This window comes from Lolium perenne, chromosome 2, assembly GCF_019359855.2.
Source record: "Lolium perenne isolate Kyuss_39 chromosome 2, Kyuss_2.0, whole genome shotgun sequence".
NCBI classification, from domain to species: domain Eukaryota; kingdom Viridiplantae; phylum Streptophyta; class Magnoliopsida; order Poales; family Poaceae; genus Lolium; species Lolium perenne.
In genome coordinates, this window is record NC_067245.2 from 291,319,950 (window position 1) to 291,392,038 (window position 72,089).

Here is a 72,089-nt window from a genome sequence, read left to right on the forward strand (position 1 = left end):
GAATGCGAGAAGAGGAAGAAGAAGGGGCGGTTTCGCCTTATAAAGGAAGAGAGAGAAATGGGCCGAAAACCGCTGGGCCGCGGCGTTTCGGTCCGCGGGCCGCGATGGTTCGCTCCACTGGCCGCCGCGTGGCGTGGCGATACATGCGTAACAACAGAAAGCCACAGGGAGGTACACACGGATCCAGAGGGGTGGTTGGGATCCGCTGTGAAGCAGTTAATACGCGCGCGGAAGCCGAAGGGAAGTGACCCCTGACACTGACGCGTCAGTCACAGTGCGCATGTCTCTAACAGGCGCGGGGCCCGAGATATTCTCGACTTCGCTGAGGAGGTATTTAATGACTAAGATGCCGGAGGATAAGATACCGGAAAATGCCTTGCAAGAGAGAAAACGTGAGTCCGGGCAAAGATGCCGGATCTAAGCTAAGCGCCGGATAGATTAAACCGGTATCCAAAGACGTGAGAACCTGGCATGGTCTGTTGGATAGAATCCGCCAGACTATACCAGCTTCGGGGACTAATGTTGGGGGGATCGCCCCCGGTATGCCAAAGGCATGCCAAACCGGATGGTTTAGGCCATCAAGATACCGGTTTAATGTTCATACCGGAGCACGAAGATAGGAGTTTGGCTAAGTGAAGCTAAACCGGTATCCCCAAGAGGGGTATACCGGAACCAGGTAAAGAAGATACCGGGATACCGGAAAGATGAGCATGTCGGCAGAACTGGTCAAAGATTCTCTCCAGAGCTAGAGGACAAAGATGAGCTAAGCAAAGTAGCTTTAAACGAAGGCCTGACGATAAAGAGGAGGATGACGAAGAAAGAAGCCGGAGGATGTCAGCCTCCCTGATTAAAGAAGACCCCGGTGTCATCTATGATTAAAGTAACTTTGTAAAGTAGTTTGTCTAGTCAAAGATGCCATTAGGGTTTCTTGCCCTGTAAGCCACCCTCTCCCCTATATAAGGAGAGGGGGCAGCCCTCTTCACGGGCGACGAACACATGTACTGAGAAACCTGTAACCTGTGGAGATCAGTAAAGAAGATGATCTAGAGCGAGTTCTTCCTTGTGTCTTTCTTCTTCAACCTCTAGCCTTCGCTAAGTTCTTGAGGAAACCATCCGGAAGTTCATTCCATCTAATCACAAACCCTCCCCCGAATCCTCTAGCGTCCATTCGGCCCCAACTTAAGCCATCCTATGGCATCTGTCTGTTCACCACGACGACAATACTTAATGCAATTGTCTGTTGTTTGCAACTTAATACTGGAAGGGGTTCGGATGATAACCTGAAGGTGGACTTTTTAGGCATAGATGCATGCTGGATAGCGGTCTATGTACTTTGTCGTAATGCCCAATTAAATCTCACAATACTCATCGTATCATGTATGTGCATTGTCATGCCCTCTCTATTTGTCAATTGCCCGACTGTAATTTGTTCACCCAACATGCTATTTATCTTATGGGAGAGACACCTCTAGTGAACTGTCGACCCCGGTCCTATTCTTTTACATCGAATACAATCTACTGCAATACTATTTTTTACTGTTTTCTGCAAACAATCATCATCCACACTATACATCTAATCCTTTGTTACAGCAAGCCGGTGAGATTGACAACCTCACTGTTTCGTTGGGGCAAAGTACTTTGGTTGTGTTGTGCAGGTTCCACGTTGGCGCCGGAATCCCTGGTGTTGCGCCGCACTACATCCCGCCACCAACAACCTTCAACGTGCTTCTTGGCTCCTCCTGGTTCGATAAACCTTGGTTTCTTTCTGAGGGAAAACTTGCTACTGTCTGCATCACACCTTCCTCTTGGGGTTCCCAACGGACGTGTGCTGTACACGCCATCAATGTTCCATCACCTTCTGTAAAGTATCCCCTTTGTGACGAACAATACTGTACAAAGCCGGATACTGTTCACGGAGAGTGGTTGTTCCCAACCAGCGATCCTCCCAGAACCGTATCTCCGCCCCATTCTTAATGGAGAATGAACCAAATGGGAAAAAGTACTTCTTAGTTGCCATGATGCCGGCCCAAAAATGTGAATCTCCTGGTTTCCAAAGGACCTGAGAGATCGCCTTTGAGCCCACATACTTTTTCCGCAAAAGTTGTTGCCATACCCCATCCTCCGTTAACAACCTGGCTAGCCATTTACCGAGCAAAGCCCTGTTCTTAACTTCAAGATCATGAACACCAAGTCCACCTTGATCTTTGGGACGGCATACCACACTCCATTTAGTTAACCGGTATTTTTTCTTCTCACTATCACCTTGCCAAAAGAATCTTGATCGGAAATAATCCAATCTATGCAAGACTCCTTTCGGTAACTGGAAGAAAGAAATCATATACAGTACCATATTTGTGAGTACCGAGTTAATGAGAACTAATCTTCCACCAAGGGATAGTAACTTTCCTTTCCAACTAGTAAGACGTTTTTGAAGTCTTTCTTCAACAATTTTCCATTCAGCCAAAGTGAGTCTCCGATAGTGTATCGGAATCCCCAGGTAGCTAATTGGAAAAGAACCAATCCCACAGCCAAGTATTTCAGCATATGAGTTGGCAACATCGACGGCTTCACCGAAACAAAACAATTCGCTCTTATGGAAATTAATCTTAAGCCCGGACAACTGCTCGAATGCTGAAAGAATTAATTTCAGGTTTCGTGCCTTTTCCAAGTCATGATCCATAAATAGAATTGTGTCATCAGCGTACTGAAGAATGGATAAGCTGCCATCAACTAAGTGGGGGACTACACCTTCAATTTGACCATCGATTTTAGCACGCTCTATTATAATTGCAAGCATATCCGCCACAATGTTAAATAACATTGGGGATAGCGGATCACCTTGCCTCAACCCTTTTTTGGTCTGGAAGTATTTGCCAATGTCATCATTGACCTTAATGGCAACACTCCCACCAAAAACAAAGTTATTAATAAGAGCACGCCAATCCTCAGAAAAACCTTTCATCCTAAGGGTATGTTGAAGAAAGGACCACTTGACTTTATCATAGGCTTTTTCAAAGTCGATCTTGAGTATTACCCCGTTCAACTTTTTGCGGTGCATCTCATGAATTGTTTCATGTAAGGTGACCACCCCATCTAAGATGTTTCTACCTTGCATAAAAGCGGTCTGAGAAGGTCGCACCACTTTATCTGCCAGTGAATTGAGTCGAATGGTAGCAACTTTTGTGAAAATCTTGAAACAAACATTTAGAAGGCATATTGGTCTGTATTGCTGGATCCGTTCAGCGTCAGTAACTTTTGGTAAAAGAATAATTTCACCAAAATTGATACGGAACAGATCCAGTTGGCCATTATGTAATTCGGCAAACAGGTCCAATAGGTCTAGCTTTATAATGTCCCAAAAGGTTTGGTAGAACTCAGCCGGGAAACCATCGGGCCCTGGCGCCTTGTTGTGTTCCATTTGAAATACCGCTTTTCTTATCTCCTCCTCGGAATAAGGGGCGGTAAGAATGGCGTTTTCTTCAGGAGACACTTGGGGGATATCATCAATCCTGGATTCATCCATGGATACATCTGAATCCTCCGGGGCACCAAAAAGGCCTTTATAGTAAGAAGTAATATAGGACTTTAATTGCTCCTGACCTTCGATCAGCCCCTCATCTTGAACCAGAGAGTGAATGAGTTTCTTTCTATGTCGACCATTGGCAACACTATGAAAGTATCTCGTATTCGAATCTCCTTCTAGCAAGAACTGGGATTTAGATCTCTGGTACCATTTGAGTTCCTCCTCACGAAGTAAGCCTACCAACTTAGCATTGTACTGACTTTTAAGTTCAATCTCATGCGTTGTCAGTGGACGTACTTCAGCAAGAGCCTCTAATGCATCAATATCTGATGATAGAGTGAGTTTCTCTTTTTTGAGCTGCCCCGACATTTGCCTAGCCCACCCTCCAAGGTATCTACGCATAGAGCGTAATTTATTATTCCACCTTTGGATTGGGGTGTTCCCATCGACGGGTTTGTCCCAGATAGATTTAACCATATTCGAAAAGCCATCACGATTAAGCCATCCAAGTTCAAATTTGAACGGACGTTTACGTGATGGCAAGGGTGTACCAGTAGACAACAGAATTGGGGCGTGATCTGACAAAGCTTCAATCCGAGGAAGAACCCGTACTGATACTAGAGGGAATTTAAATTCCCAGTCTGAGTCCATCAATACGCGATCCAACTTCTCGTAAGTAGGCTCGGGGAGACTATTCGCCCAAGTGAATTGTCTCCCGCCCATTGAAACCTCTCTCAAATCTAAACTGTCAATGACAGCGTTGAATAAGAAAGGCCAGTGGGTGTCAAATCTTCCCCTACTCTTCTCATGAGGGTATCTAAGCAAATTAAAATCCCCGCCTATGATAATAGGGTGTGGATTCTCCTTCGCTAGATTAACCAACTCCTGGAGAAAAGCAGGCTTATGAACATCCTGGGCAGCTCCATAGACCGACACCAAACTCCATATGAAATTATCGGACTTATTCCTGATGTGAAGCTTAATATGAAAGTCACCTCCGGAATTATCCAAAATTTCCATGGTTGTAGTTCGAATGCCAACTAATAGGCCACCAGAACGTCCCCGAGGCGGGCGGGATACCCAAGCAAAGTCTTCCTCGCTTTGACAAAGCGATTTAGAAAACTTGTCGAGTAATTCCGTTTGCCCGTCTCGGAAATGGCAACAAAATCTAAAACATGTTCCCTAATGCTTTCAGCGATATGTAAGTGTTTAGCCAAGTCTTTCAGACCTCTGCTATTCTCAAACATGCCATTCATTTGGAAACAATTGGAGATTTAGTCACCTTAGCCTTTTTATTAGGCCATGCATTACGTTTAATGGATGAAAGTCTTGATTTACGCTCAGCCGGTTGTAATTCGATACAAGAGCACAAAGCGGTATCATCTAGACCGACCTCCGATACCTCTCCAACTAGGTGTGAAAGAAGCTGTCCGTCTGAGACGGCATACGCTTCCTCCTCATCCTCGTCAGAAAAAGAGGTATCCGACTTACTCGAAAGCGTTGGAGTAAATTTGAGTCTATCAAACTCCATACGCCTCAGAGCGTTAGCCGAAACAGAAATAGAACTAATAGAAGAACCCAACGAAAGACCCACATTATGCAACTTGGAAGCCATAAGCGGTGTTGGGAAAGTTAAAAAAGACTTAGAACTATTAATAGTACCTGAGAAGTCAAGGTTTGACTCCGCCTTGCGACACATGGCTCTTTCCATGGAGTCTTCATCCGTCGTCGTCGCCCAATCGGTGCCGACCCCATGGCGGGAACTTCGGCGAATGGGCATGACCGCCGAGGCGCCTGAGGCCCGCGTAGCAGTGGCAGCCCTAGGGGAGGTGATAGACGAATAAGACCCTCCCCTAGCAGGCTCCACCCGAGGGAGGCTCACAGCGCCCACAGCAGGGGCCGGAGGCACCATGGCGTCGGCCACGCTCGTGGCCGCCCTAGGCAGCGCCGGCTGTCCCGCCAAACTCGCTGACGGCGGAGGTGGGTACACCTCCACCGCCGCAGCAACTGGAGGAGGGCTGGCCGACCGGGCAGCCGTAGCACCAGCGGAAGTAGGAGCTGGCTGTAGGGGCGTGGTCGGTGTAGAGCCCCCACCAGCAACGGACGTAGGAGAAGCAGGCGCCTCGGCCTCCCCCCGGCGAGGTGAAAGCGAGGATGTCCGAGGGGGTAAGGGTGAAGAAGACCCCCCTCGCGGCACCACCTCTCCCGTACCCGAACTAACAGCCGCATCCTCTCCAGAAAGCGCACCCGCGTGTACGGCCGTGGCAGCCGCAGCCCGCCTCGCCGCCGCAGGAGTAGTACGGGCGAGAGTACACACTCTTCCTCTGGCTGGCCTGTCCGAGCGAGAGTGGTCCACGGCAATCCCAGGAGACAAAGAAGAAACAGAAGATACTGCATCTAGCGCCATACGCAAATCATCCGCCAACACGCGAGGAGTAGCCGCTGCAAAAGACTGAGCCTCCAAAGACGGACTAACTGCCCGCAGCCTCTTCACTGCCTCAATAGCATGTGGCGTCTGCGGGTTAGGATTAAAAGGCGTGACCGCAAACACAGGTGCCATAGCATGAGTAACCCCAGGCGCTGAAGAGCTAGATCCTCCCTGCTGAACCTGTGAAGTCCCAGAAGCTGAAGGCCCCACTCTCGGCTCAGAGGTATCTATAGCATCATCCCCACCATCTGTAGCACCCTCATCACCCTCGTCAGGATCATCTCTCTTAACCCAAACCAAAGGAACAAAATCCGGCTCCGGAATATAATCTGCAGGCTCTCGGCGGAAGCGGAACTCAAAAGCCTTAAACTTAACCACAGCATCAGCTTTAGCTATCGGGCGTGCCTCATCAGAAGGGTCCCCTAGAACCCCAGCCTGAAGCATGGCCACCTGAATACGCACCACTGCCCTGCGTCTCAGACTAACAAGATCCACATCAACAGTCTTCCCAACAATAGAACCAACAACCCACAAACCCAGAAAGTGTCGCAGCGTATGAGGCACTCCATCCACGTGCAGCCACACCTTCTCGAGTTCAGCCTTGTGAGGAACCTCTGCTGACCGCCAAGCAGATATAGAGATAGAGGAGCTGAAGGAAGGCACCCCCACCTGAATACCATCAAGTCTATCAAGATCATCGAAGGAAGGAACTGAAACCAAGAACTGCAAATCACTGTGAGGAACCGCCTCCCACTTCCATAGGGAGACAATACCACGATGAGGGGTTCGACAAATAAAACTCGTAAACAAGTGCTACATTCATTGTCACATTCATAGGGAGACAATACCACGATGAGGGGTTCGACAAATAAAACTCGTAAACAAGTGCTACATTCATTGTCGCCAAAAGTTATACTAATTTACTCCTACCCTAAGGGCCAAAAGAAATCCCAAGTGAACCCAGAGGATCTTGGTTGTTGTCAAGGTTGTATAAGATCTTAGCAAAATCTATAGTGAACTTCCAGGGGTCAAGATTTTTTCCTGAACTTGGCATATTCACTTCTAGACAACTTGGATCTTTGCTAGATTGCCTCAAGATCTACCCTCGGTGATTGATCTCAGACTTCATGCACAAAATTCAATGAGAATAAGAATTACACTTCAGTGGTCGAGAAAGCTTTGTGTTCAAGCCTCTTTAGTGAAGACGCATGACCCCCTCTCTCTCCAAAGGCTGTTATTTTCGAGGGAACTATGTGCTCAAACCTCTAACTTACTCTCTCCGTCTAAAAATAAGTGGACGTGCAGGATTTTCAAGATAGATTAGCAAAAGGGGGAAAATGAATTGGGAAGATCCAAACCAACATCTCTTCTCTTTAATTTTTTCACCTTCAATAAGCTAAGTGCATGTAGAAAATTAAGAAAACATGTGTTGAATATTATTGAGTTTGATTTCCGTGTTGCTACTTTAAAATGCATTGAAAAGATAGACGTATGCTCTTTTATGGACAAAGTTTAAGGTTAAATGTCCATTTATTTGAGGACGGACTTGGTGACCGAGGTTCAAAGAAAGACAGAAAAAACCATGATTTTGTTAGCTTTGTTCAAGCCTCATCGGCACAGAGCCATAGACATGGGAGTATAGGAACCCTTCTCGAAGGCTTTTGTGGTCAAGTGAACTTTATGTTGAAGCCTCTCCAACGATGACACTGGACCCTATTCCAACTCCGGAAATATACCGTTGTCTCCATGCCCCTTCGATATTTATATCTTGTTGGATAATCTGTATGCTTTGTGTGTCTTGTTTAGTGGAAGTCCTAGTTTTTTTCTTGTTATTATAATTGCTAGTGTGCCAAGTCATATAACTGGATTCATATAGTTATATTTTAGTGAACCTTCTATATCCACCATTTCTCTAAAATCAATTAATTTGTTTAACTTCATTAGGGCATGTACAACAGGAGCGCTTAGAGAGATGTTTAGAAAAATAAATCGGTTTTTATCTAAATATTGGTGTTCATTTACACTAGACATATGCCTAACTAGGCACCTCTGCCATACAAATATATATATATATATATATATATATATATATATATATATATGTATATATATATATATAGAGCCCAACTATTCTCGAACCCCCCTTAAGAGTGGTTCTAGAATAGCTATTCTAGAACCCCCTTAATCCCGCTTAGTTTCTTCCTGCACCAAACCCGACCACCCCGCCCCACCTCTCCCCGAACCGGCCCACCTCCCATCCCCGAACTGCCCCACGTTCTTCCTCGTCACCCCGTGTCGCCTCCCACCATCCCAGCGCCACCTGCCTCCTCCACGCCGCCGGCGGCCGGCTCCACGGCGCGCCCATCCTCGCAGAAAAATGAAGCCGCCGCGCACCTCCTGGGTCCCCGCCGCGTGCGCCTCCTGGGTCCCCGCCGCCGTCGTGACTACTGGGTCCCCTGCTGCGTGCCTCCTGGATCCCGCCGCCGCGCGCCTCCTGGATCCCGCCGCCACGCACCTCCTGGAACCCGCCGCCGCGCGCCTCCTGGATCCCTTCGCCGCGCGCCTCCTGAATCCCGCCGCCGCGAGCCTCCTGGATCCCCGACGCTGCACGTCTACTAGATCACTACTGGAGTGTGCTCCTCATCTACATGCGTCGCTGCACCAACCCACCATGCCTGGCCAGTGAAGGTTGTCATCCCCTACTGCAGAGTTCGATGCTGGTCAGCGGTGATGCTGTTCGGTTTGCCTAACATGTGGAGTTCACTTCTTTGTCAACTTAAAAAATAGCATCTACAAAAACCAGGAAGTTCACGTCTACAAGACTCGGTAGTTCACATCTGCAGAACTTGGATGTTCACATAGACGAAATTTGTAATCTTAGCAAATTCTCCAGATTTCAAAACATCAGGAAGTTCACATCTGCAAGACTTGGAAGTTCACACTCACAAAATTCAGAAGTTTAGAAATTTTTTCTAGAGTTCAAAAAATGGGAAGTTCACATCCGCCTAAATTTAGATGTTCACTTTCGCAGATTGGTGAAGTTCACTTTCACCGAATTCAGAAGTTCAGAAGGCTGCTGCATAACTAAACATGAAAATCGAAAAGTTCACTTCGAACACAAAAATATAGAAGTTCACATTATTTTGGGAAGTTCACTTCGAACAAAAGACAAAACAACTCGGAAGTTCAATTTGAACAGGTGGAAGTTCGCAATAATTTCAGTAGTTCACTTGCCACCACCGGGAAGTTCATTTACCTCCATACGGAAATTCACTCCCCGTATAGAAGTTCATATTTGAAAATGGAAGTTCACTCCTTACAATGTTGAGGTCCGTTTGGAAGTTCAGATGCAGATAAGGGGAAGTTCAGATAGTGCAGATGCGACGGTAGTTCGCTATATTTTCTGAAGTTCACTTCAAACTAGATCAAAAGTTTTGGAAGTTCGCTCTGTACAATATTGAAGTCCGTCGGGAAGTTCAGATTCAGGGGAGAAGAAGTTCACATCCACAGAAGTTCGCTATAATTTTATTACATGCCTGAAACTTTTATACCGCGATCGGAAGTTCACTAACAGATATAAAGGAAGTTCACTTCTATATTCGAGCACCTCATGCTTTTTTTTTTCTGGACGGAAATCATACGCATAGAAATCGTCCGTACAACCACCGATTGCGCAAATCGACCAACTCAACGTACAATTAGCACTAATATAACTCTACTAATACTCCAACATATCGCAATGCCACACCTACTCAATCTAGATGAGCCAATTTCTAAATGTTCTTGTGTTGGCGTTATCTTCACTTTTATGTATTTCTGAAATTAAACTAAAACCATTTAGAATTTGGGAAAACATTCAACATGAAAAAGATTCGCCTAATCAATATCTTTTCAATGAAATATCATTTGGAAAATTCCGATAAGTGGTTCGGAAATAAGCCCCAAAAACAGTTCGAAAAACCGAGAAGTTCGAAAAACGTAATCACATATTTTCAAATCTGCTCTTAAACTATAAAGAATTTAGAAAAGTGTTCTTCATAAAAAAGGTGCGCCTAGTCAGCACCTTTTCAACGGCATATCATACGCATCATTCCGATAAACGGTTTGAAAACTGGAACCCCAAAACTGTACAAAAATAGAGAAATCCGCGAAAACGTCGTTTTGTATATTTCAAATTAGTTTTAATCAATACAGAATTTGGGAAAACAATGAACACGAAAAAGTTGCGAAATTTCCGTGCGAATCCAACGGTATATTATACGTATCAATCCGATAAGCGGTTTGAAAATCATCATGGAAATAATGTCCGCACGAACATGCAATTCTGGTATTCCGTCGAGAAGTTCAGTAGGAAAACACGCGGAAGTTCAGAAAGGGTTCGAGAATAGTTATTCTCGAACCGGTGTTAATCTGGTCGTATGTTTAGCTAGCCCACTACCCTGCCGCAAGCCTGCAACCTCCCATAATTTTCTAATCGAGCGCGGAGGGCGACAGGCGGTTTGGTTTAGAGGCACGGCGAGCGGCGGCGGCGGCGGCGGCGGGCGGCTGAGCGGTAGCTAGGCGAGTGAGGGCTAGGCTGTGCGCTCTCGGTGGCCTCGAGAAGTCGTGGTCGCATCCTCGAATCGGCGGCGTCATGGCTGGCCGGTTGAATCGACCTCGGCCGCCTCCTGCTCTGTTTCTGGATCCCCTCCGTAGACAACCTCCTGCTTTGTCGCCGGCAACCATCCGCTACCAAAGCCTCCGCTGCCAAAGCCCAACACTGCCCGCGGCCGAGGCATGCCCGTAAGGTTCTCTCTTCCTCCTTCTGTCTGATCTGCTGAGTAACAGTTTTGTAACAAGATTACTAATCTGAATTTTGGTTGTTCATTCAGTTACTTGCTCGTTGGTTTTCTATAGCATAAATGAGATTGGAATGTGCTATTTTTGTGAGTATTGATGCGATTGTAGGCTGTAGCTAGGCAGATTGAAATGTGCTATTTAGTAACATTTACTGTCACCTGGATGTGAGATTGGAATGTGGTCGTTTATGCTTCGGAATTTTTGATTAATCGCGAATGTGATCTACAGCTGATGGTTTGGAATCCCGACGGCTTCAGGGGAGCGGCAAGTGGTCCTGATCTTGGTCGCCCTGGAGTCTGGCCTCGGCGGTGGGTTGCGGCCGGCGCTAGCGGTTCCACCTGCGTGCTGCATGTGGTCTACATCGGCGAAGAAATGCTATCCCGGCCGGCCTCCACCTCGCATGACGAGCCTGTACCTCTGGCTGCACTCCACCCTTAAGAGTCACCAGGTCACGCTGGTATGTAATTCTCACACGAATTTAATTTCCCACTTCACATGTGTATTTGTTCAAAGTACCATGGGTATTCTTCAGTACCGCTCCCAAATCTCTGCTCACTTTTATATGCAATACATCACATCACAGTATTTTCACACCGTTCTGCTTGTGCGGGACAACAGATTGCTACTTATCCAGTCACTGTTATTAACAGATGGATATGCTGTGCCTTTCCTGTGTGTGAGGTCTTGCTCTAGAATGCTGCTTGTAATCTTTTGCATTGAATAGTATTTTTTGTACGCCCTCCGTTCCCTATTAATTGACTCTAATTTAGTATAAAGTTGTACTAAATCTGAGTCAATTAATAGGGAACTGAGGGAGTAGTTTCAAATATTAGCCTATGTGTGTCATCTTCGTTTGAGAATGCATGGTTTTGGACAGGTCTAGTGAGAACTAGGCACCAGTGGCGGAGGACGACCCAAGATTATGGTGTGGCGAAGATGATAGCTTAGAGGAAAAAGTGATACCACAAGCCAAGTTTAAGCGAGTTCTAGCTTAAAATCTGCTCAAGTAATAGACTGTTAGTATTAATTGCCATTATTAGCTATGGCATAGGCCAGACCTTGCCAGAATGGGAGATCTGCCACTGCTAGGCACTTCGCCACTTGCTTGTAAATACTTATTTACCTTGGTTATGCATTTTTTCGACCTGAAATATACATTTTCTGTTTAGGCATATGATTCTTTTTTTCCTATACGCTACATTTGGTTAAACGGTATTTTCCGGGCACGAGAAGCCATTCCGGTTATTCTTAGATGGTGTGATATTAGTCAGGCATCCCCCATGTGACTAGTTCTTTTGTTGCATGATTTTATGGGTATGTCAAGGATGCTGGTAATTCTTATGATGGGCCAGAGTTGATGTTGCCAGTTCTTATGTTCGATATTTTACGGGCACATTAGGCCATGACAATAGTTCTTGCATGGCACAATTTTATGCACGTTAGATCAAGGCATCATTTTTTTCTATGTCCACAAATATCCGTTGACCTCTTCCCATCCTTAATCAAAATATAATTTATACAACCGTTGCATCAAATAGAAAATGCATCTTCCAATCGCAAGTGGTAACAAGAGTATGCATTAGATGATTATTACAACATAGTCTTGTTTTCTTTCAAGCAATACACATACTTTTCCGAATCCTTTTTTACCTTGGCGAGCAATAAATTTCCAGGATTATGCCTTGAAATCGAGGGACGGAAGAAGAAGTATGCAAGGGACTTAAAGACGAAGAGTAAGTATCTAGAGGCAATGCTGCGGAGATGGAAACATTACAGTGTTAGTGTTCATGTTGTACCTAGCTTGGTGTAGCCTGAGGTGAGCTCAAACCTGAATCTAGCTAGTTTTTTTTTTAAGTTCTGATCGTTGTTGCAGTTTTTAATTAGGGGTTTCATGGTCTAGTTTTGATTTGCATCACTACAGGCCTGGAGTTGTTAGTTTCATAAATACAAGTCATATATGATATTTCAGCCATCAAGGTAAATCATGTGAGAAGTTAGGTGACTCCTGTGTTTGTGATTGCTTTCCGTGAACTCCTTGTCGATTATCGTGCAACTAAGAAGCTGAAGTCCCATGGTAACTATAAATTACGAATGATCACTTGACTAATCATATATTTTTATCTCCAACTGGTGTTGATTATCAATGTGGTTTATTCAAATGAAACAATGCTTGTCGGTAGCTCAATTTTGGTTTTGTAGAGGTGCAGGTGAGGCCGCACCATTTCACCTCTCTCTAGTTTCAGTGTAGCCTTACAAGCCTATTGATTCATTTATGTAGGATTAGAAGTTTATGAATTAATAATTAAATTATGAGTTCATTGGTAAATGTCTTTTCAGGTCACACAAATTGTTTTCTAGTTGTTTACTTGACACTCCTTTCTTTTCTTCTCTTGCTCTTTTATGTCCATAATTTCATTTTTGAATGGTAAGAATGATAGTTCCATATGTACTCATTTTCCTCTTTTGGATTATGTCTATTTTTATCCATCTTGGACTGCAGCTTTGATGATGATTAGGTGAACAGAAAAGTGAATGGTTTTTTTTTCAGTCATAATATGTGAGGTTATGTGCTTGCATAGTCTTCTGTATTTCAAACTGTAAAAAAAACTGGTCATTTTAACTAGGTAGCTCTCACATGCAGTTGCAGAAGAATTCTGTAAGCTGACATAATTATTTCAGTGCCTTTGTTTCTTTCTATTCTCTAGTTGTCTCTTGCTTTTATTGCAGTGGTACTTGTCTCACTCTAGCTTCTACTACTCATCTTTGATAGCGCACATTGAGCACAGAAGATGGCGTGGTCAAAGCATTCTATGCTCTGTGGAAATAAACTAAAATAGTTTGCCATAATGGCTTATATTAAGACTGACATTCGTTTCTTGCAACATTTGTTTCTTGCATTCTATGCTCTGTCAAAATAGTTTGCCAAATGGATTACGTAATTTAAGAAGTAAGCTAAGCAGGTTCATCTTCTTGCAGATTGATTAAAAAGCCGCACTCGAGCAGTCTTATATTTGTTTAACAAGATGCTCCTGACAAATGTGTATGGAAGTTCTGCATAGTGTATTTTCAAATGGGAAGCCATACTGAACAGCTTCGAAGACCATGGCATTTGATTGATGCGCCCCTGTTGGGTTCATGCTGAAACTCAAATTATACCAACTTGTCATTCTTTTTTATCTTATTCTTATTCTTCTTCTTTTTTCTGTACAATTTATATCATTACCAGCCTAGCTACGACTTGCAAAATTCCAAAGCTGTTTAAGGAACCTAGTTGTGGGAGCCTGCTATCGTAATAAATAATTTTTGTACCTTCATTCATCTTTAAGACTGAGAGATTTGATTATGAGAGTATGTTGATTTTTTTACGTTATGATATATTGGTACCTTTCAGAGTTCTTGCGTGCCAGCTTGTATTGTAGCTCCTTGTGTTCATGAACACTGAAATTTATTTTCCATTGTCTTACTATTACGTGCACCTACGGCTGCATTAAATCCAGAACGCCATTAAAGTTAATTTAGTTGCGATGTTGGCATAATAATAATGAGTCAGGGGACTGTGTTCACCGTAAAAAAAAATCGAGCGGCTGGGTATCTGCACCATTTTCTTACGTCAAACCTGGTTGCTTACATCAGAAGCAGGTTATCTGAAGAAAAATTTACACTACAAGCAGGCACTTTTTTACAACGGCAGTTCTCTGATGTGGGGACGACGTAAATGCATGGGACATTTCTTATGTCGCTTCAGACCCGAGCGCGTGGGCTGGTTCGGCTCAGGCAGGCGGGCGGGATGGGCGGGGTGCAGAATAATATTCTGCCCCCAGGGAGTCAAATAGCGCGTCTATATATATATATATATATATATATATATATATATATATATATATATATATATATACTTATTTGGCAACAAACATCTTTTTTCTCAAAATTTTGAATTTTTTTTAGGGTTAATGCGGAGTTGACACGTATGCACTTGGACAATTTACTGCCCGTAGTGATTTCTCTGTGTATACTTTTGGTGCTCTCTAGGATTTGTAAGAAAACCGGAAACAACTATACAGTTCCTTTTTGCCTTCTTTCGGCGCGTGGCTGTAGCATTGTTACGCTATGGTCAAAGCGGTGCCCGACCGCTTAACGTTGCATTAGTTCCAAGCCTACCGGCCAATTTGCCCCCGATCTCTTGATTCCCCATCTCTCCTATCTCTTCTCTCCGCCTGAGCAAACGTCGGCCACAGTTTCACGAAGGGGTTGCCGAGGTCAGGGACGAGTAGCACATGAGCAAGAAGAGGCGAGACCCGCGGGCGCCGTCGGGGACATGCGCGTCGCGCGTGAGGCGCGGGGCGAGCTTGGGGCCAAGGTAGACACCGGAAGGCGCAAGGACGCGCGGGTCGGAGGAGAGCCGGGCTGCGGCGGAGCAGGGCGCCGGTAGGGGAGACAACGGCGCGCAGACGAGGGATCCCTTCCCTAGCCACATCGAGAGCCACCACAGGGTGTCTCCGCATCCTCCTCCTCTCCTGTTCCCTACGTAGGGTGATGGGCGCTCCAGGAGGACCAGAACCCCGCCCTCGACCCACAGCTCTAGGGGTTAACAGGGCGAGGTCGAAATCGGCACCGGCATCTGTCTCCAGCGAGAAGGGGATGGCAGGCGGCACACCGAGCGGGGTGAAGCTTCCGCAGCGCGCGAGTAGTCGCGGTGCTACGGTGGCGGGATGGGCCTAAACTCACGAATCTTGGCTCTTGACGAGCAGCGGCGTATGGGCGGCAGGGTGAGAGATTTGAGGCGACGACAACAAGAGGAGCCCTTCCACGCCGGCATTGAAGATATGATGGTTTCCACACCGGCGTTGAAGATCTCCAGGTCAATTTGATGGGAAACCTGCCCGACACCCCAGACCTCTACGGCAGGTGAGTGTCAAATCTGGTGAATTTTGTCGTTGTGTCGATTGGGTTGCATGGTTTGGGCAGGGGCTTCGTGCAGGGATTTGCCTTCACGAAAAAATCGACTTGGAATCACAGTGTGTTTGCTGGAGCAGCAGCGTTTGGGTCCTCTTAATATTGGAGTTTTTATTTATGATTCTAACATCTGTTGTGCTAATTAGAGGATGTGGTAAAAAAGAGTCTTCCGTCTTAAATGATACGGAGTAGAACTCAGATGGAACTTGTTATCACCAGATTTTGGACAAATCCAGAGGTGGGCCGTAAGAGAGATGGGCTTGGAAGACTACACGTGGAAGATCTCTGAAGCGGCCTTGCACGGAGAATTTGGGCTAGTTTGCCCGTGTATCTTTAATTATAGTAGATTATGTTCTAGATCAAGATTAGAGTTTGTATCGTGCACGGTGGGATATTCCCACGTAGGAAAGTCCCCTGGACTATAAATATGTATCTAGGGTTTATGGAATAAACAACAACTCACGTTCAACCCAAAACAAACCAATCTCGGCGCATCGCCAACTCCTTCATCTCGAGGGTTTCAATCAGGTAAGCGACATGCTGCCTAGATCGCATCTTGCGATCTAGGCAGCACAAGCTCCACGTTGTTCATGCGTTGCTCGTACTGAAGCGTCTTTGATGGCGAGCAACGTAGTTATCATAGATGTGTTAGGGTTAGCATAGCTCTTCGTATAACATGCGTACGTAGTGCAGCCCTTGCATGTCTAGCCGCCCTCACGCCTATCTCAGGTGTGGGGGCGGCACCCTGCTTGTTCATCATCTAGTAGATCTGATCCGTTACGATTGCTCCTTGTTCTGCAAGGATTAGTTTAATATCTGCAATAGTTAGGCCTTACAAAGGGGGGGAGGATCCAGCGGCACGTAGGGTGGCGTTCGCAAGTCCTAAACAGGATGTTCCGAGGATCAACGCCATGTTGGTTTTTAGGCCTTGTTTAGGATCGGCTTATGAGCACCGTGCGTGGCCGCGAGGCCCAACCTGGAGTAGGATGATCCGATTATGCGGTGAAAACCCTAAATCGTCGTAGATCTCATTAGCTATATCTTGATCAAGCAGGATCACCAAGTATTCGTGCACCCCGTACGAATCATGGGTGGATCGGCTCTTTGAGCCGATCCACAGGATAACCTGAGAGCCGATCGAGGCTCGTATTTAATGTTTACGTGTATGCCATGCAGGAACTAAGCGAGGCATCCCCATCACCTTCCTGACCAGGTATAGGTCAGGTGGCACGCCCTTGCACTTCGCATCGCCGCGTGTGACCAGAAGAGCATTGCGGGCCGTCGCTCGGAGGGGTCTCAGCCAGCCGCAGCTCTAGGCTCTTCCCGGCTCTACACTGTGTTGACAGGCCGCTGCCCGCCGGTGGGTTTTGGCAGTCAACACATTCTGGCACGCCCGGTGGGACAATCGTCTACATCAACCACATCGCCATCTACATCTGAGATGGCGGCGGACGGCACGCCAGTCACCTACGAGGAGCTGCCTGACGAGCTCAAGAAGAGATACGACGAGATCAAGGTCACCCTCGAAGCCGACCTCATCGGCTCTTTCGCAGAACCCGTTCCCATGGCATCAGATGGAAGGGATTCTCACCGCAAGGTGCACTCGATGGGATAGATCTCTCTGCCCCGTCGGAGGAACGCACCAGGGGCCTACGGCAGGAGATCAACTACTTGGTGGCTCACTCACTACACCGCCACTCTGAAAACTTGGTCAACGTGTTGGAGCGTCTCGCTCTGCGCGTGATCCAGGAGATCATGAGCCACCAGTACTCGCCGTCAGGACCAGCTCTCGGGACGCATCAAGGAGAGTTGCCGCTCCAGTCCCGTCCACCGCTGCCATATGCGTTGGCAGCACCGCCTGAAGTGCCGGCTACACCGGCATTCGTCGTCTACAAGATTGGTGGTGACCCTAGTGACTACCAGTTCTTGGCTGAGGCGCCCAAGGAGATCCCTCAAGGATACGCGTGCACGTATGTGCCAGATTGTGGCAACTGGGCACTCTCAAACCAGGTCACAACATCAGGGACTCCGGCGAAGACAGGAGGAACGTCAGCGACAGAGCTTGAAAAGCAGACGTGGCTAACTAAGTACGCCACCCCGACGAAACTCCAGAGCCCGGCTCCTGCAGTTGGCTCAGAGCTGGAAAAGCAAACATGGCTGGCTAAGTACGCCACCCCGGCGAATCTGGAGTGCAACTCCCGCAGCCAAAGACAGCCGCGGATCAGATCGGTACCATACCGAGAGACCAGTTCGGCATGGTGCCGAAAAGAAGGGCAATCGGCTATTCCAAGCCGTACCCCGACGAGTACGAAATGATCCCGCTGCCACCTAAATATCGGCTCCCTGACTTCTCCAAGTTCAGTGGATCAGATGGCTCCAGCTCCATCGAGCACGTCGGCCGATATTTGGCGCAACTAGGACCGGCTTCAGTGTCGGATCAGCTACGCGTGAGGCTCTTTTCACAGTCCCTCACAGGATCGGCTTTTGGATGGTACACCTCTCTGCCAGCAAACTCCATCCAGTCTTGGAAGCAATTGGAAGAACAATTCCATACGCAATACCATTCAGAAGCTTCCGAGTCTAGCATTGCCGATCTAGCACAACTACGTCAGAAGCGCGGAGAAACGGTGACAGAGTACACCCAGCGCTTCAGGAATCTTAGGAACCGATGTTATTCGGTTCGTATAACTGAAAAGGAAGCAGTCGAGTTGGCAGTAGCTGGCCTTGCAACACAGCTCAAGGACATGGCCTCCCAAGCAGATTATCCTCGGCTGGCGCATATGGTTCAGAAACTATCAGCATATGAACAGCGCCACCCGGACCTGTACCAAGACAAGTTCAAGCGTGCAGTAGTCCTGGTCGATGCAGAGGAAGACGAAGTTCCTGCGGGAGACCAAGAAGTAGCAGTGGCTGAGTGGACTCGGGGAGGAACCCCGTGTCCCGCAAATGGGTAAAGCCACCAGGGCCGCCCAGGGGATTTGATTTTGACGTGACCAAGACTGAACAAATCTTCGACCTCCTGCTCAAGGAGAAACAGTTGACGATTCCTGAAGGTCTCAAGTTCCCCACGGCGCAAGAGCTAAACGGAAAGCCGTACTGCAAATTCCACAACTCGCTCTCCCATGCCACCAACGACTGCAGGGTGTGGCGTCAGCACATCCAAGCGGCGATAGAGAAGGGGCGTTTAATTTTCAACCAGTACGCCATGAAGGTCGACACCCAACCCTTCCCCGCCGTTAACATGGTGGAAGTCACCTACCCTGAGGGTTGCCAGCCAGGTCCCACGTTCAGCATCAACATGGTAGGACCTGGGAACCACTCTGGCAAGGATGGAGATGAGGGCAGCTGCTCTCATAGCAAGGATACAGAGGAGGCCGCTCCACGCGATCGGCTCCATCATGATGGCAAGCGCTACGTCACAGAGGGAGAAGTGAAGAATATAAGATATCAACGACCTCTCTCTGATCACCTCCTCAACAAATATGTGAGTCAGTATGACCAACGCCGACGGTCCAACTATGATAATGAAGGAGATCGTCTGGCTAGAGAAGCCGAAGACATCGTCGGCGGGATCGCGATGAGGAGGAGCACGAGCGCCGTGCCACGGGCACATCAAGGGAGCAAGATGACAACGCTGCACACCGGGACCGCCCTTTCTTCGTACACCGCTGGGATTCAGGAATGAGCCGATTGCCCACAATCGGCACTTGCCCAGAATGCAACCAGAAGAAGAAGGAGGCAGCCAACGTGTCTGTGTTCAAGCGCTTAGGGCCTCTCCCGCCACAGAGCAAACGTGCTGAGTCACCTCGTTGGGCAGATCTTGAGGATTCCGAAGACGAGGGACTAGAAGAAGAAGAAGACAGGAACCACCGTCCAAGGTGGTGCCCTGACGGACTCAGCCGTTCACAAAAACGCAGGGTTCAGCGGTTGCGCGGCCTGGAGGAAGCCGAAAGGTTATACTTGCACACGCTAAGGAAGGCACGGCCTGATCTGGCTGCAAAGGTTCAGCGAGCCCTGGATGAAGAGGGTCGTCCACGGAAAATGGAGTGGCGCCCCAAACAAAGGAAAGCCGATGATGAAACATCGGCTGGCACAAACATGGTGCTCGTCTTGCCGACAGAGCTTAGCGCTCCACGATTCTACGATGCACTCAAGGTGGACGACAGCAGGCGCATCAAGTCAGAGGTTGGGTTGGTTTTATCCAGTCTAACCGAGTAGCAAGATTAAACCAATGAGCAAACCGGGGGAGGCTGATCTTTGTGATCGGCCCCAAAAAATTTATGGAGGGACATTACAAAACCTTCATCGAACAAGCAATGTGAAGGCCGATTCCAGCAATCGGCCAAAGTTATCTTCTGCACATATTCTGTTTGTGGTCAACAACGATCTACTGGGCAGCGGCCACGTCGGCAGATGAAAGTCGGCATGAATCTTTGCGAAGCCGATGTGCAAGTGCAGTGCCCTGACTAACCATGAAAGCCGATATCTGCAGTCATTTAGCAGATTCGGCTCGGGGGGCATATAGTCAGATGGACATATGCAGATAAATATGTGCAGACATGCGTGCAGTGGAATATTGGGGGCCGATTCATTCTAAAAATCGGCCAAATAAAAAAAACAAAAGGGTTAGCCGATGCAGATACGTGGCCATCGACTCAAGAGGAACAGCTGTTATGAGCAGAAAGGGTCAATGGAGCAGGAAGTGAGTCACGAAGAGAGATTCTAATGGAAGAGCTCCTCAGTTGGGTGGCTTGATGACTTCGGTTTTCTCTTCAAGAACCTCTGGTTTCCTTTTGCGAGTAATGTACAGATCAGGTTAAGGATGGGTTGCATCAGATCCACCACAGGGAAGGAGCCGATCTGACCTACAAGGCGCAAAGTAGACTGAAGAAGTTCCGGGGCAGCTCACCCTGAAGGTTCTCTGCTTTGGGGAGCCGATTTTGTTGAAATCGGCTAACTCTGCGTAGGCGGCACATTCGGCTGATCCATTACCGTTCTCGCCTCGACTGAGACTCGGGGGGCAGCTGGCTGGTGACTGCTCTATTTTGGAAAGCCGATTGGAGTCGCATCGACTGGCCCTGCATTGTGATCTCCTCTGAATCGGGGTAGGAGGCCGTCAGTTTTTACAAGTTTGGACCGTCTGGTCGCTGCAAGAGGAAGAAAGGGACTAGATTCTCAAAATAGCCGATGAATAGTCATCGGCTAGGGGATTGCGAAAAATTGTGGTCAGATACCAAATCGCAGCCTGAAATTGAGAAGTTCTTGGCCTACGAGCTTATCGACATGAGGGTCCGGCTTCATGGGCGTCCAAAAGAAAAAATCCGATACATTGCTATCGGTCTTGACAAGACAGGCGGAAGGAATGAAATTGGGGCAATTGAAGGATGAATCAAAAGAACAATTTCATTAATTCAGAGGAGCGGCTTTACAAGAAAGAGCCGATTAGCTCTCAAAAGAGGGATCTAGTACCTAGCGCACTACTACTACTAGCCCTATTCTACTAGTCGTCGCTGTCCTCGTCGTCACCGCCGTCGATGTCGTCGGCGCTGCTCCCAGGGAGCTCCTCGTCGCTGCTACCCCAACCCGTGGCCGGAGCTTCTTCCTCCTCGTCATCATCATCGTCCTCGCTGTCCGCCCAGGAGCGGAAGCGCTTGGTTGGCGGGTACCCGGCGGAAGAGGAAGATTCATCTTCCTCCTCTTCTTCTTCTTCGTCGTCATCTTCATCCTCGCTGTCCGCCCACATACGGGAGCGCTTCTTCAGCGGGAGCTTGGCGGAGGGGAAGGTCTTGGCCTTCGCTACTTCTCCTTCTTTCTTCTCATTATCGGAGGGGAGGGAGTTCACCTCGGAATGAGGCTTGTCCTCGTTCTTCTTCGGCGAGAATGGGGGGAAAAGGTTTGAGAAGGAGGAGGAAGAGGAAGACATGGCTGGGGGAGAAGAGGGTTTTTTTTTGGGTGCCGATGGCTGGAACAGAGGAAGGGGATGAAGAAAGCTAGTTGATCGGCACAGTTAAAATAATGAGAAGCCTGGTGGAAATTTAATGTCATTACAGTTTCCAAGGAGATGACGCCGGAGCTATCGAATTTTGCAGAGAAGCTGGGAAGACAGGGCATAATGATAACGGATACTGCAACAACTCTGCTCTGCCACGACATGACCTGACGAAGGAAAGCATAATGATTTTGGAAAAATTATTTCCAAAACCAGGGGGGCATGTGTTATCACCAGATTTTGGACAAATCCAGAGGTGGGCCGTAAGAGAAATGGGCTTGGAAGACTACACGTGGAAGATCTCTGAAGCGGCCTTGCACGGAGAATTTGGGCTAGTTTGCCCGTGTATCTTTAATTATAGTAGATTATGTTCTAGATCAAGATTAGAGTTTGTATCGTGCACGGTGGGATATTCCCACGTAGGAAAGTCCCCTGGACTATAAATATGTATCTAGGGTTTATGGAATAAACAACAACTCACGTTCAACCCAAAACAAACCAATCTCGGCGCATCGCCAACTCCTTCATCTCGAGGGTTTCAATCGTAGCGACATGCTGCCTAGATCGCATCTTGCGATCTAGGCAGCACAAGCTCCACGTTGTTCATGCGTTGCTCGTACTGAAGCGTCTTTGATGGCGAGCAACGTAGTTATCATAGATGTGTTAGGGTTAGCATAGCTCTTCGTATAACATGCGTACGTAGTGCAGCCCTTGCATGTCTAGCCGCCCTCACGCCTATCTCAGGTGTGGGGGCGGCACCCTGCTTGTTCATCATCTAGTAGATCTGATCCGTTACGATTGCTCCTTGTTCTGCAAGGATTAGTTTAATATCTGCAATAGTTAGGCCTTACAAAGGGGGGGAGGATCCAGCGGCACGTAGGGTGGCGTTCGCAAGTCCTAAACAGGATGTTCCGAGGATCAACGCCATGTTGGTTTTTAGGCCTTGTTTAGGATCGGCTTATGAGCACCGTGCGTGGCCGCGAGGCCCAACCTGGAGTAGGATGATCCGATTATGCGGTGAAAACCCTAAATCGTCGTAGATCTCATTAGCTATATCTTGATCAAGCAGGATCACCAAGTATTCGTGCACCCCGTACGAATCATGGGTGGATCGGCTCTTTGAGCCGATCCACAGGATAACCTGAGAGCCGATCGAGGCTCGTATTTAATGTTTACGTGTATGCCATGCAGGAACTAAGCGAGGCATCCCCATCACCTTCCTGACCAGGTATAGGTCAGGTGGCACGCCCTTGCACTTCGCATCGCCGCGTGTGACCAGAAGAGCATTGCGGGCCGTCGCTCGGAGGGGTCTCAGCCAGCCGCAGCTCTAGGCTCTTCCCGGCTCTACACTGTGTTGACAGGCCGCTGCCCGCCGGTGGGTTTTGGCAGTCAACACAACTGTCTGCAGGGTAGAACCCGTAGGATTACATTGGTATGCAACTGTGCATTTCTTGCTATGTGTTAATTCGTTGCATCCTTGGTCCAAATTTTGCAAGCATGCAGAGTGGTCCAAATTTTGCAAGCATGCAGAGACAGATCGTCTGCCATGGGAGCAGGACCTAATTAGTCTTTTTCAGTCTTTCCTCTGAAGAAAATATTTCCCAAGTGCTTCAGTTGATGCTGCTTTTGTGAGTAATGCCTTAATTTTGTTGTTGTTACAAATAGAATAAAAAAAATGTGTATCTAGCAAAATATTAGGGAGTTAGGAGGAATTGAACTCAGATCTGTTTATGCAAGCTCATTTATATTATTTTGATAGCATAGAGATTTTCTGTGCTATCGATTAGCCTAATATGTAAAGTGATTGCTTGAAATTTGCATAAAGCAAGTTAGGAGAATTTACTAATTACCACTTTACATAATTTAGTGTACATGATTGTCACTTTGTCAGGCCAAAAGATCCACATCTAAGCATTAGTTCCTGATCTATAAATTTGGCATGGGAGTTTGAGAGAAATATTTGAACTCTGATTGGTTTTGTTTAATCCCATTTACTGGTCTGGTGTTGTTTTAGCGATTTTGATAATCTCTCGCTATTTTTCAGGAACAAAATATATGTGCTAAAGGAAGGTCAAGTATCTACTTGCAGACCAACCCGGTAATGAAACAATACTGGCTAGCCTACTTCCAAAAATTCTGTGCTGCGTTTCACAGCATGGACGGGCCGATGGAGGTTGGTCTATGCATACATGCAGAGGTCTTTTAAGGACATATTCTCACCATGATTGATATCATTGCAATTCTCTACAGGTAGTTTGATCAGTCAATTAAACAAAAAGTAGCTACCAAATTCTACTATATAATTAATGATGTGTTGTTTGCCTCTATCTCTTCCAGTGCAGCGATTCATGCATATAGTGGCTTCTTCTCCGTATGTGGTGACAGGCGTCGCAATTGAGGGAGGCAGGACGCTGATCTCGGTTTACCTGGACGACCTCACCATCCTGTGTACGTAAGTACCAAGAAGTTCCTAAGATTTCCTTCAACCTTCTGCAGGTAAAGTGGTTAACTGAACTTGTGTCATTTTCCTGTGTGTCAAATGCTTACGCATAGTCGAGCTGGATTGGCCATGCTATTGCAATCTCATGGTGGTGAACAACAGCTAGCACCATGTCATGTTTAAGGTCGATGGCATTTTCATCTCCTTATGTACAACTCTGGATTTTCCCTTGCATTTTGGTGGAAATTTGGCAATAGGGTTCTGGTTTGATCAGAACTGTTCCTTTTTCTTTTCAGGTCAAGACGACATCTCCGAGGTAGTATTTCGACGAACCAAACGTGAGCATCGTCTAGCCGTGGGATTCTTGCTCGATAACAAGTAAGCATGCATATGTATGTTTTGGTTTGCCACATTTGATGTTGTTGCACAAGACCATGTTTGTCTTTAGGATCCTTCAGTATTAATCTGCATGCATCTGCCTTCTTCTTTGCCTACAGGACACACATGCTAAAATTAAAGAAAGCTCTATGATAGTTGACAGTCACATCAACAGTATGTGTAAAAAAGGGGCTGATACAGAGGTAGTTACTATGTTCATTTTTACGCATGTTTGTCTCTCTTCGAAAATTCTGTACTGTTGATGTGTACGTAGATGCTTTGTAAAATTTTCTGGCCAGACTTGGATTTGCCAGCAAATTTTTTATTTGACATTTTTATTTTATTTTACTACAATATTATTTATTTGACAAGAAAATGCACTTCCTATTACTGTTAGTGCTGAAAATTCTGTGCCATGTTAGCGTCCTAGGGATTCAAACAATGACATAATAAAATTTTATTTCATCACATCACATCGGAAGATGCTCATTTCTGTACTAAACTTGTTGTTCATGTTTCCTTGGTATCATGTAGCAGATCTCTCAGATAGAAAAGTGAACTTACTTTTTCAGCTGAGACCAAATAACTCTTGTGCTATGTGGTGTCACCAAACGGTGTCAGTCATATTGTAGATTGTTTCTTGGTATCACAGTCAAAAGCTATTATAAAACCACTATTATACATGCTTTTAGCACCTCATCACGAGCCTTATTGAGCTATAGGCCTCCTGAAGCTTTATAGATGCCAAATATTCGACTTATGATCTATATGTCTTTAGAGATGCTTATTTAAAGCACTTTCCTTCCTTGGTCATGTGCACTCTTAATGCAAAATATTGCATTTCTGATTTATGTTTTTCTTAGTCTTGTGTGTTCACGCTTCCAAGAGTTAAGATGATTTTCAGGTTAATAAATATGTGGAAGCACAGAATAATTGTGCATCCCGATTTGATTGCCAATACACAGTGACATAAGTGTTGATAGATGTGCACGAGATATGCGCATTATATGTACTGTTCCAGACAGTAGTTTAGGTAATTTCGAGTCTTGGGTACATGTAGTTTCTCGGATCTGAAAAGTGTGGCCACATATTCTTATTCTCATTATCAAATGCTCTTAGAAATTATGGCGAAAAGATGGCTGCGTATTATTTTACGCCATGGTGTGCTTTCCTTTGGTTGCATCTTGGCTTCTTGATGTCTCATGGAAACTGTTGGAGCATGTTCCGTTGTTAATTGCAAAGCTGGATATATATGTCTGTGTGTTGTCAATTTTTCTTGCTTAATGCTTTACTAGGTGTATGGTGGGTACTCACCCATGCCCCCCGTAGGATATGTAAGCTTGAGTTTGTCTGAAAATTTGGTAATGTAAACTCATGGGTGATAAAAATGCAAATTAATCTGTGAACTTCCTTTCCAGCTTATGGTTTCGTTTGGTTGCTATTAAAATCAGTTCATATGACTTACAGTGAAAAAATGAACCTAGATTTATTCACTGTTAGTGGATTACCCATATTTATTCTAGGCTGACAGTTGTGTTACTCTTTTGAAGAGAAACGGTATCTTGTGAGGTGAGCTACGCTTTGATAAATTCATCAATCTTTGTCCATTTCTCATTCTGTAGGTGATATAAGTTTGTTAGAAAGCCAATTTTCATATGTCATAGGGTTTGATCACACGTCAATGCCGTATGATACACCTCATTCTTGTATCAAAATGGATAACGATCATTCGATACTAAACTAATCTGGTATATCCTTTTTAGGTGGTTGGTATTTTTCGTAAATCGTCAAATGGAAGGACTCTATTCGGCGTGTCGTCAGCTTCCTTAATTTGTTGGTACTTCACTATTTCTTTGCAAAATAAGCCGGTACAGAAAACAACTGTGCAACTTTGTGATAATTAACAACCAATAGTTGCTTAAGTCAGTACAACTCATACTTTGCAGATTTTAGTAAGTCAAATACACTAAATGCATGATGCTACTCTCTCCAACTAAAAACCTGATTTCTCTTGCATCTCCTTTCTTGTCCTTTCTTCTGACGATTACCAAGGCACAAGAAAGTGATTGTCGTTTCTTACACCTGCACTTTCCAGGATGTATTTTTTGAAGGCAAAATAGGACAGATCAGTTCATCTTCCGCCGTATAACAATGCCTTGCAATTAAGTTATTGTGATGGCAGCCATGGTAACCTGTCATTTTATTTGATAGTTGGCTCCAAAGTATGATGCAATTTGCAAAGATACATTTTATCCACGTACCTAATGTGTTGTGTAATATCGTCTCACGGGGCATATACAAGCTGGGGTCTGCTTTTGTTTATTCCCGTACTAATCCATGTGTGTTCCATGTAATAAACCTCTGAGTAGCAGTGTATCGGTGTGCTGATGTACCATTTGATCACACCTTTGGCGCCTATTGCATTTATCGTCCTCTTCAAAAGCACGTGAGAAAAAAATGTTGAATGTTATTGCTCACTTTTTTGTTTAGCTTCTATGCAAGGAGAATAACAATTAGGAATTCTATTTAGTTCATACACACGTACTTGTGCACACAGAATTCTCAGCCGAGAGCTAAAATCGTGCATAGGCATCAGCGTGAAACTGCCTTTTGTTCGTATAACAATCCATGCTACTACCGAAGCTCTACATATGTAATGGTTCTTCTGTGTTGCCATGTGGAACTACCAATTGATCACCCATTATAGTATGATGATGATGATGATCAATATACAATACTCTTTTCTAAGGATCAGCCTTTTATGCACATGATATCAATGCACACTACAGCTATATCAGATTTGGTTATCAACCAGCTTGAAGATCATTGTTTGAACAACAAAATAATCATTACATTTACCAATCCAAGTGTGATCTTAAAATTATTAGCACCATTGCATTAGATGGTTGGCGCGGCGTGCCGCCGCGCCCTTTTATGCTAGTAAACACTAGAGCTTAACAAAATGCTTGGTTTATTTTATAAGCACCCCACTAAACACCTTGCATTGCATATATCCATTCCTTTTCTAGTCAACATTCTTAATAATCCTTTAGATATGATTCGGGCGTGGGGGCAGCAAGGCGGACGCAGATGGGGTGAGGCAAGCTCAAAACAAGAAGAGGCAAAGAGACGGCCGAAGAGGAACAAACTAGCAGGGAGGAGAGTGCTTAAAATTGCGTATCTCCAACGAAGTGGCATGTGGCGAAATAGAACTTTGCTCGTTGGAATATTCAGAAAGCGGCAACAGAAGTGCACAGATCGATATGCAATTCCTACTTTTGATTCCACCAATTTACACTGATATCATCTCATATAAGAAACCAATTATCTATTCTAAAGCTCTCTTGGAATGAGACACCAAAACTTTAATTAGATTAAATCTTTAGACGCGTACAATGCTACATACAGATTCCAGCTCTGTCACCGAACTTCTCAGTCCTTGTGCAGGAGCGGAACATAGAGATAGCCAGTGATAGCTTTGTGGTAGGCGTGCGTACCATGAACAACTGACGAAACACTCAACTGAAACACAGCATTCCGTGAACACTAAGAAGCATTTGGGCAACATCCCGTTGTTGTAGCATGCATCGGTAGAACATGCTATAAGTTCCTAGTTCTACATAGCCAATAAATAACTAATTACCCTATCATGACAACAGAAAAAACATGACAAGAGATTACGACCATATGGCTGAATGTGATCACTTCCACCGGAGAAACCGAAGACAGTGCATCTAAAATTAAAATCAAAGCGTAAAAGGCAAAAGCTACTGCAGCTATGTACCCTCAAGCATCAGCCGATCAGGTCAATCTGCAAAACAGAACGAGGCAAAGAAAGTAAATGGCCGATATTTCAAATGTGCACAGGGTACAAAAAAAACATCGAACAGCTACTCATGTATATTCTCTAGGCCTTTTTATGCCTGTAAATTTCATGGAAACTATTGTTTTGGCGCCTGGTGCAAAATGAGAAGCTCACTGCTATAACATTATGCTCTTTTTACACCACTAAAGTTGTTCCTTCGTGGCTAAAAATGTGCATACTCTTGACATTTTGCTGGTTTCTTATTTTTGTTTCACAATTCAGACCTTGAGGAGTCATATTTGGGATATTTAGATGGCATTACCGTCTCATCCAGTCTGAAGACTAGGCGACGAAGGATCACATAGCCCTGAGTAATCAATATACGGCTGTAAAACATCGTGGAAGCCCGCTGCATTTTGGTCCTGCCATGTAACAAGAAAAGGTTTGATTCAGATACATGGTCACGACTCACAAGTCAATAGCAGCTACTACATATCTCACACAGGTAAATCAGTTTACTATAAGGATTATTACCTGTTATAATTTTGGTGGCACCATTGGTCCACCCATAGATCCATTTGGTAAGCCACCGGTGGACATCATATTCTGTATGGCACTCATTGCATTCGTCATTCTTGCCAAGTCCTCCTGCAGCTTTTTCTGGCTTTCCTCCATCACTATCACCTTCTTCCTTAGAGCAGCTGCCTCTTCTTCAGCCCTTCTTTCAGCCCTCGCATCTTTAGAGGCTGCCCAGACCTGGGGGTTTCGAATTTCCTCTGTTACTACAACCTCCTCTTTCAGTTTGGAGGCTTCATCTCCAGCCTTTGTTTTGGTCCTCGCAGCTTGCGAGGCTGACCTTCCCTGCATGTCTTCGGGGGAGGGCCCAGATTTATGCCTGCGTGTCTTACCCCTCCTTTCTGCACCCACGACAGATGCATAATCGCCTCCTGAACCTTCTGGATTCTCGTGAGCTGGGTCACCAGATTGTGACTGCAAAGACCAGGGCAAAAACTAAGTTTGAATTTTTTTTGTTACATGTAAAATCTAATACTCCCTCCGTCCATAAAAGGATGTCGGAGATTTGTCCAAATTCGGATGTATCTATACACTAAAAAGTGTATAGATACATCCAACATCCTTTTATGGACAGAGGTAGTAATTGACTTGCTGGTATAATTCATAGTTTTTTCGTTCTTTTCATTCAAGTAACATCAAAGTTTAAAACAGCGGGCTATGTGTCTAAGCGGCGACTATCTCCAGGCGCTAAGAAAGCTATAGCGAGCTAAGCCGTCTAGCATTTTCTACAAAACAAGAAAACTCCTAGAAAAATTAGGCATAAAATATCCATATCATCTATAAATATGAAAAGAAATTCAATGATACAAACTTGTACCGAACAATAATGATGACTGTAGTAATAAAAGTAGTGCATAAATGTTACATACGCAGATATAACTTTCAAATCCAAATATAGGCTTAGCGGGAGAAATAGCACTATTTTTTAGCCCTATTTAGCGTTTTAGCGGGATTTAGCGAGCTATTAGCGGGAGATTCTATTTAGCGCTAAAAGGGCATATCTTTAGCGGGAGCCTTGTGATTCGGCTATAGCGAAGAGATAGCGCGCTATGTAAAACTTTGAGTAACATACAAATAAATCATCCAGACTGAAAACAAAGAAACAAGAGCTACCTCTTCCTGACGTATCCGTGCAAAGCTCTTTGATCCGGTAACATTGATATAGGTTGATCTGGCCCTGCAAGCTTTACCTGCAGCACTTATAGCCTGTGTTCAAAGGCATATATCAATCATCCAAAATTATTCAAAGCATCTATTCCTCTGTTTCAAAATAGATGTCCTTTTAGAGTTGGGTATAGAGAATTAAGAGTGTTGGTAAAATGTTTATATTGCCCATCTCTTTTTTCCTCAAAAGGTCATTAACTTACCACTTGTTCTTCCCCAAAGCATGGGATGCAAGCACAAGGGGAGTTAATTACCTCTTTCCTGATGACATTGGTTAAGGGAAAAGTAGAAAAACAATGACTTAAATTGCATTGGAAATGTAGAGCGACAAGTATTTTCAGAAAGATTGGAGGCTAAAAGAACATATACTTTGAAACAAAGGGATACATGTTACAACAAATAAAAGAGAATGCACAGCACTACCTTGAACTTTTCAGTACTCCAATACGCAAGAAGGACTCGCCAATGTTCTTTTGGGACACGAGGATCTCGATCAGCAAGGCGTTCCTCTTCAGATACATGGGTATCATAATGTGTCCGTTTTAATTGAGATTTCCAAACCCTCCGCTTGTTTCTTATGAACGTCATGACCGGCAACTCATGAGATGGATCCACATCAAATTTAAGCTACACCAAAGAATAGTGTGTGTGAAAAACGTTACAGGCAGGGAAAAGAACAATATTAATAATGCATACCTTAACAATGTGCCACATTACACTCTTGTTCTCTGTTGGAATACTTTTCCAACTTATATACGTGAGAGGTGCCAATATTGCATCTCGTGCTAGTACACCCAGAAAGTTAATCAACATGGTTGCATTTTCTCCAACTGGCAGGCCCGAAGTGTTCAAGGAAACTGGTATCCGTACAGTCTTGGGTAAGGTCCATACTTTGACACTAAGACGTTTCTTTCCCTTTTGGACTTCTTGCTGCTCTTCAGAATCACTTAAATCATGCAGGGATGCCTTATTGGAACCCTGAGACATCAAACGGTTAAGAAACACGTTAGGTTTCTTCTTTCCAAGGGCCCTTCTGACCTCCAGACAATAATTACGCGCGAAACGCTCAGGGTCAGACATATCAGTATTTGAAGGAATTGTGGTTGAATCAGGCGCATCTGATTCATCAGAGATTTCTTGAGCCATCTTATGCGCAGAAGGTGTGCTAGGGCAAAGATCAGCAATGATTCCATCAATGTCTGGAGGTTCAGACTCATGTCTGCTCTGATCTGGAGATACATCATGGTGCTCATCCTGCTCACTTTCTACAGATTCAGTGTTTGCTGTGGCAACTGACACTTCGAAATCTGGAGAGGCGGAACGCCGCTGAAAAGGCCCCCATTCCATTGGGTCGTCCTCCATAGCAACTGATGGCACTTCGATATTAGGAGCAAAATCTTGCAGGTCATCATGGTCACTTTCTACAGGTTCATGATTTGCTTGGTTGAACGGCGGGTGAACCACCCCATCCATGTCCAGACACCCTACATGACTGCCCTCTGCATGACTCTCATGATAAGGGTGTTTGTGCGCCTTCTGTATGCTCTCACTAGGAGTCTCCATATGCTTGTCCTCTACACTTAATGACTGGGGGGTAGCGGAGCATCCAACTCTCTGGTTTCTACGAGTTACAGCAGTCTCATATATCAGTTCAGTGCGTCTCGCCTCTCTACACACTTCATGGCTGAGAGGCCCTTCCTGCATCTCCTCTGAATGAATGACTCTATGCAGGTGTGCCGTCTTTGCTCGCTTTGGCTGAACTATGTAACTAGGGTGCTGATCCTTTACATGATCTCTGACCTCATTTAGAGGAAAAACATGTCTCTCCTCATTACCCAAAGTACGATGGCCAGGTGAAAGTCGATTTCTCTGAAGGCTATTGTTTGCAACAGTCTCATTGGCCATAGGTATCTCCTCTCTATCAGCCATATGATGAGGATACTTCTGTTCATCCCGATGGACGTGGATGAGACGGCTGGGACGCTCTATCTGTGTCCTCCCCGTAGGAATTAGCCTGGCATTAGGTTCTGCTCGGGGTAGTCCTGCATACATTGCATAACTCGAATGCTCCTGCCATGTCTGCATCACAGGAAAAGAAAATGCGAACTATTAGGTAAAGAGCTGATCGATACCCAAATGCTAGCATGAGTGCGCATCCAGATCTCTGGTCGACTGAGCTAGAGCTAGGCACACTACAAAGTTACATACATGAACTCATCAAATGAGGGGAGAAAGGCTATTTGTTCTACACTTTGCAATCAGCCTCAGGTGAAGCAAGGTATTAGGAGGCAAAAAATGGTAGTTTTCAGTTGAGTTAAAGTTTCTTCGATTCCGCAATACGAAAATTACACAAACCCTACTGCCCTACATACTCGAGAAATGTATATACCTCCCGAGCAGCAACGATGGGTGAGACAGTCGCGGGGGCGAGCGGCACGACGGCCGCGGCGGCGGAGGACAGGATGTAGTTCCGGAGGCGCGCGGAGTTGACGGCCAGCTCGGCGCCGCAGAAGGGGCAGGCGCAGCGCGATAGCCCGACCGGCACACTAAGGAGCTCGCCGCAGGCGCCGCACGGAAGCCGAGCCCCGCGCGCGTCCGCGGCGCTGCGCGGCATCGGAAGCGCCCTCCGCCGGGGCGGCGGCATGAGCTCCGGCGGGAGCGACTGCGGCGTGCCGCAATCGGGACAGACAAACTCCGTCAGCCCCCGTTCCACCTCTAGTGTCTCTCTGCATCCCACGCAGTGCACCTCCAGGATCTCCTCGTGAGGATTGGCCGCCGCCGCCGTGGCTAGCGGCGGTGGCGCCATCGCATTCGAGCAAAGGTAGGGCTTTCTGTTTTGGCGGCGGCTGGGAGGGGAACGCTGGACGAAGGTCCGAGGCAAGTCAGTGAGGGTATGTTTGGTTTGAGCCCGCTAGGACCAAATTTTTGGCATGACCAATGAGAGGGCATGACCAAAATTTTGGTAAGGTTGTTTTGTTTGGATTATAGCCATTGTACTAACCAAAATTTTGGCAAAATTAAGCCCGTGTTTGGTTTGCAACAATCTAAAATGCAACAGTCTAATATTTGACACAACTATTGATCTCTTAATTTGATTGGATGCTTTCTGAAAAATACTAAGATGTAGAGGAGCATCTCCACCTGCGCCACCGATAGCATTTTGGGGGGCAGCATAAAAAATGGGCTTGCATCGGCAAGCCTCAAAAAGCGCCGGCTCAATTTCGAGCCCAATAGAAGCGTCGGCAACCCCGTGTCGGCCCCTTCGCGAATGACGCGAATCGAGCGTGCCGGCGCCTCACGCTGTAAATAATATTGGGCGTGAGAGCCACCTGTCAGTCACACATCCCAAAATTATACATCATTTCCCCCAAAACCCCTTCCCCTTCGCCGCTCATTTCTCCCGCCCACCGCTCCATCTCCCATCCAGACTCCAACCAGAAAAACCCTCGTCGCTGCCATGCCGCCGAAGAAAATGGCTCCAGTGAAGGCAGCGAAGGCGCTGACGAAGGCACCGCCGAAGCTGAGAGCCGTGGCGCCAAAGGAGAAGCCAACGAAGATGTCGAAGGAGGCGTGGGAGGAGGAGAAACGTCGATGCTCAACGGTGACGGTCGACCGCAAAAGGCACTGCATCGCCGCTCTCGAAGTCGCGAAAGCGGCGCCTGCTGCCAAAGTGTGCCTCAGCTTGGGCGGCGGTCAGCCCGAAGGGAAACAGCAACTCGCCGGACGCAACTTGGGCGGCGGGTTCTCGAGCTCACCCTCATCGCCCGGGTACTATGCGGAGGGGCCATCTGAAAGTGCATGGAGCCTCCATGTGTGGTTTTGGTTTAATGAGAATCCCTATGGACTAATATTTGTATTGAATGAAAGTTCAAAGATGGTAAACCTAGAGGAGGGGTGAATAAGTTTCTACAGATTTTAATTCTTTCTTTGCAATATTAGGCTTTGCGGAATATAAATGTGAGCCTAATGCAAACTAGGTGAGGCATCCTAGATGATGATACAATTAACTCAAGCATGAAGGCTCTCACAGGCATATATAGCACAAGTAAAGAGTTCGGTTAGGGATAACCGATAGCACACGGAGACGAAGGTTTATTCCCGTGTTCCCTTTCTTTACAAGAAGCTATGTCACGTTTAGAGATGCCCACGAAGGATTCCCCAACGCCACGAAGGCTCACCTTCTTCTCCGGAGCCTATCCCACGAAGGAATAGCTCATTCACTTGTGGTAGGCTTTGAGGCAGCCTCCAAACCTTCACAATCTTGTCAGGAGCAAATCCACAGCCCGGATGCTTTTGGACTTTTTTGCCCACCTAGGGTTTCCAAGGAACCCTAGAGAGCAGGTATCTCGATGAATACAAGGGGAACAAGATTTAGCTTGGTGGAACTATAGATCAAGATCTCCTCTATCTTTTCCCCAGAGGGATTCGAGTTTGGGTGGAGGAGGAGGGAGATCTGAGGCTTTTGGTGTTTCTAACAATGGAGGATGAGAGAGCTCAAGAACAGTTTGTAGTGTAGTGCCTAAGTGTTCTGAGCTAGGTGAAGGGGTATTTATATGTCCACTTGAAATCCATCCGTCAGGACTTGTCTAGTTCAGCAAAGTGTCGAAGAAGCCGGTCTGCCGGACCTGGCGTCGGGCTGGCCGGTGGTACGCCCGGTGCTGCCGGGCCACAAACCGGGCCGGCCGGCAGCCGCTGGGTGTGGCGCCGGGCCAGTGCCGGATGGCTTCTGGGCTTATAGTACATGCGCTCCGATGGTCACCGGTGTAGGAGCCGGCATGCGCCGAGTGGTCCGGTGCTGGGGGCGCCGGTGCCGCCGGGTCACAGACCGGGCCTGGCGTCGGGCCAGTGCCGGACGACTTCTGGACTTATAGTACATGCGCTCCGATGGTCACCGGTGCAGGAGCCGGCATGCGCCAAGTGGTTCGGTGCTGGGGCCGGTGTCGCCGGGCCATACGCCGGCATGTAGAGAAAAAGTGTCCCCCTTTTTCATCGAAGTGGGGGGTCTCCCTTCACCTCCTTGTTCCATTGATACACCATTATGCCTGTTAGACTAATGCCTAAGAATAATCTTGTAGGCATGTATTAGTCCGATTACTCTAGCAACGGTGTCATTATGACCAAAATAATGGATAAGGGTAAAATACTCTTACACTCTCCCCCGTTTTGGTATACAATGACAAAACCGAGCTAGAGTCACATATAAATATTATGATAAGCTCAAACCTTGATTACATATAAGATATTAAGACAGCCCCCCATAATGTGTGCACTTGGAGATTTTGCGTTTGAATGCAAAGTGCACCATTTGTAGAATATGATAAGCTCCCCCAATATCTTTAGGAAACAAGCCGTGTATAGACAAGTATATATCAAGATATAGGCATTGAGCATAATCATCCTAGCATAGAGATTAAACATACAATAACTTGTCCATACACGGATTATTCAAAGTAGCAAATGGTTCCGTAAATGAAAGCAAACAAATAGCACAAGCCAAATAAGAAGAAAATAAAGTATCAATGGCTTGTGCACCAACAAACAAGGAACCCAACGAACCCCGTGATCCTAGACTCTACTCTCTTCTCCCCCTTTGGCATCGGAACACCAAAAAGGAGAAGGAAAGAGTAGGAATGCTAGCGTTCCCATCAATAGAACTCTTCCCCAGTAGGTGGGGAACCCTCATCGTCATCCTCATCATCATCTTCATCATACTCTTCATTGTCTTCATCGTCATCTCCAGAACCAGCAGTATGAGGAGCATGAGCAGACCTAGTCCTGGGAGGAGGAGCACCACCATGAGCAAACAGGGAGAGGTCAAAGTTATGGAACATGGCATCATCAATGGGAGGCATATCCCAAGTTGAAGCAACCACTGGCTCTATCTTAGGACCAGCTAGAGGAACAGGATGGTTTCTTCCAGCCATAAATTCATTTTGGCGCCTCCTAGTCTCCTGGTTCAGGGCAAGGCTTTGATGATCCACATCATTTGTATTTCTGCACATCTGCCAAAGATTTGCCAAGAAGCGGGAGGCACCCCGCTTGGGGCGCATAGAGGAGCTAGAGCTAGCAGCCGAGTCATGTCTTTCCTTGGTCCTTCGCTCCGAAGGCATCATCTCAGGTATGTCAAGTTTGTGTCCTTGTTCTTATTGTAAGGAGATGGCACAACAATATTGATGAGCTGCTGAACATACTGAGCAAAGTTTGGAGTCATGCGGTTGTGAACAGAGCGTCTTAGTTCATTGTAGAGGTAGTCACAGCCATCAATTGTCCTAACATTCTCAGGACGGCAGTAATACATGATGTTGAGATGGTAGGCTCGACAGTCACTTGAGTCTCCAGACTTGCTGACTAGACTCTCACGGAATATCTTGGCAAGCACTTGATAAGAATAGTACATCCCTGAGATGAGTGGGGAAGCATGTGTAGGCTCTGGAGGGTAGCAGAAATCAATATTGCCATGAGTGAATTGCTCCTGACTGTGGATCTGAAACCCACGAGCGCGGCCACTACCTAATCCCATTGCTTGACAGAAGTCAAGGTAGTTGCAAAAATACTTCTCCTTCCCAGTCATCCAAGTCAGAGTGCGAGCAGGGTCATCATGGAAGAATACTGTGCAATGGAACTGAGGACAAGAATCGGGCAATAGTCCCCGAGACTCTTAAAGTGAGTAGGCTTCAAGCATACTAGATTAAGAAGACCCATCTTCTGCAAAGTGTCAACCACAAAGCGGTACTTAGTGGCATGGAACATGCTGAGCTCTTCCTTGTTGATGGCCTTGGGCAGCACAATGATGCCATTCTTCATGAGGGCCGGAATGTTGTAGAACTCATCCCAAATGATAGCCTGAGTCTCGGTCTAGAATTCCTTGTTACCACCGGTGTAGGTCCGTTCCTTGAAACGATAAGGATTCTCATCTCTGAGTCTCTTCCGACCAGAAATATGAACTGTACCAGTGTTGGATTTTGGTGGCCTCTCCACAAGATCATCAACTGGAACTTCATCTTTGCCTTTCCTCTTCTTTGATGTTGTCTTGGTTCGACCTCCAACTGAACTGCTGATGACCCACAAGTATAGGGGGTGTATCGTAGTATTTTCGATAAGTAAGAATGTCGATCCCAACGAGGAGCAGAAGGTGTTGACAAGCAGTTTCGATGAAGGATTCACTGTAAATGCTCACAGACAAGTATTCAGGGGGTTTTGATGTAACAGTTGAATAAAGTACGAGTAAGTAAAGTGCGAGCGTAATAATTGCAGCGAGTGGCCCAATCCTTTTTAGCACAAAGGACAAGCCGATTTGTTTACTTATAATGACCAAACGTTCTCGAGGACACACGGGATTTTAGTCTAGTGCTTTCGCTACATACGGCTAAATAATCTTCATTGTTATGATAAGTGTTGTGTGGGTGAACCTATGCTAATGTACCGCCCTTCCTAGGACTAATACATACTTGTGATTATACCCCTTGCAAGCATCCGCAACTACAAGAAAGTAATTAAGAATAAATCTAACCACAGCCTTAAACTCTGAGATCCTGCGATCCCTCCTGCATCGATATACCAACGGGGGTTTAGGTTTCTGTCACTCCGGCAACCCCGCAATTAGCAAACGAATACAAGATGCATTCCCCTAGGCCCATAAATGGTGAAGTGTCATGTAGTCGACGTTCACATGACACCACTAGAAGAATAACACCACAACTTAAATATCACACCATTGAATATTACTCATCCATAGTTCACTACTAACATTTAGACTTCACCCATGTCCTCAAGAACTAAACGAACTACTCACGAGACATCATACGGAACATGATCAGAGGTGATATGATGATGAATAACAATCTGAACATAAACTTGGTTCAATGGTTTCACTCAATAGCATCAACAACAAGTAGAGATCGATACCGGGAGAGTTTCCCCTATCAAACAATCAAGATCAAACCCAAATTGCTACAGCGGTGACGAGGTGCTACGGAGGAGATGGCGGTGATGATGGTGGAGATGATGATGATGGTGATGGAGATGATGTCCAGCTCGATGACGGTGACGATGGCGTCGATTTCCCCCTCCCGGAGGGAATTTCCCCGGATTCTCGCCCGCCGGAGAGCTCTTTCTCTCTCGGTGTTCTCCGCCCCGCAGAGGCGGTCAGTAATCCTTCGCGAGGTACCCTCTGTGGCTTAGGTTTTCGAGACGAAGGATTTCGCGAAGAAAAGGAGGCGAAAGGGGTCGTGGGCCCCTGCACCACATGGCGGCGCGGCCAGGGCATGGGCCGCGCCGCCCTAGGGTGTGGGCTCACCCCGGGTCCTCCCGGCCCCTCCTTCCGGCTTCCTCCGTCATCTTGAAAAATAGGATTTTTGGTATAATTTCCTCCCACAGTTGATCTTCCGAAATATTGCGTTCGACGGTGCTTTTTCCAAAGAGAATCCTCGCTCCGGTGCTTGATCCTCCAATAATGATGAAACATGCAAAATAGATGAAATAACATAAGTATTGTGTCCCAATATGAAATATATCAATGAATAACAGCAAATTATGATATAAAATAGTGATGCAAATTGGACGTATCAACTCCCCCCAAGCTTAGACTTCGCTTGTCCCCAAGCGAAACTGAGCTCGATAGACAGGACCACATGTTTATGGAGTGAAGAGTCGATAAATAAAATACGGACAAGAAGCATCATATTCATTCACACAGGACATTATAGTAAACAACCTCTTATAACTCAACTTGAAACAAGTATAAGGTAATCACAAGTAAAGGTGCATAAGAAATCATAATTGGTGATGGCAAACTTCGTTCTTGGTCAGAGAACAATTAACAGATTATATTTACCTCATTGAGCAGCGCTCTCATGTTAAAGTTTATAAGGCACAACTTGCATACTCAATCATAATGGTCTTTTCATGATCATTGATAACTTGCAAAGCTATATTCATTCAGATAAAACTTGTACTAAACAAGGAAGAATAAAAACATGATGAAGTGAATCACAATATAATGGTTTGATCACAACAACTCAAATGCTTGCTCAAGATGGAGGGAAATAGGTTTACTGACTCAACATAAAGTAAAAGACAGGCCCTTCGCAGAGGGAAGCAGGGATTAAATCATGTGCTAGAGCTTTTTCAGTTTTGAAATCATATATAGAGATAATAAAAGTAACATTTTGAGAGGTGTTTGTTGTTGTCAACGACTGGTAGCGGGTACTCTAACCCCCTTGCCAGACAAACCTTCAAAGAGCGGCTCCCATATTATTTTCATTTTGTGTGGCACTCCTTCCAACCTTTTCTTTCACAAACCATGGCTAACCGAATCCTCGGGTGCCTGCCAACAATCTCATACCATGAAGGAGTGCCTTTTTATCTTAGCTTTATTATGATGATGACACTCCCCCCAACCTTTGCTTACACAAGCCATGGCTAACCGAATCCTCGGGTGCCGTCCATCAATCACATACCATGGAGGAGTGTCTATTTAGTTTAATTAATTTGGGACTGGGAATCCCATTGCCAGCTCTTTTTGCAAAATTATTGGATAAGCGGATGAAGCCACTAGTCCATTGGTGAAAGTTGCCCAACAAGATTGAAAGCTAAAACACCACATACTTCCTCATGAGCTATGAAACATTGACACAAATAAGAGATACTAAGTTTTGAATTGTTTAAAGGTAGCACATGAAGTATTTACTTGGGATGGCAGAAAATACCATGTAGTAGGTAGGTATGGTGGACACAAATGACATAGGTTTGGGTTAAGGTTTGGATGCACGAGAAGTATTCCCTCTCAGTACAGGTCTTTGGCTAGCAAGGTTAATTAGCAAGCATAAGAGTCGAGGGAAACAAACAAACATACATATGATAGAAACAATCATGCATCTTCCTTGTAAGCACAAACAATCTTAACTTCAGAATAGTAAGCTATGAGCTAACAAGAAAGACAATGAAACATCTACATGTATTTCTCTTTTCTATTTAAACCTCAAAGTGTTGTTGCTATTGACCAATGCTAAGTTTGCCAAAACCAAATAGATTTATTCAATGCTCCCAAAGTGATACCAATACTAACAACAAGGTAAATCATATAATAGAGATTGCAAACTAGAATAGGATGTGCAATATGTAAATGATAAGACTTCTCATTAATATTCCATAACGATAACTCACACCAAGGGATACATAAATAACCAACTAAAGGAGAGATACTTCCAAACGCAACCCATTTTATATGATAACTTCCCTACTCATGATATGACACTACTTGACAATAAAAGTAAAAGGTAGTGATAATGTGATACCGCGGCACTCCACCAAGCTTGGAACAAACCAAGGGGATGCCAATACCGATGATGAATTACTCCTTCGGCGATGGTGGTGATGAATTCCTGACAAGCTTCTCAATAAGCTCCTGAAGCTCGTCAATCCTGTATATGAGATTGCGAATCATCTCTGAATTGTGCTCGACGCGGTTAAGGAGTCTGTCCAACGGCGAGTCCCAGCTCTTGGAGTTATTTCCCCACTCTTCACCTCGTGCTCCTTCCTCCTGCAGGTGTTAGAACGATCTATATCCCACTGGCTAGGCAATGCTGCCTTTGGAGTCCCTTCAATTTGATTATTGAAAATTAGATTGTGGAAGGGATGGTGAATGCCTGATAGAGATGTTTTCGGAGCTAGGTAATGACGTGGAACCGCTCCTCCAGTGCGAATTCTTGCGCTCTTGTTTGCACTAAAAGGGTTGTCCACCACCTTGATGCTTGCGATGGTAGCACGCGGGTGTGCGCGCGAATCTTCCTCCACCTCTTCTTCATCCTCTTCCTTGACGTCCTTGTCTTCCTCTTTCCACCCAAGATCTTGATCATCTTCATCCGGAAACTCCTTGCCCTTGTTCTTGGAGACCATGGTGCTTCTAGACCGAAAACAGATCCTGGCAGAAACAGCTCGAAACAAAACACGTCGAGAAAACGATATACTGACCTCCAGGGGTCCGGGGGATTATATAGCAAAAATTTTCACGACAAACGGAAAGTACCAGATCGAACCAGAGTCGGAAAGGGGCGACGAGGCGGCCAAACCATAGGGCGGCGCGGGCCCTGGTCAGGCCGCGCCGGCCTATGGTGCCACGCCCTCGTGCGTCCTTTCCACTCCGTTTCGAACTCGTAATTTTTCATATTTTCCAAAAACAGCGAATATATTGTTAGGACAGTAACGTGCGTACTTTTCATTCCCAGTCCTGGTACCTATTCAAAGTCGAGTTCTGGCGGACTGTCAATTTGCCCTTTGATGAAAGCTTCCGGTGTTTCCACTTGAATAATATCAACATCAACATTATAAGAATCACCTGAGATATAATGCTTGAGTCTTTGTCCATTCACCACTTGCGTGGCATTGCCTTGGAGAGAGCTAATTTTGATTGCTCCTGAACGATACACCTCCTCGACAACATACGGTCCTTCCCATTTCGAGAGTAATTTCCCTGCAAAGAATCTGAGACGAGACCGATACAATAGGACTTTGTCCCCAATATTAAATTCTCTTTTGATAATCCTCCTATCATGCCATTTTTTAACTTTCTCCTTAAAGAGTTTAGCATTTTCATAAGCTTCACTTCTCCATTCATCTAGAGAACTCAATTGCAACAACCTCTTATCACCGGCAAGTTTAGGATCTTTATTTAATTCTCTAACTGCCCAATAAGCTTTGTGCTCTAGTTCTAAAGGTAAATGACAAGCTTTCCCATAAACCATTTTATAAGGTGACATTCCCATGGGATTTTTATAAGCAGTTCTATAAGCCCATAATGCATCCTTCAATTTACTAGCCCAATTCTTTCTGGTTTTATTAACGGTCTTTCCCAAAATAGATTTAATTTCTCTATTCGATAATTCTACTTGACCACTAGTTTGAGGATGATAAGCGGAAGCAATTCTATGATTAATACCATACCTAGCAAGAGTTTTTCTAAAACCTCCATGAATAAAATGAGAACCTCCATCAGTCATAATATATCTAGGTACTCCAAATCTAGGAAAAATAATATCTAAAAGCATTCTTAAAGAGGTCTCACCATCAGCACTCTTTGTAGGTATAGCTTCCACCCATTTAGTAACATAATCAACAGCAACAAGTATGTGAGTGTTACCTTCTGAAGACGGAAAAGGTCCCATGAAGTCAAATCCCCAACAATCAAACGGTTCAATAACAAGAGTATAATTCATTGGCATTTCATTGCGTCTGGAGATATTACCAACCCTTTGGCATTCATCACAAGATAAAATAAACTTCCTCGCATCTTTGAAGAGAGTTGGCCAATAAAAACCTGATTGTAGAACCTTTTGCGCGGTTCTTTCTCCGGCGTGATGTCCTCCATAAGCACTACCATGACATTTACTCAATATCTCCTGTTGTTCATATTCGGGAACACATCTTCGCATAATACCATCCACTCCTTCTTTATATAAGTGTGGGTCATCCCAGAAATAATGTCTCAAATCATAAAAGAATTTCCTCCTTTGCTGAGCTGAAAAGGTTGGAGGCAAGTACTTGGAAACAATAAAGTTAGCATAATCAGCATACCAAGGACTGTCTCGCGAGCTCACCTTTATTACAGCCAATTGTTCATTTGGAAAACTATCATTAACAGGAACAGGATCATAAGCAATATTTTCCAATCTAGACAAGTTATCAGCAACAGGATTATCAGCACCTTTCCTATCTACAATATGTAAATCGAATTCTTGCAAAAGAAGTACCCATCTAATAAGCCTAGGCTTAGCATCTTTCTTTGTCATAAGGTATCTAATTGCAGCATGATCAGTATGAATAGTAACTTTTGAATCAACAATATAAGATCTAAATTTATCACAAGCAAAAACTACAGCTAATAATTCTTTTTCAGTCGTAGCATAATTTCGTTGAGCAGCATCAAGAGTTTTACTAGCATAATGAATAACATTCAGCTTTTTATCTATTCGCTGTCCAAGAACAGCGCCTACAGCAAAGTCACTAGCATCGCACATAATCTCAAAGGGTAAGTTCCAATCAGGAGGTTCAACTATAGGAGCAGTTGTTAAGGCTTTCTTAAGAGTTTCAAAAGCTTCCTTACAATCATCATAAAAAACAAATGGTACATCTTTTTGAAGAAGATTAGTAAGAGGCTTTGAAATCTTGGAGAAATCTTTAATAAATCTCCTATAAAACCCAGCATGACCAAGAACACTACGAATACCTTTAACATCCCTCGGATAGGGCATCTTCTCAATTGCTTCAACTTTAGCTCTATCAACTTCAATACCTCTCTCAGAAATTTTATGTCCCAATACAATTCCTTCATTAACCATAAAGTGGCATTTCTCCCAATTAAGAACAAGGTTAGTTTCTTCACATCTATGCAAAACTTTATCAAGGTTTCGCAAGCAACTATCAAAAGAATTCCCATAGATGGAAAAATCATCCATGAATACCTCTACAATACTTTCACAAAAACCATGAAAAATAGCAGACATGCATCTTTGAAAAGTAGCAGGAGCATTACATAAACCAAAAGGCATGCGTCTATAAGCATAAGTTCCATAGGGACAGGTAAAGGTGGTTTTCTCTTGATCTTTAGCTTTAACAGCAATTTGTGAAAATCCAGAATAACCATCAAGAAAGCAAAAATGAGTATTTTTAGACAATCTTTCTAGCATTTGATCAATAAATGGTAAAGGGTAATGATCTTTCTTAGTAACTTTATTAACTTTTCGAAAATCAATGCACATTCTATACCCTACAACTACTCTTTGAGGGATAAGCTCATCATTATCATTAGGCACAACAGTCATTCCTCCTTTCTTGGGAACGCAATGCACAGGACTAACCCATCTACTATCAGCAATAGGATATATAATACCAGCTTCAAGAAGTCGTAATACCTCATTTCTTACCACTTCCTTCATCTTCGGAATTAGACGACGCTGATGTTCAACAACAGGCTTTGCATCATCTTCCATATTAATAGCATGTTGGCAAATAGAAGGAGAAATCCCCTTCAAATCATCAAGAGTGTAGCCAATAGCGCCTCGGTGTTTCTTCAATATTTCCAATAACCTTTCTTCCTCAATCCCTGAAAGCTTAGAACTAATAATAACAGGATGTATTTTCTTATCATCAATATGAGCATATTTAAGATTATCAGGCAAAGGCTTTAAATCAAAAACAGGATCTTCCTTTGGTGGAGGTGTTGTACCCAAATCTTCCACCGGTAAATCATGCTTGAGAATAGGTTGGCGAAGAAAAATTTCCTCAAGCTCATCTCTTTCTTTCCTAAAAACTTCACTCTCGCTATCCTCCAAATGTTGCTGCAAAGGATTGTTAGGAACAAGAACGATAGATGCACATTGCTCCATTTTAAAATCATTACTAGGCAAATCAGCTTTATAAGGAATTTTAGTAAATTTAGAGAAGTTAAACTCATAAGATTCACCAGCAAGTTTAGTCAAAATTTTCTCTTTCTTGCAATCTATAATAGCTCCACAAGTATTTAGAAAAGGTCTACCAAAAATAATAGGACAATAATCACTAGCAAAGCAGTAACCAAGTACCAAAAAGTCAGCAGCAGGATATTTAATCTTACCGCATAAAACTTCCACATCTCGAACAATACCAATTGGAGAAATAGTTTCTCTATTAGCCAGCTGAATAACCACATCAATATCTTCAAGTTCGCAAGAATCAATTTCGTGCATAATCTCCGTGTAAAGCTCATAAGGAATAGCACTAACACTTGCACCAATATCACATAATCCATAATAGCAATGATCACCAATTCTAACAGATAGCATAGGAACACTAGCTTGTTTGGGTTTATTAGGATGTGAAACAATATTAGAAGCATCTTCACAGAAAATAATATGACCATCCTCCACATTTTCAGTCACAAGATCTTTAATTATTGCAACAAAGAGTTCAACTTTTATTTGTTCTTCAAAGTTCTACTGTGTTTCTTTTCACTTTTATGAACCGCACTATTTATAACAGAGTACTCCTTCATTTTAGCAGGGAAAGGAGTTTTTTCAATATAAGCTTCAGGAATAATATGATCAGCAGTTTCAACTACAACACATTTATTAATAGACGAATCAATTTTATCTTTATACGGTTCATGATACTTATCAAAATTCTTCTTTGGCAATTCATAATGAGAGGCAAAAGCTTTATAAAGATTTGCAGCAACTTGAGAATCAAGACCATATGTAGCACTCATATTACGAAATTTATCAGTATCCATAAAAGTTTCAATGCATTTATAATCATAAATTATACCTGATTCTATATCCTTGTCGTTCTCCCAACCTTCAGTATTTTCTTGGATCCGATCAAGAAGGTCCCTTTTAAACTCTTCTTTGTTGCGTGTAAATGATCCAGAACAAGAAGTATCCAGCAAGGTCTTGTCTTGAAAAGAAAGTCTTGCATAGAAATTATCAATAATAACATTACCAGGAAGCTCATGAATGGGGCATTTGAGCATTAAAGACTTCAATCTCCCCAAGCTTGGGCAATACTCTCTCCATCATGAGGCCAAAAATTATATATGCGATTCCGATCCTTGTGAATTTCACTTGGAGGATAGAACTTAGAATAAAACCGGGGCACAATATCATTCCATTCAAGAGAATCCCCATTATCCAGCAATTTATACCAATGCGCCGCCTTACCAGACAGCGATAAAGAGAATAGTTTCTTCCTCACTTCATCCATAGCAATACCTGCACATTTGAATAACCCGCATAATTCATGCAAAAACAAGAATGATCACCAGGATGGACAGTTCCATCCCCTTCATAGCGGTTATCCATAACACGTTCAATAATTTTCATAGGTATTTTATATGGTATTACTTCCTCACCTGGCGCCTCATCCACTACCGTTGCAGTAGTAATAGATTTCCCAAATAAAAATTGACGAGAAGATCTCTCCATAATGACTTATAGCAAAGAAAGTAAATAAAATCAGCACAACAAGAAAGGTTTTCCTTACCAATTCCACTTACCAATAGCGCTTTACTCCCGGCAACGGCGCCTTTAAAATAGTCTTGATGACCCACAAGTATAGGGGGTGTATCGTAGTATTTTCGATAAGTAAGAATGTCGATCCCAACGAGGAGCAGAAGGTGTTGACAAGCAGTTTCGATGAAGGATTCACTGTAAATGCTCACAGATAAGTATTCAGGGGGTTTTGATGTAACAGTTGAATAAAGTACGAGTAAGTAAAGTGCGAGAGTAATAATTGCAGCGAGTGGCCCAATCCTTTTTAGCACAAAGGACAAGCCGATTTGTTTACTTATAATGACCAAACGTTCTCGAGGACACACGGGATTTTAGTCTAGTGCTTTCGCTACATACGGCTAAATAATCTTCATTGTTATGATAAGTGTTGTGTGGGTGAACCTATGCTAATGTACCGCCCTTCCTAGGACTAATACATACTTGTGATTATACCCCTTGCAAGCATCCGCAACTACAAGAAAGTAATTAAGAATAAATCTAACCACAGCCTTAAACTCGAGATCCTGCGATCCCTCCCGCATCGATATACCAACGGGGTTTAGGTTTCACACTCCGGCAACCCCGCAATTAGCAAACGAATACAAGATGCATTCCCCTAGGCCCATAAATGGTGAAGTGTCATGTAGTCGACGTTCACATGACACCACTAGAAGAATAACAGCACAACTTAAATATCACACCATTGAATATTACTCATCCATAGTTCACTACTAACATTTAGACTTCACCCATGTCCTCAAGAACTAAACGAACTACTCACGAGACATCATACGGAACATGATCAGAGGTGATATGATGATGAATAACAATCTGAACATAAACTTGGTTCAATGGTTTCACTCAATAGCATCAACAACAAGTAGAGATCGATACCGGGAGAGTTTCCCCTATCAAACAATCAAGATCAAACCCAAATTGCTACAGCGGTGACGAGGTGCTGCGGAGGAGATGGCGGTGATGATGGTGGAGATGATGATGATGGTGATGGAGATGATGTCCAGCTCGATGACGGTGACGATGGCGTCGATTTCCCCCTCCCGGAGGGAATTTCCCCGGCGGATTCCTGCCCGCCGGAGAGCTCTTTTCTCTCTGGTGTTCTCCGCCCCGCAGAGGCGGCTGTAACTCTTCGCGAGGTACCCTCTGTGGCTTAGGTTTTCGAGACGAAGGATTTCGCGAAGAAAAGGAGGCGAAAGGGGTCGTGGGCCCCCCAGACCACATGGCGGCGCGGCCAGGGCATGGGCCGCGCCGCCCTAGGGTGTGGGCCCACCCTGGGTCCTCCTGGCCCCTCCTTCTGGCTTCCTCCGTCATCTTGAAAAATAGGATTTTTGGTATAATTTCCTCCCACAGTTGATCTTCCGAAATATTGCGTTCTGACGGTGCTTTTTCCAGCAGAATCCTGGCTCCGGTGCTTGATCCTCCAATAATGATGAAACATGCAAAATAGATGAAATAACATAAGTATTGTGTCCCAATATGAAATATATCAATGAATAACAGCAAATTATGATATAAAATAGTGATGCAAATTGGACGTATCAACTGCCTAGACCACTGCTATGAGCTTCTTTGCTGGGCACATGGTTGCTTGTACTACACCCCGGGTCCTCTCATGCTTGCCCCTCTTGGCAACGGTACGGCTGCCATCACTAGAATCACCTGTGAATGAGAAAATAGAGGGGGATAGCAGTGGGATAAGTGTACATGTCATCAGGAATAAAGAGGCCAAAAGTATAACATATATACAAGTGTTTTGACGAGATTGCGCGAAAATTTAGGCAGGTCGGCGCATCGGCTGGCAGCACCGAGCTGTAGACCGGACCAGCCGGTCAGGCAGCCGGTCTGCCGGGCGACACGCCGGCCTGGCCGGTGTATGAGCCGGCGTACCAGGCCGTAGGCCGGGTGATGATGAATACTATGATTCCTCCATATTTTTGACACAAATTCATGCAAAAACTCAATACTTGTCTCCTCTCGTGCTCTATCAACTCGAGCCTGGGCCACTGTCTTCCTTGCATCACCTTCTCATGGAGGATCTCGCGCCGCCACTGTAGTGGGTCGGGGACTATTTTGCCTTGGACTATTTCTACGTGGAGCACTTTCGGGTTGTGGTGCAACTTCCCTTCCTGCTATGGCTGCCCCCATAATGCCGACTCCTGCCATAGCCATCTGGTACAGTGATTCACTGGGATCTCCCTGAGGTGGTTCACATGCCATTATGTAGGCATGTGTCGCCATATACCCTGCCTCCGGAGTTTTTGGGATGATGTGTCGTCTTGTGTCTATTGACATAAAGGACATGTCGAGATTTTGGATCAAGTATTCCCGTTCTTGCTCGGGCACATTTGCCATTCAAGATCTTGCTCTTGAGCGGGTGTCCCTGTGACTGTCTCCCGAAGTTCTTGAGTGTCGACTCAAGTTGGCCCTGCGCGCACTTGACGCAGAAGCTGCAGCTCTTCTTTCGTCGAGTATTGCTCTTTGTTTTTCTAGATCTCGTCCAGCACGAGCGAGTTTATATTGATACGCTTGGAACGCCTGCGGCGTAGCTGCAGTAGTCATCGGCTCTGTGCCATCCATGGCTCTCCAAGCTCTATCCCAAGCTTCTTGTGGCAGCTGTACTTTTTCCCGCGGTGCGGATCCGATGTATTTATTTCCTATTCCACGCGTGAGATCTTTGGGATCGATGTAGGGGTTGCCCAAATCATCGAAAGCCTCTGATGCTTCATCCTCTTTACGGCTTGTTCCCCCGATTATGCAGACTTGATGATATGTTGCAGTTGCGTTCTTCTCAGCTTCAGGGTTGGTGACACAGTCGTATAGATCGGCGAAGACCTCCCTACTAGCAGTAGAGTTGTTGGTGAAGTCGAAGTTGGTGAAGCCGATGTTGTCGAAGCTTTCCGATTCGCTGTCCATATCGGAATCTGTGAACGACCCGAAAGTCATGTCGCCGAACAGATAGGTGATGGCGTGTAACTCACACGTTCGTTGGGAACCCCAAGAGGAAGGTATGATGCGCACAGCAGCAAGTTTTCCCTCAGAAAGAAATCAAGGTTTCTCGAACCAGGAGGAGCCAAGAAGCACGTTGAAGTTTGATGGCGGCGGGATGTAGTGCGGCGCAACACCAGGGATTCCGGCGCCAACGTGGAACCTGCACAACACAACCAAAGTACTTTGCCCCAACGAAACAGTGAGGTTGTCAATCTCACCGGCTTGCTGTAACAAAGGATTAACCGTATTGTGTGGAAGATGATTGTTTGCAGAAAACAGTAAAACAAGTATTGCAGTAGATTGTATGCGATGTAAAGAATAGGACCGGGGTCCACAGTTCACTAGAGGTGTCTCTCCCATAAGATAAAAGCATGTTGGGTGAACAAATTACAGTCGGGCAATTGACAAATAGAGAGTGCATAACAATGCACATACATGACATGATAAATATAGTGAGATTTAATTGGGCATTACGATAAAGTACATAGACCGCTATCCAGCATGCATCTATGCCTAAAAAGTCCACCTTCAGGTTATCATCCGAACCCCTTCCAGTATTAAGTTGCAAAACAACAGACAATTGCATTAAGTATGGTGCGTAATGTAATCAATAACTACATCCTTAGACATAGCATCAATGTTTTATCCCTAGTGGCAACAGCACATCCACAACCTTAGAACTTTCTGTCACTGTCCCAGATTCAATGGAGGCATGAACCCACTATCGAGCATAAATACTCCCTCTTGGAGTTAAGAGCAAAAACTTGGCCAGAGCCTCTACTAATAACGGAGAGCATGCAAGATCATAAACAACACATAGGTAATAACTTGATAATTAACATAACATAATATTCTCTATCCATCGGATCCCGACAAACACAACATATAGTATTACAGATAGATGATCTTGATCATGTTAGGCAGCTCACAAGATCCAACAATGAAGCATAATGAGGAGAAGACAACCATCTAGCTACTGCTATGGACCCATAGTCCAGGGGTGAACTACTCACTCATCACTCCGGAGGCGACCATGGCGGTGAAGAGTCCTCCGGGAGATGAATCCCCTCTCCGGCAGGGTGCCGGAGGAGATCTCCAGAATCCCCCGAGATGGGATTGGCGGCGGCGGCGTCTCAGTAAGGTTTTCCGTATCGTGGCTCTCGGTACTGGGGGTTTCGCGACGAAGGCTATTTGTAGGCGGAAGGGCAGGTCAGGGGGCCACACGAGGGGCCCACACTATAGGTCGGCGCGGCCAGGGCTTGGGCCGCGCCGCCCTATAGTCTGGCCACCTCGTGGCCCCACTTCGTCTCCTCTTCGGTCTTCTGGAAGCTTCGTGGCAAAATAGGACCCTGGGCGTTGATTTCGTCCAATTCCGAGAATATTTCGTTACTAGGATTTCTGAAACCAAAAACAGCAGAAAACAGCAACTGGCTCTTCGGCATCTTGTTAATAGGTTAGTTCCAGAAAATGCACAAATATGACATAAAGTGTGCATAAAACATGTAGATATGATATGGATCAACGTGATCCAAAGGGTTTTTGGCCCAATCTTTCACGGCGATCAGTAGCAACAGCGATAAGTAGCGCGGCTTACGATCTAGACGATGCAAACTCACGCGATCAACAAGCAAACCCTTCTTGGTGAGAGGAATTACTTGGACGGTTCTAGACGAACCACGCAGCAATTAGAAGCACGACACCTCCAATTCAACGCACGAAAACAACCTCGATGGGTCTCAACGGATAGACACAGGGACTTTCACACTCGGCGCGACGGCCGAAACACACACGTGTTTTATCTCATAAAATTCAACCTCCAATTACAATAGACGCTTTGTTTGGCTTTATAGTAGTAGCCGACCTAAACTTGACTAGGAAATAAATCGGTAACAAACCGACTAAACAAATAAAAGCTAACTTTAACTTTCCTAGTTTAATTAACGTGGACTTCTCCCTTTGTTCAGCTGGTGGACCCCATCCGACCTCCTGTAGCGAACAAAATCTCCATGGTTGATGCATGCCAGGAATATCTCCGATCCCTTCAGGTGGTCGTGGCAATGCAAAGTAGTACCTGGTATCTTCCAAGATCGTAACTGATCTGAACCCCCACCAGGCTGACTCGTGCGTAGCTTCATTGTTGTACACAGCTAAACAATCGAGTAGTATTTTAATTCTTGGAAACCAATCAAGCAACGCATTAACCTTGCATGCAATCCATGCTCCTTCCTTTTCACATTGCACCATGTCACGTTCTAGCTTGATTAATTTTGCCTTTCCTCCATATGTATTTGGCACAATATTATTAGTACAAGCATGTAAATGAGCAGCAACGCCAGTACAACTTGACATGCATGACAGTGCCGTATCATCCTCCCCTTCTTCAAAAGAAACCGTCCTCGGTTTCGAGTCCGTCTTTAAAACAACAGTTTCATCGGCAACTTCAACAAGCGCATCAAGAGGTTCAACAACGGAGTTTGCAAAAACAGATTCAGCGGTTGATTCAATAGGTTGAACTGCAGGTTCAATGGACGGTGCAAAAACAGCAGCTGCAGTCTCCTTTTTCTTCACCAGACGCTCCTTTCTCCACGATTTAAAAAGCTTATTTTCCACGGGATGGAGAATATACGTATTATCTCGCTTGATTGTGTATTTGTTAGCAAGATAGTTGTATGTAGCTCTATTCTCCTCATACCATGGACCTCCGAGTAGCAAGTAACATGAAACCATCGGCACCGGTATGACATCACACAAAATCTCACAAGAAAATTTGCCGACCGAAAACTGTACCCTAGTTTTTTGCGTGATGTTCAGCTTGTCATGGAACCTCCGCAAGATATACGGTCGTGGATGTGGTGTCGTCAACAACTCCAACTTTTCCACCATGTCGATACCAACCGCATTGATCAAACTATCATGATCGATCGTTGTGGCGCAACCTCTTTCTCTCACTTTACAGTAGGTATAAAAAGATCAGAACCATAACCTTCCTCCTCTAATAAAAAGCCATTGGACAGCCTACGGTAGCTCCTCCTCTCCGATGAGGCGCTGATCATCTCCTCCATAATTGCAGCAGACATCAAAACTGACAGCGCCCAAGTCGCGGCAGAAAAACAAAACTGAAACGATCCTCACACAGCAGCCTCACGAAGACTAGCAACAGGTTCAGGACCGCTAGAAAATTGCGGCCAGAGTAGTTCAGAATAGTAGCAGGACAATACAGCTCCGGTGGCAAAATTGATCGGAAGTGGCCTCAAGTGTGACGTGTAGCAGCAAAACTCCTGAGATAGATGCAAACCAATTTCAAAAGCTTCACGTGCACCGAATTTGTGATCTGATCTGCACCTGATCTTCTCTTCCTCGTTTTTTTTTTTTCTAAATCTCCCAGATTCCTCGGGGAACGGCAGGATGCTCAGATCGTGGCCGAAAACAAATTTTCTTCCAGTAGTAGGAACAAGTCGTCCTCGCCACCCTCTACTTCCACGCTTCAACGAACTAGCAGATCAAAAGAACTTCAAAACCAGCAGAACCGGTGTCTTGGCCGAAGCCTCCGGCAGCAACTCTTCTCAGTAGAATAGCAAATAAATTTTAGCAGTAAATTCGCCGTGAGAAACCCGATAAATCTGATACCAAGATGATATGGATCAACGTGATCCAAAGGGTTTTTGGCCCAATCTTTCACGGCGATCAGTAGCAACAGCGATAAGTAGCGCGGCTTACGATCTAGACGATGCAAACTCACGCGATCAACAAGCAAACCCTTCTTGGTGAGAGGAATTACTTGGACGGTTCTAGACGAACCACGCAGCAATTAGAAGCACGACACCTCCAATTCAAGGCACGAAAACAACCTCGATGGGTCTCAACGGATAGACACAGGGACTTTCACCCTCGGCGCGACGGCCGAAACACACACGTGTTTTATCTCATAAAATTCAACCTCCAATTACAATAGACGATTTGTTTGGCTTTATAGTAGTAGCCGACCTAAACTTGACTAGGAAATAAATCGGTAACAAACCGACTAAACAAATAAAAGCTAACTTTAACTTTCCTAGTTTAATTAACGTGGACTTCTCCCTTTGTTCAGCTGGTGGACCCCATCCGACCTCCTGTAGCGAACAAAATCTCCATGGTTGATGCATGCCAGGAATATCTCCGATCCCTTCAGGTGGTCGTGGCAATGCAAAGTAGTACCTGGTATCTTCCAAGATCGTAACTGATCTGAACCCCCACCAGGCTGACTCGTGCGTAGCTTCATTGTTGTACACAGCTAAACAATCGAGTAGTATTTTAATTCTTGGAAACCAATCAGGCAACGCATTAACCTTGCATGCAATCCATGCTCCTTCCTTTTCACATTGCACCATGTCACGTTCTAGCTTGATTAATTTTGCCTTTCATCCATATGTATTTGGCACAATATTATTAGTATAAGCATGTAAATGAGCAGCAACGCCGGTACAACTTGACATGCATGACAGTGCCGTATCAAGATATCATCAATAATGTGGCATGGAACACAACAAATTATCGATACGTCGGTCCCCAAGCTTAGTTCTGCTCGTCCCGAGCAGGTAAAACGATAACAAAGATAATTTCTGGAGTGACATGCCATCATAACCTTGATCATACTATTTATAAACATATGTAATGAATGCAGCGATCAAAACAATGGAAATGACATGAGTAAACAAGTGAATCATAAAGCAAAGACTTTTCATGAATAGCACTTCAAGACAAGCATCAATAAGTCTTGCATAAGAGTTAACTCATAAAGCAATAAATCAAAGTAAAGGTATTGAAGCAACACAAAAGAAGATTAAGTTTCAGCGGTTACTTTCAACTTATAACATGTATATCTAATGGATAATCGTCAACATAGAGAAATATAATAAGTGCAATATGCAAGTATGTAGGAATCAATGCACAGTTCACACAAGTGTTTGCTTCTTGAGGTGGAGAGAAATAGGTGAACTGACTCAACATAAAGGTAAAAAGAATGGTCCTTCAAAGAGGAAAGCATCGATTGCTATATTTGTGCTAGAGCTTTTATTTTGAAAACATGAAACAATTTTGTCAACGGTAGTAATAAAGCATATGAGTTATGTAAATTATATCTTACAAGTTGCAAGCCTCATGCATAGTATACTAATAGTGCCCGCACCTTGTCCTAATTAGCTTGGACTACCGGATCATCGCAATACACATGTTTTAACCAAGTGGCACAATGGGGTACCTCCATGTCGCATGTACAAAGGTCTAAGGAGAAAGCTCGCATTTTGGATTTCTCGCTTTTGATTATTCTCAACTTAAACATCCATACCGGGACAACATGGACAACAGATAATGGACTCCTCTTTAATGCATAAGCATGTGGCAACAATTATTATTCTCATATGAGATTGAGGATATATGTCCAAAACTGAAACTTCCACCATGGATCATGGCTTTAGTTAGCGGCCCAATGTTCTTCTCTAACAATATGTATGCTCCAACCATTAAGGTGGTAGATCTCTCTTACTTCAGACAAGACGGACATGCATAGCAACTCACATGATATTCAACAAAGAATAGTTGATGGCGTCCCCAGAAACATGGTTATCGCACAACAAGCAACTTAATAAGAGATAAAGTGCATAAGTACATATTTAATAGCACAATAGTTTTTAAGCTATTTGTCCCATGAGCTATATATTGCAAAGGCGAATGATGGAATTTTAAAGGTAGCACTCAAGCAATTTACTTTGGAATGGCGGAGAAATACCATGTAGTAGGTAAGTATGGTGGACACAAATGGCATAGTGGTTGGCTCAAGGATTTTGGATGCATGAGAAGTATTCCCTCTCGATACAAGGTTTAGGCTAGCAAGGTTATTTGAAACAAACACAAGGATGAAGCGGTGCAGCAAAACTCACATAAAAGACATATTGTAAACATTATAAGACTCTACACCGTCTTCCTTGTTGTTCAAAACTCAATACTAGATATTATCTAGACTTTAGAGAGACCAAATATGCAAACCAAATTAGCAAGCTCTAGGTGTTTCTTCATTAATGAGTGCAAAGTATATGATGCAAGAGCTTAAACATGAGCACAAAAATTGCCAAGTATCAAATTATTCAAGACATTTTAGAATTACTACATGTAGCATTTTCCAATTCCAACCATATAACAATTTAACAAAGAAGAAACTTCGCCATGAATACTATGAGTAAAGCCTAAGGACATACTTGTCCATATGCTACAGCGGAGCGTGTCTCTCTCCCATACAGTGAATGCTAGGATCCATTTTATTCAAGCAAAAACAAAAACAAAAACAAACCGACGCTCCAAGCAAAGCACATAAGATGTGACGGAATAAAAATATAGTTTCAGGGGAGGAACCTGATAATGTTGTCGATGAAGAAGGGGATGCCTTGGGCATCCCCAAGCTTAGACGCTTGAGTCTTCTTAGAATATGCAGGGGTGAACCACCGGGGCATCCCCAAGCTTAGAGCTTTCACTCTCCTTGATCATATTGCATCATACTCCTCTCTTGATCCTTGAAAACTTTCTCCACACCAAACTCGAAACAACTCATTAGAGGGTTAGTGCACAATAAAAATTAACATGTTCAGAGGTGACACAACCATTCTTAACACTTCTGGACATTGCATAAAGCTACTGGACATTAATGGATCAAAGAAATTCATCCAACATAGCAAAAGAGGCAATGCGAAATAAAAGGCAGAATCTGTCAAAACAGAACAGTTCGTAAAGACGAATTTTAAAATGGCACCAGACTTGCTCAAATGAAAATGCCCAAATTGAATAAAAGTTGCGTACATATCTGAGGATCACGCACGTAAATTGGCTTAATTTTCTGAGCTACCTACAGGGAGGCAGGTCGAAATTCGTGACAGCAAAGAAATCTGAAACTGCGCAGTAATCCAAATCTAGTATGAACTTTACTATCAAAGACTTTACTTGGCACAACAAAACACAAAACTAAGATAAGAAGAGGTTGCTACAGTAGTAAACAACTTCCAAGACACAAAATAAAAACCAAGTACTGTAGTAAAAAACATGGGTTGTCTCCCATAAGCGCTTTTCTTTAACGCCTTTCAGCTAGGCGCAGAAAGTGTAAATCAAGTATTATCGAGAGACGGTGAATCTTCATCCTTACCAGGGGTGTTGGGAGTTACCTCAACAATGCATGTTATCTTATCTATGTAAGTTTCAGAGGCTCCCTTTTTATTAGTCTTAGGCTTGCTACTCTCATCAAACAAATTTTCAGGAACAAGCCAAGCATTGTTATTTTCTAGCGCTTCATTTATCGCTAGGAGCTTACATGGTATCGGCGCTTTGATCTCCCCACCATCATTAATATTATTAGTGTACTTTATTCTATCCATATCCATCTTTTCAAGGAGACTAACAAAGTTGGTGCAAGAACCAAGCATCTTATATTTGATAAAGACCTTTCTAGCTTCTCTTGCTATACCACCAAATTCTTTAAGAAGGGTTTCTAAAACAAAATCTTTCTTTTCCCCTTCTTCCATATCACCAAGTGTGAGAAACATGTGTTGGATTATAGGATTGAGATTAACAAATTTAGTTTCCAACATGTGAACTAAAGAAGCAGCAGCAATTTCATAAGTAGGAGCAAGTTCTACCAAGTGTCTATCTTCAAAACCTTCAACGGTACTAACATGATTGAAAAATTCTTCTATATTATTTCTCCAAACTATAGACCCGCGTCCTACCGGTATGTTTTTCGTGGTAAAATTAAAAGGAAACATGATGAATCAAGTAAAGTAAATGCAAGTAACTAATTTTTTTGTGTTTTTGATATAGAGTGCAAGACAGTAAATAAAGTAAAGCTAGCAACTAATTTTTTTGTGTTTTGATATAATGTAGCAAACAAAGTAGTAAATAAAATAAAGCAAGACAAAAACAAAGTAAAGAGATTGCGATGTGGAGACTCCCCTTGCAGCATGTCTTGATCTCCCCGGCAACGGCGCCAGAAAAAGAGCTTGATGGCGTGTAACTCACACGTTCGTTGGGAACCCCAAGAGGAAGGTATGATGCGCACAGCAGCAAGTTTTCCCTCAGAAAGAAACCAAGGTTTATCGAACCAGGAGGAGCCAAGAAGCACGTTGAAGTTTGATGGCGGCGGGATGTAGTGCGGCGCAACACCAGGGATTCCGGCGCCAACGTGGAACCTGCACAACACAACCAAAGTACTTTGCCCCAACGAAATAGTGAGGTTGTCAATCTCACCGGCTTGCTGTAACAAAGGATTAACCGTATTGTGTGGAAGATGATTGTTTGCAGAAAACAGTAAAACAAGTATTGCAGTAGATTGTATGCGATGTAAAGAATAGGACCGGGGTCCAGTTCACTAGAGGTGTCTCTCCCATAAGATAAAAGCATGTTGGGTGAACAAATTACAGTCGGGCAATTGACAAATAGAGAGGGCATAACAATGCACATACATGACATGATAAATATAGTGAGATTTAATTGGGCATTACGACAAAGTACATAGACCGCTATCCAGCATGCATCTATGCCTAAAAAGTCCACCTTCAGGTTATCATCCGAACCCCTTCCAGTATTAAGTTGCAAAACAACAGACAATTGCATTAAGTATGGTGCGTAATGTAATCAATAACTACATCCTTAGACATAGCATCAATGTTTTATCCCTAGTGGCAACAGCACATCCACAACCTTAGAACTTTCTCACTTTGTCCCAGATTCAATGGAGGCATGAACCCACTATCGAGCATAAATACTCCCTCTTGGAGTTAAGAGCAAAAACTTGGCCAGAGCCTCTACTAATAACGGAAAGCATGCAAGATCATAAACAACACATAGGTAGTAACTTGATAATTAACATAACATAATATTCTCTATCCATCGGATCCCGACAAACACAACATATAGTATTACAGATAGATGATCTTGATCATGTTAGGCAGCTCACAAGATCCAACAATGAAGCATAATGAGGAGAAGACAACCATCTAGCTACTGCTATGGACCCATAGTCCAGGGGTGAACTACTCACTCATCACTCCGGAGGCGACCATGGCGGTGAAGAGTCCTCCGGGAGATGAATCCCCTCTCCGGCAGGGTGCCGGAGGAGATCTCCAGAATCCCCCGAGATGGGATTGGCGGCGGCGGCGTCTCAGTAAGGTTTTTCGTATCGTGGCTCTCGGTACTGGGGGTTTCGCGACGAAGGCTATTTGTAGGCGGAAGGGCAGGTCAGGGGGCCACACGAGGGGCCCACACTATAGGTCGGCGCGGCCAGGGCTTGGGCCGCGCCGCCCTATAGTCTGGCCACCTCGTGGCCCCACTTCGTCTCCTCTTCGGTCTTCTGGAAGCTTCGTGGCAAAATAGGACCCTGGGCGTTGATTTCGTCCAATTCCGAGAATATTTCGTTACTAGGATTTCTGAAACCAAAAACAGCAAAAAAAGAATCGGCTCTTCGGCATCTTGTTAATAGGTTAGTTCCAGAAAATGCACAAATATGACATAAAGTGTGCATAAAACATGTAGATATCATCAATAATGTGGCATGGAACACAAGAAATTATCGATACGTCGGAGACGTATCAATAGGCCAGTCCTCCACCGGTGGCGGGCTTGGTGAAGCTTAGCGGCGAAACTTCCTCGTTGCCTGAATCGATGGATGATGCTGATGATCCCGAGAAATCGGAATCGGTTGCTGACGGTCACGAAAAAATCAGTGCCACGAGACGATGCAATCCTTCTTTTCCGACGAGGAAGCGGAAGCTCCCGAACGTCATCTCCGTCGACTCCTCCAAATCAGCATATGCATGCAAACAGACGGGAGGGTGAGGAACAAAATCGTTGAGATCAAGTTGGATCCATTTACCTCCATCCATCGCGTTGCTTGCTGTTGATGATGTTGACGATGCCATCGAGTTCACCTCCTTGCGGCCTCCATTTCTCACAGACGGCGCCAATTGACAAGGGATTAACTTGTCAATGCCTACGGATTGTAGACTTAGGGTTTCGTAGAAAGTAGAGGGCAAGTAGATCTTGAAGGTTTAGCCGAAAAGGTGCTCGACTCAGAAATTAGGGTGATGTGTTGACAATAGATCCGATCCCTTTATCTTCCCTCGGCTCCCCTTTATATAGGAGGCAGAGCCGAGGGATTTCGTGTCGTATAAGTTACAAACTCTGAGAGGACTTATTAGGCTTTTCTCGTATTGTTACATGATTCCTAATACAACTCTATATTCCTTATCCGAAATTCTCAGGGCTTCTAGGCCTTCAAAGCTTCGGGTCGTGGGCCTCGCATCCTCACCAGATAACCCGGGTGCTTTATTCGGCATGCCTATTCGGCATGCCTATGTCACCGACCTTGCCCCAGCTCATTGGCACCGCCGACACGTCTCCATGAAGCAGAGCCATGCTGATAGACAGTAACCCCCAAAGCAGATGTGTTGTGATCTCTAATCTGGGAGTTATCTTGTATGTCCCATCCATTAGGCCGACGACAATTTCTGCCATTTGTCTTGCTAGGACCGGCTCCAAGGTCTGGGCCAATGAGAAATCCTGCATGGGACCCCCTTGTGCCCTCTCCGCCTAAGGCAACTGCTTCTCCTCCTTTCGGTCCTAATTCAAGGATTACAGTTTCAACAGTTCCATGTGGATTGTTAGGTGGGACGACACTAAGAACTTGTTTGTCGACAACAACGTGGTGGGTGCCCAGCGTCGACGGAGAGATTGGCGTAGTTGGGTCTTGACGAGAGGATTCAGTGTTGGGTCTTGACGAGAGGATTCAGTGTTGGGTCTTGACGAGAGGAAGATATGATTTCAGTATACACAAGACAGACATGGGTAGCCAATTCAGAAAATCTTCTAATAGACTAGTTTGATCCAAATGACAATACAAACTCAAGTAGCGATTATAGATTTGACCATATACTAGTCGCATTTAGAGCTTATGGGATACATAGGAATAGAAGATCTATCGGTCTGATTGCAAGCATTCTCAATCAAGTTGGATCAGTTTCAGAGTTTCATATCCTTTAAGATAATAATCTATTTGCTAGGAATAACTATATTTGAAGCACAACCAGGTTATAATCCAATCAAAGACTAAGCAATCGTTGCTTATGCGCATAATACTACATGATTAGCTTATTTGCATTACCAGAAAATAAAGAGAATTTGTCTATTCTACGGTATTATGTTTCACAATGTGCAGAACTGCAGTGTTAGAAATAATATAATCTCTAAGAGGCACAAGAACAGACAGTCAAGGATGCGTATACCAACTTACAAATTTGGGTAATGGGTAACTGATGAAAATTTAATTCTAGCGGAAATGATTCAGAGTGCTAGGGTGTCCAAGGAAACAATCAACCAGGGAATGCTATTTTAAGCTGGCTACAGAAATTATTTGTTGAAGATCCCAAAGGAAAAAAATAAGGATAGCAGAGACATACCAAGAACACATAAATATGATGAACAACAACTCCCACGGCCATTTAACTCAGCAATTTCCAGTAGTCAACTTTGGTAAGCATCCACCAGCATACAGAACAGTCTACACAACCCATACGGTATTGGTGAGGCTCCTTTTGGTGGGCAACAGAGCAGCCCATCTTTCAAGCCACAGTTTACAGATCTTCAGACCCTGGCCAAAATTCTAATCAATTCCAACAGGCTATTACCACTCTCCTCCTACGAGTTCCCATGGATCCTTCCGCACACTGATGATGTTGGACTTTAAGTGCAGAGTGTTGTGTCAGCAGAGTATTTTTTTCACAAAGGTGACTCGAGGATTTATATCAAACTCTCGGGAAATGGGTAAAGAGTTGTCTCTCCCTTTCTTCTTCTAGCAATCCTGCAAAATAAAATAAATCCTTATGTCCCCAAATCCACCATGTGGTTGTCAAGCAAAATATTTCGTATTAATAATAGTAAATACGGTAGTAATGAAAGTAAGATAAACTAGACAAGTAAAGTAAACTAAGTAAAATAAGTAAATAATTAATTGTTTTGGGGTTTTATGTGCAAATAAGATAACCAAATATTTTGTATTTTCAGATTAAAATAGTGCTGCAAATAGAAAGTAAGATAAATGCAATGGAAAAGTGTTTCTTACGATTAAAATTGGACCAGGGTTCATGGGTTCACTTGTCTATTCTCTCTTTAAAGTTGCAATGGATAATAATAATTCATCAATGAGATAATAAGAATATGCTTCAATATGTGTAAGATATGTATTCATATGGGCATCACGTCCTAACATACAAATGATGCAACACATCTCTCTTATACTCCACAAGAAAGGGAAAACTCCATGCCATCTTGTATTAATAATTAACAGAGCATAACCATAAGTATGTTGACATGATATTTGAATATCAAATATGCTACCTTGACTAAACAAGATTATCAATTTTGTCACGTGAAGAACATATCACATGCATTCTTTATCCCTAGCGAGATATCAAAAGAAAAGGCAAAGCCATAATAGATCATGAATTTATTATCACTATTTAATCACTAATTAAAACCATGCTATTCCATCTAACACACATCACCCCACACATATTCTTGCATACAAGTTGAATCAGAAACAATACTTAAGAACGGGGTACATAATATACATATACCAATATATCTTACACAAAGTATAGTCAAATCTCATAGCACAATAACATAGAATAAAGATCCACCACATAGAAGTTACATATATGAACATAATCATGCTGGGCAGGTCATATGGTACTAATATCTATGAAGAACATGAGAGAAATAGATCAATTTACTGCCACAAACTCGTTGTCAAGAGGTGGACTACTCCCCCTTGATCATGGTGTTGATGAGGAAGATGTTGGAGAAGGTGGAGATCTCTCCGGCAGCGGTTCTGGTGGAGTTTCCCCCTCCAATCTTCGCTGCTGCAGACTCATTTTCGTGTTTATGTGTTTCTGCAGCGCTCTCCTCCACAGAACCCTCGGGGGTCATATATATTGGAGTTTTTAGGTCAAAAGAAGTCGGTTCACGAAAGAATCAAGCGAATCAGACGATCGACGATGAAAATAGGGTGGGGGCATGCCCCCTTGCTGGGCACACCACCTGACCTATTTTGGACCTCAGGCCCCTCCAGGTCAGGTCTAAAAGTCCATGCTACTTCTTTTAGTGAAAAAATGACGTTCCAGAAATCCTAGCTCAACGTGACTCCGTATAGGTCTCTGAAAGTGAAAAATACACAAAACAGGGTTTTCCTGTTCTGCAGAGTTATAACCCAAATAAAGAGAGTCATTGGTAAATCTCCATAAATCAATATAAAACATGAAAATAGCATCATGTATGTTGCAAATATGTGGAAATATATGTTAATAAAGTACAAAGTTCATGTATGCGTTTTACATGCATCAACTAGCGCATGTTCTTAGCCTTTCAAACTCTCCACAAGCCATCAACCATTCTTCGATGTTGCAGAAAACCTCTCCAAAGCGCCCGCTTCCAACCCCAAATCCAAATCCAACGCCGCTTCCCAAAAACCCCATCTCTTGGGTGGAAACTGATCATGATGGAGGGCATCTCCAGCCGCCGCAGCAATTCCCTAACACTGAATCCTCTCCACGTTAACACGAGCTATGTATACTAGTGCTCAAGATATATATACTAGTAGTATCTACAAGGTGGTTAGATACTACTCCCTCCGTTCCACAAAAAACTTCTTAATTTTATCTAGATTCAGATGTATATAGATATGTTTTAGTTATAGATACATCCGTATCTACAAAAGTTGAGAAGCTTTTTTTTTGGAACGTGTGAAGTATGTTTTATGGTATAGATAATGATTCGTATCGTATCAGTCGGAGGTTGGAACGATCGCTTCCTCCAGGTCGCGCGACGTCTGTCTCGCTCCATCACTTGGTCCTGGTGAAGCCACGTCACGGGCAAGTGGAAGGATAGACAACGTGGCTAGGACCCACAATATTGTTTCTCTCTTCCCTATCTCTTGTCTTCATCCCCAACTTTTCATGGGGAGCTCAGACCCAGGCACCGAAAACACTTACTGATGGTGCTACCAACCGTCATCAGCGGTGCTACAAGAAGCAAGTGACGATGCTGCTAGCCGGAGTTGGGATGCTATCGGCAGTGGGCGGTGAGTAGTTAACGATGCTACCATAGTATACATTTTGTGCTGCAAATGTTCTATTGTTTTTCTACTTTATTACAATATTGTTGCTAGATCCTACAACCATATGTAATCATCACCCTGATACGTCCCAAACGTATCTATAATTTCTTATGTTCCATGCTACTTTTATGATGATACTCACATGCTTTATACACATTATATGTCATTATTATGCATTTTCCGGCACTAACCTATTGACGAGATGCCGAAGAGCCAGTTGTTGTTTTCTGCTGTTTTTGGTTTCAGAAATCCTAGTAAGGAAATATTCTCGGAATTGGACGAAATCAACGCCCAGGGTCCTATTTTTCCACGAAGCTTCCAGAAGTCCGAAGAGGAAACGAAGTGGGGCCACGAGGTGGCGACACACTAGGGCGGCGCGGCCCAAGCCCTGGCCGCGCCGGCCTGTTGTGTGGGCCACTCGTGACGCCCCTTGACCTGCCCTTCCGCCTACATATAGTCTTCGTCGCGAAACCCCCAGTACCGAGAGCCACGATACGGAAAACCTTTCAGAGACGCCGCCGCCGCCAATCCCATCTCGGGGGATTCAGGAGATCGCATCCGGCACCCCCGGAGAGGGGAATCATCTCCCGGAGGTCTCTTCATCGCCATGATCGCCTCCGGATCGATGTGTGAGTAGTCCACCCCTGGACTATGGGTCCATAGCAGTAGCTATGGTTGTCTTCTCCTCATTGTGCTATCATGTTAGATCTTGTGAGCTGCCTATCATGATCAAGATCGTCTATTTGTAATGCTACATGTTGTGTTTGTTGGGATCCGATGAATATTGAATACTATGTCAAGTTGATTATCAATCTATCATATATGTTGTTTATGTTCTTGCATGCTCTCCGTTGCTAGTAGAGGCTCTGGCCAAGTTGATACTTGTAACTCCAAGAGGGAGTATTTATGCTCGATAGTGGGTTCATGCCTCCATTCAATCTGGGACAAAGGATGTAAAGTTCTAAGGTTGTGGATGTGCTGTTGCCACTAGGGATAAAACATCGATGCTTTGTCTAAGGATATTTATGTTGATTACATTACGCACCATACTTAATGCAATTTTCTGTTGCTTGCAACTTAATACCGGAAGGGGTTCGGATGATAACCTGAAAGTGGACTTTTTAGGCATAGATGCATGCTGGATAGCTGTCTATGTACTTTGTCGTAATGCCCTGATTAAATCTCATAGTACTCATCATGATATTTGTATGTGCATTGTTATGCCTTCTTTATTTGTCAATTGCCCAACTGTAATTTGTTCACCCAACATCTGTTTATCTTATGGGAGAGACACCACTAGTGAACTGTGGACCCTGGTCCTATTCTTTACATCTGAAATACAATCTACTGCAATTATTATTTACTGTTCTTCGCAAACAAACATCATCATCCACACTATACATCTAATCCTTTGTTTACAGCAAGCCGGTGAGATTGACAACCTCACTGTTACGTTGGGGCAAAGTACTGTGATTGTGTTGTGCAGCTTCCACGTTGGCGCCGGAATCCCTGGTGTTGCGCCGCACTACACTCCGCCTCCAACAACCTTCAACGTGCTTCTTGGCTCCTACTGGTTCGATAAACCTTGGTTTCTTTCTGAGGGAAAACTTACTGCTGTGCACATCACACCTTCCTCTTGGGGTTCCCAACGGACGTGTGTCTCACGCGCATCAAGACTGTTTTCTGGCGCCGTTGCCGGGGAGATCAAGACACGCTGCAAGGGGAGTCTCCCACTTCCAATCTCTTTACTTTGTTTTTGTCTTGCTTTATTTTATTTACTACTTTGTTTGCTGCACTAAAACAAAACACACAAAAATTAGTTGCTAGTTTTACTTTATTTACTGTCTTGTTCTCCATATTAAAAACACAAAAAAAATTAGTTACTTGCATTTACTTTATCTAGTTTGCTTTATTTACTATTGCTAAAATGAATACTCCTGAAAACACTAAGTTGTGTGACTTCACAAACACTAATAATAATGATTTCTTATGCACACCTATTGCTCCACCTGCTACTACAGCAGAATTCTTTGAAATTAAACCTGCTTTACTGAATCTTGTTATGAGAGAGCAATTTTCTGGTGTTAGTTCTGATGATGCTGCTGCCCATCTTAATAATTTTGTTGAACTATGTGAAATGCAAAAGTATAAGGATGTAGATGGTGATATTATAAAATTAAAATTGTTTCCTTTCTCCTTAAGAGGAAGAGCTAAAGATTGGTTGCTATCTTTTCCTAAGAATAGTATTGATTCATGGACTAAATGTAAAGATGCTTTTATTGGTAGATATTATCCTCCCGCTAAAATTATATCTTTGAGAAGCAGCATAATGAATTTCAAGCAATTAGATAATGAACATGTTGCTCAAGCATGGGAGAGAATGAAATCTTTGGTAAAGAATTGCCCAACCCATGGACTGACTACTTGGATGATCATCCAAACCTTTTATGCAGGATTGAATTTTTCTTCGCGGAACCTATTGGATTCAGCTGCTGGAGGTACCTTTATGTCCATTACTTTGGGGGCGGCAACAAAACTTCTTGATGATATGATGATAAATTACTCTGAATGGCACACGGAAAGAGCTCCGCAAGGTAAGAAGGTAAATTCTGTTGAAGAAACCTCCTCCTTGAGTGATAAGATTGATGTGATTATGTCTATGCTTGTGAATGGTAGATCTAATGTTGATCCTAATAATGTTCCTTTAGCTTCATTGGTTGCTCAAGAAGAAAATGTTGATATAAACTTCATTAAAAATAATAATTTCAACAACAATGCTTATAGGAATAATTCTGGTAACAACTATAGGCCATATCCTGCTGACATAGGCATCCCCAATGGGCCTGCCGAAGATAGTACCCGGGGTTTACTGAAGGCCCATGACTCGAAGAATAAGAAGAATCGGAAGCCCAAGTTGTTATTAAGGAAAGCTAGAGTTGTATTAGGAGAGGATGTTTGTAATCTTGCGGGATGAGTTAGAAACCTTCCCGGACTCTGTAACTTGTACAATACGAATCCCTCGGCTCCACCTCCTATATAAGGGGGAGTCGAGGGACAAAGAAAGCATCGAATCTACTGTCAACACAACCCTAGTTTTATATTCGTCGAGTACTTTTCGGCTGAAACCTTCGAGATCTACTTGCCCTCTACATCTAACTAAATCCTAGTCTACAATCCGTAGGCATTGACAAGTTGATACCTTGTCACCTGCTGCTAATGGTAATGGTTATGGGAATTCTTATGGGAATTCTTACAACAATAATAGGAGTGTACCCCCTGGTCTTGAAGCCATTCTTAAAGAATTTATTAGTACACAAACTGCTTTTAACAAATCTGTTGAAGAAAAGCTTGATAAAATTGATATTCTTGCTTCTAAGGTTGATAGACTTGCTTCTCATGTTGATCTTTTAAAATTGAAAGTTATGCCTAATAAGGATAATGAAAATAAGATTGTTACTACAGCAAATGCCATCCAAGTTAGAATTAATGAGAATATAAGATTGATGGCTGAATTGCATGCTAGGTGGGAAAGAGAAGAAAATGAAAAACTTGCTAAAGAGAATAATGTAGCTAAAGTTTGGACTATTACCACCACTAGTAATGATAATGATTCACATGTTGCTAAACCTCCTACTATCAATGGTAAAATAATTGGTGTTGGCAATGTTTCTACTCCTAGTGCAAAGCGTGCAAAATTACCTGAAACTGCTAAAACTACTGAAACTGATAAAACTGCTGAAATTTTTCAAAACGTTGGGGACAATGATTCCATTGCTGTAGGTCATAATGATTTAGACTTTGATGATTGTCACATCTCTGAAGTTATAAAGTACTTACAAAAACTTGCTAAAAGTCCCAATGCTAGTGCTATAAATTTGGCCTTTACAAAACATATTACAAATGCTCTCATAAAAGCTAGAGAAGATAAACTAAAACTTGAAACTTCTATTCCTAGGAAGTTAGAAGATGGTTGGGAGCCCATTATTAAGATGAGGGTCAATGATTTTGATTGTAATTCTTTATGTGATCTTGGTGCAAGTATTTCTGTTATGCCCAAGAAAATCTATGATATGCTTGACTTGCCACCATTGAAAAATTGTTATTTGGATGTTAATCTCGCTGATAATGCTATAAAGAAACCTTTGGGGAGGATTGATAATGTTCGCATTATGGTTAACAATAACCTTGTCCCCGTTGATTTTGTTGTCTTTGATATTGAATGCAATGCATCTTGTCCCATTATATTGGGAAGACCTTTTCTTCGAACTGTTGGTGCTACCATTGATATGAATGAAGGTAATATTAAATATCAATTTCCTCTCAAGAAAGGTATGGAACACTTCCCTAGAAAGAGAAGGAAGTTACCTTATGATTCTATTATTAGAACAAATTATGATGTCGATGCTTCATCTCTCGATGTTACTTGATTCACACTTTCTGCGCCTAGCTGAAAGGCGTTAAAGAAAAGCGCTTATGGGAGACAACCCATTATTTTACTTCTGCACTTTGTTTTATATTTGAGTGTTGGAAGTTGTTATTACTATAGCAACCTCTCCTTATCTTTATTTTATTGCATTGTTGTGCCAAGTAAAGTCTTTGATAGTAAAGTCAATACTAGATTTGGATTACTGCGCAGAAACAGATTTCTTGCTGTAACGAATTTGGGTATGGTTCTCTGTAGATAACTCAGAAAAATCTGCCAATTTGCGTGCGTGATCCTCAGATATGTACGCAACTTTCATTCAATTTGGGCATTTTCATCTGAGCAAGTCTGGTGCCTCTAAAAAATTCGTCTTTACGGACTGTTCTATTTTGACAGATTCTGCCTTTTATTTCGCATTGCCTGTTTTGCTATGTTTGATGGATTTCTTTGTTCCATTAACTTTCAGTAGCTTTGTGCAATGTCCAGAAGTGTTAAGAATGATTATGTCACCTCTGAATATATGAATTATTCACTGACCCTCTAATGAGTTTGTTTTAAGTTTGGTGTGGAGGAAGTTTTCAAGGGTTAAGAGAGGAGGATGATACAATATGATCAAGAAGAGTGAAGAGTTTAAGCTTGGGGATGCCCCCGTGGTTCATCCCTGCATATTTTAAGAAGACCCAAGCATCTAAGCTTGGGGATGCCCAAGGCATCCCTTTTTCATCGACAACTTATCAGGTCACCTCTAGTGAAACTATATTTTTATTCAGTCACATCTTATGTGCTTTACTTGGAGCGTCTGTTTGCTTTTGTTTTTGTTTTTGTTTGAATAAAGTTGGATCCTAGCATTCTTTGTGTGGGAGAGAGACACGCTCCGCTGTTGCATATGAACACATGTGTTCTTAGCTTTATTCTTAATGTTCATTGCGAAGGTTGAACTATTTCATTCATTGCTATATGGTTGGAAACGGAAAATGCCGCATGTGGTAAATGGTATAATGTCTTGAATAATGTGATACTTGGCAATTGTTGTGCTCATATAGATCATGTTTAAGCTCTTGCATCATGTACCTTGTACCTATTAATGAATAACTACATAGAGCTTGTTAAAATTTGGTTTGCATGATTGATCTCTAGAGTCTAGATATTTTCTGGTTAAGGTGTTTGAACAACAAGGAGACAATGTAAAGTCTTATAATAGTTACAATATGTTCATATGTGAGCTTTGCTGCACCTTTATACTTGAGTTTGCTTCAAACAACCTTGCTAGCCTAGCCTTGTATTGAGAGGAATTCTTCTCGTGCATCCAAATCCTTGAGCCAAATACTATGACATTTGTGTCCACCATACCTACCTACCACGTGGTATTTCTCCGTCATTCCAAAGTATATTACTTGAGTGCTACCTTTAAACTTCTATTCTTTGCCTTTACAATACATAGCTCATGGGAAAATAGCCTTAAAAACTATTGTGGTGAAAAATATGTACTTATGTGTCTTATTTCTTAATAAGTTGCTTGTTGAGTGGTAACCATGTTTCTGGGGACGCCATCAACTTTTACCTTTGTTGAATATCATGTGAGGGTCTATGCATGTTCGTCTTGTCTGAAGTAAGGGCGATTTTCATGATCAAATGGTTTGAGTATGCATACTGTTAGAGAAGAACATTGGGCCGCTAACTAAAGCCATGAATCATGGTGGAAGTTTCAGTTTGGACACAAATCCTCAATCTCTTATGAGAATATTAACTTTTGTTGAATGCTTATGCATTAAAGAGGAGTCCATTATCCGTTGTCTATGTTGTCCTGGTATGGATGTCTAAGTTGAGAATAATCAAAAGCGAGAAATCCAATGCGAACTTTCTCCTTAGACCTTTGTACAGGCGGCATAGAGGTACCCCCTTGTGACACTTGGTTGAAACATATGCTATGCAATGATAATCCGTGTTAATCCGAGCTAATTAGGACAAGGTGCAAGCACTAATAGTATACTATGCATGAGGCTTGCAACTTATAGGATATCCTATACATAACACATATGCTTTATTACTACCGTTGACAAAATTGTTTCTTGTTTTCAAAATGAAAAGCTCTAGCACAAATATAGTAATCCATGCTTCCCTCTGCGAAGGGCCTATCTTCTACTTTATGTTGAGTCAGTTTACCTATTCTTTCCGTCTTAGAAGCAAACACTTGTGTAAACTGTGTGCATTGATTCTTACATGTTTACCTATTGCACTTGTTATATTACTTTGTGTTGACAATTATCCATGAGATATACATGTTGAAGTTGAAAGCAACCGCTGAAACTTATATCTTCCTTTGTGTTGTTTCAAAGCTTTCTACTAAGAATTTATTGCTTATGAGTAACTCTTATGCAAGTCTTATTGATGCTTGTCTTGAAAGTACTATTCATGAAAAGTCTTTGCTATATGATTCATTTGTTTACTCATTATCTTCATCATTGCTTCGAATCGCTGCATTCATCTCATGTGCTTTACAATAGTATGATCAAGATTATGATAGCATGTCACTTCAGAAATTATCTTTGTTATCGTTTACCTACTCGAGGGCGAGTAGGAACTAAGCTTGGGGATGCTTGATACGTCCCAAACATATCTATAATTTCTTATGTTCCATGCTACTTTTATGATGATACTCACATGCTTTATACACATTATATGTCATTATTATGCATTTTCCGGCACTAACCTATTGACGAGATGCCGAAGAGCCAGTTGCTGTTTTCTGCTGTTTTTGGTTTCAGAAATCCTAGTAAGGAAATATTCTCGGAATTGGACGAAATCAACGCCCAGGGTCCTATTTTTCCACGAAGCTTCCAGAAGTCTGAAGAGGAAACGAAGTGGGGCCACGAGGTGGCGACACACTAGGGCGGCGTGGCCCAAGCCCTGGCCGCGCCGGCCTGTTGTGTGGGCCCCTCGTGACGCCCCTTGACCTGCCCTTCCGCCTACATATAGTCTTCGTCGTGAAACCCCCAGTACCGAGAGCCACGATACGGAAAACCTTCCAGAGACGCCGCCGCCGCCAATCCCATCTCGGGGGATTCAGGAGATCGCCTCCGGCACCCTGCCGGAGAGGGAAATCATCTCCCGGAGGTCTCTTCATCGCCATGATCACCTCCGGATCGATGTGTGAGTAGTCCACCCCTGGACTATGGGTCCATAGCAGTAGCTAGATGGTTGTCTTCTCCTCATTGTGCTATCATGTTAGATCTTGTGAGCTGCCTATCATGATCAAGATTGTCTATTTGTAATGCTACGTGTTGTGTTTGTTGGGATCCGATGAATATTGAATACAGTGTCAAGTTGATTATCAATCTATCATATATGTTGTTTATGTTCTTGCATGCTCTCCGTTGCTAGTAGAGGCTCTGGCCAAGTTGATACTTGTAACTCCAAGAGGGAGTATTTATGCTCGATAGTGGGTTCATGCCTCCATTGAATCCGGGGACAAGGATGTAAAAGTTCTAAGGTTGTGGATGTGCTGTTGCCACTAGGGATAAAACATCGATGCTTTGTCTAAGGATATTTGTGTTGATTACATTATGCACCATACTTAATGCAATTGTCTGTTGCTTGCAACTTAATACCGGAAGGGGTTCGGATGATAACCTGAAAGTGGACTTTTTAGGCATAGATGCATGCTGGATAGTGGTCTATGTACTTTGTCGTAATGCCCAGATTAAATCTCATAGTACTCATCATGATATTTGTATGTGCATTGTTATGCCTTCTTTATTTGTCAATTTCCCAACTGTAATTTGTTCACCCAACATCTGTTTATCTTATGGGAGAGACACCACTAGTGAACTATGGACCCCGGTCCTATTCTTTACATCTGAAATACAATCTACTGCAATTGTTCTTTACCGTTCTTCGCAAACAAACATCATCATCCACACTATACATCTAATCCTTTGTTTACAGCAAGCCGGTGAGATTGACAACCTCACTGTTACGTTGGGGCAAAGTACTGTGATTGTGTTGTGCAGGTTCCACGTTGGCGCCGGAATCCCTGGTGTTGCGCCGCACTACACTCCGCCACCAACAACCTTCAACGTGCTTCTTGGCTCCTACTGGTTCGATAAACCTTGGTTTCTTTCTGAGGGAAAACTTACTGCTGTGCACATCACACCTTCCTCTTGGGGTTCCCAACAGACGTGTGTCTCACGCGCATCACACCCAAAGGGAGGAGATATTAGAAATTTGGATAAAAAACCATTTGAGAGGTTCCTGCAAAGTCGGTCCTAGCTCGGTGTACCGATGCCCACACCGACATGTTTGGTGAGCCTCAGTTGCAGCATCGGTCATGACCGACTATGTCGGTCTGGCTCAGTTGCAACACC

The 72,089-nt window shown here is 43.9% G+C and overlaps 1 protein-coding gene and 2 long non-coding RNA genes across 6 annotated transcripts; 2 read left to right on the forward strand and 1 right to left on the reverse strand.

The window, feature by feature from the left end:
• The first annotated feature begins 10,362 nt into the window (after window positions 1–10,362).
• Window positions 10,363–14,180, forward strand: LOC127336272 (uncharacterized). 3 transcript variants are annotated; one of them, XR_007873235.1, is made up of 4 exons: window positions 10,363–10,738; window positions 11,019–11,247; window positions 12,464–12,606; window positions 12,691–14,180. It is a non-coding gene; the product is annotated as an uncharacterized lncRNA (long non-coding RNA). The 3 variants fall into 3 exon arrangements; XR_007873233.1 differs by having other exon boundaries at window positions 12,464–14,180; XR_007873234.1 differs by having other exon boundaries at window positions 10,363–10,733; window positions 12,464–14,180.
• A 1,296-nt stretch (window positions 14,181–15,476) lies between these two features.
• On the forward strand, window positions 15,477–25,560 carry LOC127336271 (uncharacterized). Its single transcript, XR_007873232.2, has 6 exons — window positions 15,477–15,695; window positions 23,777–23,830; window positions 24,070–24,184; window positions 24,286–24,356; window positions 24,469–24,550; window positions 24,670–25,560. It is a non-coding gene; the product is annotated as an uncharacterized lncRNA (long non-coding RNA).
• Window positions 25,561–27,900: 2,340 nt separating this feature from the next.
• Window positions 27,901–32,992, reverse strand: LOC127336269 (uncharacterized). 2 transcript variants are annotated; one of them, XR_007873231.2, is made up of 7 exons: window positions 32,485–32,992; window positions 30,792–32,174; window positions 30,519–30,722; window positions 30,045–30,137; window positions 28,890–29,345; window positions 28,678–28,777; window positions 27,901–28,361 (listed from the first exon to the last, which is right to left on the reverse strand). XR_007873231.2 is itself a non-coding variant. In XM_051363062.2 (5 exons), the coding sequence occupies exons 1-5, from the start codon at window positions 32,899–32,901 to the stop codon at window positions 28,893–28,895; spliced, it is 2,550 nt and encodes an 849-aa protein (XP_051219022.1). In that variant the 5' UTR covers window positions 32,902–32,992; the 3' UTR covers window positions 28,889–28,892. The 2 variants fall into 2 exon arrangements, 1 of the variants encoding a protein (XP_051219022.1); XM_051363062.2 differs by lacking the exons at window positions 27,901–28,361; window positions 28,678–28,777 and having other exon boundaries at window positions 28,889–29,345.
• Window positions 32,993–72,089: the final 39,097 nt, after the last annotated feature.

Coding starts and splice junctions, on each gene's coding strand:
- LOC127336269 (XM_051363062.2), bottom strand. CDS start 32,901: ATGGCGCCACCGCCGCTAGCCACGGCGGCGGCGGCCAATCCTCACGAG. Junction 32,175..32,484: donor CCATCGTTGCTGCTCGGGAG/GTATATACATTT, acceptor CCTGTGATGCAG/ACATGGCAGGAGCATTCGAG. Junction 29,346..30,044: donor CACGGATACGTCAGGAAGAG/GTAGCTCTTGTT, acceptor TGGTCTTTGCAG/TCACAATCTGGTGACCCAGC.